The 70,344-nt window shown below is 39.8% G+C and overlaps 3 protein-coding genes across 8 annotated transcripts in view; 1 reads left to right on the top strand and 2 right to left on the bottom strand.

Annotated features, from left to right (window-relative positions):
• Window positions 1-27,425: 27,425 nt before the first annotated feature.
• Window positions 27,426-40,589, bottom strand: efhb (EF-hand domain family, member B). 3 transcript variants are annotated; one of them, XM_010889859.3, is made up of 14 exons: window positions 40,558-40,589; window positions 40,266-40,356; window positions 40,118-40,180; window positions 37,712-37,855; window positions 36,788-36,968; window positions 36,571-36,681; window positions 36,214-36,343; window positions 36,003-36,086; window positions 31,907-31,974; window positions 31,569-31,723; window positions 31,181-31,388; window positions 30,639-30,860; window positions 30,162-30,343; window positions 27,426-28,807 (listed from the first exon to the last, which is right to left on the bottom strand). In XM_010889859.3, the coding sequence occupies exons 2-14, from the start codon at window positions 40,332-40,334 to the stop codon at window positions 28,661-28,663; spliced, it is 1,764 nt and encodes a 587-aa protein (XP_010888161.2). In that variant the 5' UTR covers window positions 40,335-40,356; window positions 40,558-40,589; the 3' UTR covers window positions 27,426-28,660. The 3 variants fall into 3 exon arrangements, with proteins under 3 accessions (XP_010888161.2, XP_010888160.2, XP_019897063.2); XM_010889858.3 differs by lacking the exon at window positions 40,558-40,589 and having other exon boundaries at window positions 40,266-40,491; XM_020041504.2 differs by lacking the exon at window positions 40,558-40,589 and having other exon boundaries at window positions 31,181-31,385; window positions 40,266-40,491.
• Window positions 40,590-43,481: 2,892 nt separating this feature from the next.
• Window positions 43,482-49,528, top strand: rab5ab (RAB5A, member RAS oncogene family, b). Of its 2 annotated transcripts, XR_828862.5 has the most exons (7): window positions 43,482-43,665; window positions 44,410-44,633; window positions 44,861-45,012; window positions 47,462-47,584; window positions 47,742-47,835; window positions 47,920-48,361; window positions 48,466-49,528. XR_828862.5 is itself a non-coding variant. In XM_010889860.5 (6 exons), exons 2-6 carry the CDS (start codon window positions 44,468-44,470, stop codon window positions 48,033-48,035), a joined length of 651 nt encoding a protein of 216 aa, XP_010888162.1. In that variant the 5' UTR covers window positions 43,482-43,665; window positions 44,410-44,467; the 3' UTR covers window positions 48,036-49,528. The 2 variants fall into 2 exon arrangements, 1 of the variants encoding a protein (XP_010888162.1); XM_010889860.5 differs by having other exon boundaries at window positions 47,920-49,528.
• A 6,315-nt stretch (window positions 49,529-55,843) lies between these two features.
• Window positions 55,844-70,344, bottom strand: part of znf385d (zinc finger protein 385D) — a 52,236-nt gene continuing 37,735 nt past the window's right edge. The window contains exons 5-8 of one of the 3 annotated variants that reach the window (XM_034288632.1): window positions 61,221-61,580; window positions 59,239-59,420; window positions 58,894-58,995; window positions 55,844-57,346 (exon numbers count right to left, since the gene is read on the bottom strand). In XM_034288632.1, the coding sequence (XP_034144523.1) occupies window positions 57,131-57,346; window positions 58,894-58,995; window positions 59,239-59,420; window positions 61,221-61,580 (860 nt within the window). In that variant the 3' untranslated portion in view covers window positions 55,844-57,130. Of the gene's footprint in view, window positions 57,353-57,977; window positions 58,996-59,238; window positions 59,421-61,220; window positions 61,581-70,344 lie in introns of all 3 variants that reach the window. The other 2 variants (XM_034288631.1, XR_004574849.1) reach the window with 2 other exon arrangements.

The raw sequence follows: 70,344 nt of genomic DNA, 5'->3' as shown, positions 1-70,344 counted from the left end.
TTTTATTTATGGCAATGTGTTTCCAACTTGCCCAGCAGTACTATTGGTCAGGATAACCTTTGACCAGAAACACACAGTGTACAGGAAAATACAGGAATACAGTAGGTGTTCTAATGATGTCCTAATCATAGCAGAATCTGCAAAGCTGAGAGGTCCAATGGCCCAAGACAAACATTATAGTGGTGACAAGAATGGTAAATGATCATTTAAATTGAAAAACCTGCTGGGTTTACTCAGGTGCTATTTTGTGTTCTATACCCATTCTTGGTCTGTCACATCTGCACTACCTGAAACACAGGACAAAGCCATGTTCTTTCAGTTATTAGAATCATGGGACAAAATGTGATTTATATGTAAAAAACTCACTTGTTCAGTTATTAGTAGGCTACAAGGGGAGTTTACAGTATGCCAAAACATTCCATTGATGATTACAGTAAGTTCCATTGATTAACTGCCAGTAGTTGAACCTTATCTAACCCCACAGTCCTCTCTCCTAGCTGCCTCGTCTGACATGTCTGCCAATACAAAGCAATTGAGTCCCCACAATGCCCCTCTCTGTTTGACATGCATCTCAACACAGCACGCTAGTCACAGCAAGACATACAGTATCTTCAAGGAGAGTCTATTAGCCGTGCTTAATTAAACTAATGTGATTAGACAGATCCAAACTCAGAGCTGAATCGTTGATAAGGAAGCGGCCATGAGAGTAGTGTGGCCGCTTCGCCTGGATAGACATCATTAATGGCACCTATTAAACACAGCAATATGCTCCTCGCCAAGCTTCAGCGCTTGTGTGGATAATATTTCTATTTGTGAATAAAATGCTTGGGATGTACCTTTCTTTATCAAAAGTTCTAGTAACATGGAAAGTTTGTGACTAGAAAATTACATGAAAACATTGGTTGGGCCCAAAGGATGCTTTCAATCAATGAGTGATGAACACCAAAGGATCATTTTCTGTCATTATTTCATTAGTTTGGAGTCACTGAAAGTTTGCGGCGCTTTAGGAGTAATTAGTAATCACTCATTTTAACTTTCTCCCAATTACCAACACATAATGCACTGTGTTACTTACAAAACGAATAGGAGTTCCATATTATAACTGTAGGCCTAGAGTATATTGAAGAAGCCAGAAAATGTCTGGTAGCTCTGTCCATTATCAGAGTCCAAAAAGTAACAGGGGAGGACATTGAGTTCCAATTTGAACTCTGTCTGCCCTTGCATCTCAGATTATAAAGGTTGAAGTCATTTAACAAAGAACTCATTACTACAGTAACTGGCCAGCTAAAATAAAGACATCTCAGACATAGGCTTTCTTAACAATGGTCTTCCTATCCAATCTCAGACTAAAAGGAGGATTTCTGACCAGGCATAAAGTAATATGCCCTCATATGTTATTGGGTCACTCGCTATTGAAGTAATGAGTTCACTGATGGTTCCCTCATAGTTTACATACACAATTACCATTAGTCAGACTTTTCACATTTTTTTTTCAAAAAAATCTCTCTGAATAACATAGATCATAACACGTTCAAATTGTTTGAGAGTAGAGTAAGACGTCTTTGACGATCATGTGCAGGGAGTAGAATATACCTACATGTATATATATTTATACATTATTAGATGTTGAGGACCCACGTCAAGTCATAATTATATAGAAATGGAATGCATGCCGTAACCATGGCAATGTCTGTAGGCGCTAGGGCACACCTGTGCTGAGGCCAATCAAAGGTAGGGTGGTGTGGTGGGGGCGCGGAAGGGAAGAGCGAGCCAATGAACTGCAAGTGTCAGCTTCATTATAGCCATCAAAACACTTCAGCCTAGCATTTAGCATTTAAGACCTGATTCAATTAACATTTGTCTAAGAAGATAAATAATTAAGACAGGAAAAAGTTTCAATGTCAAAAACAACTTGTTGAGATTCTCCTTTTCCCAGCTCAATGACGTAGCTATATCATCAGTGTAAAACTCCTGTGCAACCATTAAATGTCTTTGCATGTTGGTCTAATGCCTGAGTGATATAATCCTATGTGTAAGGTAATACTGGATCTTAGCTTTCATACTGTCTGTGTCTAACCTTATCTTATGCCATCCTGTTTTAGTCTTTAGAATCGGACAGGGCGTGAAATGCAGACGTCGGATACTACGCATCCTTTAGGTCAAGATGTCCATAGCTAGATCATTGCTGGTGTCAGTGTTAGCGCTGTCTTCTTCCCAGCTCAGCCATACACTCACCCTCCATCCTCCTGTACTCCACGTTGTTTCTGACAGCAGCTTAGCCTCCCTCCTCTCTCCCATTAAACTCAACTAGGGGGTGTGGAGGGCCCTCGGGGTGCGAGCACGCCCCTCCCCCCATCCCTGGTTGCCCTCGGTGACGGTGAAAGAAGTCTGTAATTGCCACCTCGTCAGACGGCTTAATTAAGACCAGTATTGTCTGTGCAGCTGAACTGCAGAGGATGGAAGGAGAGAACGGAGGAGAGGAGTGAGAGAGAGGAGCCACAATGCAATTACTGCAATGCTGTGACAGGTGGAGCCTGCATTCACTCTGTCTATGGGTCCTCAGTGCATGCTGGGAGTACCAGGATACCCGCATCATTTTTCACCCCCCTGTCATTAGCTGGTAATGATTGGATTATTTTGCAGATGAATTGTGGTATACGTCTTGTTCACAAACACTTACTAGTGATATTAATCAAAACCATCAAGGCAAAGCAGTCAGAGGGAATAAAAAAAACAACATGTCTGAATTAAAAATTACAGTAATCCCTCATCAATGTGTTTTTAACCCCATGGTTATGTTTGTGTGGGGGGTGGCGCGGTCTCGTTTGAATTATGTTGTTACTTGTGACAGTTCTTGTGAAATGATATACACATCCAAGTAATTATCTTTAAGGGTCATAAGTCCCACAAAGGACTTATTGCTACAACAATAGACAGACAATGGAGGAAGCAGAATGCTGATCACTACGTTTGATTCGTATGTACCTTCTGAAGAGGTGAGATATACAAGGTTGAGGTATTGTTAAATGACTGGTGCCTTCCAGTTGATAATGTGACTTAAACTGTCAATGAAACCAGTTTAAATCATCTAAACCCAGAATTACATTTGACATGACTGCATTCTAAACTTGAATACCAAAATCCCCATTATTCTTCATTTTGTATGGATCCATTTGACCAAGTTGAGAGAAAACAGCAGTATTGACTTGAGAACTGAGCGACGGATGTGCTGTGAAGGCAGCTGAGAGCCACCCAAACTTTTCTCTCTCCAGCAGGCTTCCTCCAGCTAACGCATTCCATTCATCTTTATACAATTATGCGTGACTGACATAGCCCTCGGTGGAGAGGTATTACAGCCATCCACTGCTCTGAGGAGGGACCCATGCCAAGCGCTTGGGTTGGCCGAGAGCCCCCAGAGAGGCCGGGGCTTAGTTTCCACAGGCCAGTAAGCCCACAGGCCCCGTAGCCTAGGGAAACGTAGTGAATCGCAGTAGCACCTTGGCAGTGGTGCCCCTCTAGCCTTAGGACTGCTAGCGCTAAAAGACGGCTAATGGTGGCCAAATACAGAGCGAGTGGGTCTTGGATATTGGGGGAGTGTGTCTTTAGGTTCATCTGGATTGACGTCGATAAGGAGCCTCAGCCATTCTTCTCTGCCAATCACGGCCCTGCGCGGGATGGGAACCGGTGTGACGGCGGGTGTGTGTGAGACGGCGGCATACGATTGGGGACTGACAGCCTGGATGCCAGGAGTGAGTGACGCCACACCAAAACATTCCTTTCACCGACAGCTGAGGCGCGGTCAACACCGCAATAAAACTCAAGCCCTGAAGTCTTCCCCTCCTCTTCGCTGAGAGGCCGTCAGTGAAAGCATAGTTGCCCCATGGAAAAGGTGGGACATGAGAAGATACCAAGGTGCATTACATGGAAAATGGAATTATAAGTGGCAGGTTGACAAAAAGAGAGGGTTGTAAAACGTTTGATAAATACATCAATGCGACTGCACCGAAATGTTTCTGTCCCATTTCATGTGACTGTTTTGCCTAAAGAGAGGAGAATTTGGAACATTGGAGTGTCCCTGAAAGTCGTCAGGCTTACAGAATAAGCCATGAGCATTGGATACAGGTTTTTTCTATGGTGGGGGGTACATTTTTTCTGGGGGTATTTTTCTGGAGAAGGCACGCTGAATGGAAACAGATAAGTCCATGAAAGCTATTCAAACAAACGTGTCAACCAGTCACTCATACTAAAGTATGCCTTTCAGCCAGTCTAAGGATTCCATATTTCAGCTCATTTCAGAGGTTGCAGGGTACTCAGCCCTTAGAGCCCAGATACTCCACTAAAGGCTTAAGTGATGACATGGAATGATTATGGCACAGTTAAATAGTAGGTGTAATGAGCTAATTAGCCCTATTGACACCCATGGCTGTCTCAGTGGTAGAGCAGGTATCCTTTACACACTTGTTAATCACAACAGATAACACCATTTAACCCTGAGATGTTAAACCCGGGCCTATGAGACCCACAGGGATTTCTCTATTCATATATTGCCACTCTAAAATCGGATGCATTTCTTTTTTCTCAGTTTGACTCTTCCTCTGTCCTCCCAACATGGGTACATTCATTTTATATTACTTTTTTTAAAAATATTAGAAGAAAGGTTTTGTATTATCCAATATGAAGTATATTAGTTATTAGACTTTCATTGCATTGCCATTTGAAAACATCCTTCCCATTCTTACCTGGGTGTGAGGAGAGATTCAGAGTCTGTCCTGCTGCTACGTAGAAGGATTCAAATATACTGTAGCAAGTGTCTTTAATGTAACCTGACTCTTTATCATTTAACCCACAGTCCCTTCAGTTAAATGGTCAGTACAGTAGAAAACATGAGGGGTACTCCTCTCAACACATTCACAAACCTATGTCAATACTTTACTCATCTGGATAGGACAACCTCCTACAGGACACATCTCTGTCACCCTCTCAGAAAGTCGTTTCATGTGATTTCATGGAATCAAACCATGCAGTCTTACACAGAAGGGTATAAAAAGATCAAACAAAAAGTTTTGGGCTCAGTTTCTGTCAGATCATTTGTCTCCATACCTATACTTCCTCTTCATGGTCTAGCAAAGAACACATGGAAATATGGTGGTGAATTACAGGTAAATTGAGGGTGTTCTGAAAAAACAACAACTGACAAAAACCGAGCAAGACAAAAAAAAAAACAGAGCAAGAGAAAGAAGCAATGTTTGTCCAAGCATGTGTTGAGTCATAGCTTATGATTATAAGTGGTGGTGTGTCAGTTTCGGACTTTCTTTTGACATTTAAGTAGTATTCATCTATTGATCCGAACATTTTGACAGTTATGTAGCTCTTGATCTTCAGATGACACCTGACATGGCTAAGTCATGTGTACCCAGCAACTGCACTCACACAAAATTATATAGTGAGAACTGCCTGTGTACGTTTATATTGTAAGTTAGTTACCGATTTCATTATGACAATTGTGACAGGAAGCAGATAATGGGCTGAGAGAACAAAGTTCCACCCGGCAGGGAGGGAGGGACTCAGGCAGGCAGTATTCTGAGGAAAGAAATCATACATGGATACATTTTGCAAGAAGCGTCCTCTCACTTCCCGAAAATTGTACTGTGCATTAGCTCTTGTTCCATAGTTCGACACATAGCAAATTCTAAATGCAATCAATATCCCCACACCCCCAACCTTAAGAAAAAAAGCAATCATCAGTCTGCTCACATTGCATACTAGTCTAGTGTGTATACAAACTGTGAAGCTATTTTACATAACAGATCCCTTACAAAGGCACTGAATATGGTTGTATGACAACACTGGCAGAATCCTAAAGTTGCTAGAAGGGAATCTTATAACAGCCGCTGTCCCACTGGACACAAGGAGTGACTGCTAGGCTGCCTCTTGCCTGTTTCTTCAAGTGGCCACCTGGGAGGACTAATTAGGCGTTCTCATGGAGAGCGATGTGGCCCAAATAACAACAGGAAAGAAAAGAAGAATCAATTCCACTGATGCTGACCCTCAGAAGGAATCTGACAACAGAAAGTAACATGGCACAAACACATATCTCAACATTTAGGATGGAATATTAATCTTTCACTTCAACAGTAGATGCTGGAACTTGAACTCGAAGACCTGACAGGAATGACGAGAATAGGAGGAAACACTCAGTGAGTTCATGTTGTGTTATACAATGCACAATGCACTAATTGGTTTCAATAATGTAGTTTTTGGTAAAGCCACCCTGTGGCATTTTGTTGTCCCCTTGTAATCATGATAGCATAAGCTTTTTGTAAATCTAATCCTCTGGAATTTCAAATAGCCATTGATTTCAACACATTGGCGACAGTAATCTTCTCTAGACTTGAACTTCTTGTCTAGTGGTACAATTCAGGGCTACATTTCTGTTAAGGAAATGAGATAAACAAGTTCTCACAATTTATCTCACTATGTTTTGGAAAAGGTATTGCAAAACACCATTTCGAAGAGATTGGCTTGAAGAGATATGCAATGCATTGTGGGTGATTTCCTTTCATTTACGTTTTGGGAGCAGTCAACAAGATGCAGAGGCGTAAGCGAAACAACAGAAGCACCTCAAGAGAAGGAAAGGATAATGAAAAGTATGATTATTTAAGTTGCACCCTGTTTTTGAACAATAATTTACAGAAGAAATATAATTCCGTTTACAGTTCTCTAAATTCAACTTTAATTAAACAATACTCAAAAATAGTTACTTTCAAAACAGCAGGTCCCAAGCTTTAAGAAGGAAATAAAGTTGGTCCCATAGGGCTGTGCTAGAATCGGATCTGCTGATATGACAGCTGATGGTTTCAAAAAGATAATTAACTTTTCAATTACTGCTGCATCTGACATTGCAGTGTTGTCTAGTTTAGCAACCAGACTACTGTTTAGGGAGACAGACTTAGATAATAGACTGACACAATTTGCACTATTTAAATAGTTGAAATATGTTGTTTTGGTATTGCGATTTCAAACTTTGTTAGATGTGGCCATTTTCTAAATTACATTGAGTCATGATTATTAGTCATGTAAATGTAGTGAAATAATATTCGTTATTTAATTTTGTTATCATAAATCCTAGCACTGACAGTTTGGTTATTACTTTAAACTTTATATGTTGTACATCTGCATGTTGGAAATATTACACAGACAGAACATTTATCCATTCTACACATTTCTTTTTTGAAGCTCCCTCCACACTGTCCCAGACAAGAAATATATATATATATTTTTTAGAAAAAGTATTTAACATGATTTCCACATTTGGACATTAACAAGGTCTACATGTTAACTCCTTTCGGTTCATAGGATTGGTTGAACAATGCATAAGACAACATCCGGAAATGTCTTCTTTTCCCCCTCAGTAACATTACATAGGGGTTCTAGTTTCACGCATTTCTTTGAACGCTTGTTACTTGAGCTTAGTTTAGAAGCTATCTCTTGAATGTGATATTTTCAATTAGCTCTTGATTCCTCATTTTCTCCTAATATTAAGCCCCACACTGTGTTTTAATTGAAGTGGCTGGTTGGCTGTGTGCAGTGATGTGAAGACAATGCACCAGTGCCACACTACTCATTAGCCTGACTGAGGCAAACACCTGGGGTTCATCCCAACCAGGGGTCAGAGGGTAGGGGAATTTGTACGATAATTATTGACAAGCAGATGTTATAAAATCATTTATGGTAATGCAATCATAATAAATGACTTTGTGTGGCTGGGCCAGGCAGAAAGGGAGGGGAAGAAACTTGATGTAGGGGAAGAGTGGGAAATAGGGAGGCAGTTTAACTGTTTTGATACAAACCTAGACACAAGTACGAATGATGTTAGCACACAGACACAGTGCCAGTTCTTGCACATAGTGGACCCCGCGACCCCAAATAGGGACCCTACCTCCCACCACTCCTAACCCAGGTAGTAAATTACAAGTGCAGTAAAACAAGGACTCACAGACAGTTTTTTACTGCATTTTGTCACTACATGCTTGGAAATGAACATTCTGCTAATAGAGAGGATTTTGAAAGTGAAAAGAACATGGCTTACATTTTGTCTTCAGAGAACACTGATGGGGTGTTACAGTGAAGGTGCCGTATCTCCAAATGTGAGCAGACTAAATGGTCTTATTTATGGCCTGTTTAGGTATTTGCTGGGCCTAATTGACAAGAGCGTCTATGGCAACACCGTCACTCGTGTACCAGAATAGCACCACGTGAGCCAGTCTACACAAATCAAACACTAGGACGTAAAAGGGAGAAAGCTGTCTAGTTGCTTTTAAATATTGTGAACAGCCATAAGACAACCCTATCTGTCTCTCGAAATGTGTCAGGAATTACCGCCATTTCAGCCTCCTATTCCAAAAACATGCATTAACCCCCTCCTTAGGTGCAATAGTTCTTTTTAGTGCGAGCAAATATCGCAGGGAAACACAGCTAGGCAAAGCAGCAACCTGGCAGCTGGCTGAGAATAGCCCTGCACGGGAAGAAAGCATCCATGTTATCATGCACACACATGTGGCCTGGGTAAAGATTAAGCCTTATTCATCCCTGGCTGCCTCCTTCTCCTGCCTCAGTCCATCACAGATATGGCAGCGATTCAGCCGGGAAGCAGGAGAGGTGCCACAGATTTCACGGTGTTCCCAAATCAGGCCGTCTGGAGACACGGAGGTGCGCGGCACCGCTCGCAACTTGCCTAGGCTTTCCCAGGATCAACCGCCCCCCCCCCCCAAACCATTCCGGGTTTGGGAGATTTTTTTAAGATGGGAGCCTCGACAGAGCCTCCCCAACACACACACACACCGCATAGTCCCCTGTTGTGTTCTTGGAATTTCAAATTGTTTGCTGATTCATGCTTTCTGTAGACTATTGTTTCAGAGCATGTTAATATTTGCTGGGAGTTTTTTTTGGGAATGGATTTAGTTGAATGAAAGAAAGAGTAGAAGAAAGAGAGTGATCGTTTAGCATGAAGAAATGTGGGATCACTGCATGTCCCTGCTGACATGTACATTATCACTGAATAGGACTGGGGATCAGCGTGTTCATGTTGGCCTTGACTTGAGGAAGGGGCTTACACCCTTCAAGCTACTTAGAGGCCCTCTCAATGCTAAGCCTCTAATAATTCCTGCAGTTCTCTTAAAAAGCGATACACACAAAGGCAAGACAAAGTAATGAATGCCTTGTATATGGTAATAGTAAGGCCACGCTGACAATGAATCCCAGGCCGCCACAAAGACCTTGCAGCTACTGGGAGGGACGGGTAGGTCACATCAGTTCCCCCATAATACCTGTTCTAAGTACCCTCTTGCATTTCCTCGATTCTCTCATAGAATTAATTTGATCATAAGACATGAAAAGTTTCACGGAAGAGCTTACGGGTGAAGAGGGAAGGGCTAAGGTGCAGGACCCTTCAGACCCAGTCATCTTTCATTATCATGAGCGTCACGAAGCCAAAATCATTTAAGTGTGGGATAACAAGTTAGACAACAACTTAATTTATACAACATCAGAAGGATGTTTTTATACTCCTGTAGAGGACAGCGTGTAGAATATTGTGTCAATTACAATGCATTACAACGTAGTACTGATTCAAAGCACGTTAGACTCCCTGAAACCTGAGAACATTTCTCCATTTCTCTATGCTATTGAGCGATGTAAATCATTTCTTCTGTTACATTTAGCACACAGTCATACTTAATTGGTCATATGGAATAATAATCTGTAGAATCTGAACCACACATCCTGTACATGATTGTGATAGCATTCTTTTGTCACCACAATATGAACCTAAATATTTAATAAGATGAAGTCAACTCGAGATATGATGAATAAAAGGTAATATATATATATATATTTTTTTTTAAATAAACCTCTCAACAAATCGATGTAATGCCAAACCAGGAGTAGCTGATCACACTGGTGTACCCAGGCATGAGCGATGCAGAAACCAGTCTGAATGTTCAAGGTGACGCGGAGCCGTGTTGTGTTTTCAAGTCTCTTGCTTCGCCAGTCACAGATTAGGGGGGCAGTTTTCCTGCGACAGTGACTCCAAAGTGTTTTCCCCCGTGTCAGTAATAATGTTTTTTCTCTTTTCAAAAAATCACTGGTGCAGTATATTAGCCATAATTTATGTTTATCATCTCCTGTACCCTAGTTGACTTCAACAAACCGTTTAACACTTAAGCTGGTGCATATGGCCCCATAATAGCTATTCTGCTTGGAGGAGCACTTTAAAGAGTTTAAATCATTTCTTTGGGCAAACACTAATGAATTATGTCACCATAACCACAATCCAAAAGTGCTAGGTACCCAGTTGTAATTATCTAAGGACAGGAAAGAAGGCATCTGGGGGGCTAGGAGGAGGAGGCCTTTGAAGTGCACCTAACAGGATTCCTCTAGAAGATGGTGCGTCGGGTGATCGCACTGAATACGATGGGTTAGTGAAAGGAAAGGGGCTTGGGTTGATTTAAACAGACAAATGCAATATTCTGAATCTTAGGGTCCTACCCTTTCACCCCATCTATTAAGTCAAGTGTTTGTTTCTTAGAGCTCACCGCATCAGCATACAGTATACTGTGTCTGTTATGGTGAGGCATGAATGGAATCGACATACAACATGTCCTATTCGTATCCCTCCTCCCATCATTAGCCAATATTTACTCAGACAATTACGTATCTACACTGAGCATGGCTTATTGGCCTTTTCATTTCACAAAAACAGTGACAGTTCAAATAAAGCTTCTCACCCCTGCACAATTCAAATATTAAGGAAGTTCCAGAGAAGTCAAGTGAAAATCACTGTGGTTATATGAAAGGGAAATGCTATAGGTTGTTGAGTAATGATTCAGAGTATGATGTATTACCTTGTCCTGATTAAAAGTGTGCTAGCTCGTCCTCCCTTGGCTGGCTGGAAATAGTAGCTCATCTGTCAGGAGAGTAGAGATTAGCACCACAGAAACATTACAGTACAGTTGTAAAAAGCTACTACATCATTTTTGTCTTTTTCAAGTGTATGCGTTGATTCGTTTTCAGATTTAAATATTTGTTGCCTGGGATTTTTGGTCATAACTTCTGACTGGTTTTGTTAGTTTTATTTCTAAAGCATCAACATTTTGTGATTGTATCGCAATATAGCTTATATTTACTGTTTATTGCACTGATTTGATTTGTGAATTTGAAAAAGTCATGGTAATGTTGTGTTGTTGAATATTTTGGCACGGAGAGAGAAAAATATCAGCGGGTATAACTTCGTAAGGAAAGAAATTGAAAGGTCACATATTTATTTCCTAGCTAAAACACACACTATTTTACATACAGCATGTTTTTGAAGGACCAAAGACCATCATTGGTCCTTTGTCAAAACCTTACAGTCCACACAAACCAGCTTAAATATCCTCAGTAAGGCATCTTTTTAATGTGCAAAGCGGCCATCTTACAGAGGGTGTACAGGACGGATACATTTAATCTAAGCTTTAAATATTATTTTGGCAAATATATCAATGTTCCAAACACCGACATAGAAATTACAAGGGCTTGCAGTTTCTCACAATGATGTGAACTGACAGTAATCCCAGAAAAAAGAACACAAATTCATAGAATTTATTTTGAACTTGCCATTCAACATCTTCGATGTCTTTGGGTTATAATGTTGGCTAAACATTCAATAAAAAATTAAAGTTTCACATGCCAGATTTTAAATGTTTTTAATTGCATTTCAATTTGAAGATAGAAATGTAATATATATATATTTTATATTCAATCATTTTGTTCAGTTACTATAATGTAATACAATTTGTTCAATCCGGATCTATTAAATATATTCTATATATTTAATTTGACAAAACACCTTTATTCCTTGCTTTACTGATTCAGAAATAATTTCCCATTGTAACATTTCATGTAGAATTATCTTTCAAAACTCGCTAGAATCCCCTCAGTTTAGACAAGTGACATCAAATCATGCACATGAGCATCCCAGTGATCTGCAGTGCACGGCCCTGTCTGACTAGCTCAGTAGGCAACATCACCAAGCTCAGAGACAGGTGAGGAAGGTGCACTGGTAAGCTTCCACTTCCTGTAACAACAAGCGAAGGTGGCCTACTTTCTCTCCATGTCACGTCTGTCAGCGTACCGTCGATGTAATCTACAGATGGGGGGCAGAGCGCTTGTCTTGTCCCGAGTCTCGAATCGAGGGGGGGGGGGGGGGGGGGGGGGGGGGGCAGGAGTTTTAGATGCTTCCAGATAACCACGCAGTGAATGTGAAGCCTGCCTGTGTCAACGCCTCCAACATTAGATTACATCAGACCTCCACCTTTCTCACCCATCTCACCCACTCACTCAATGCACGGCTACCATGTAGCTCCGCCAGGCAGAGCTGGGAGCTGACAACATGAACACAGAGACAAGATGTGGTGTTTGGCCGGGACACAGCCAAGTGGGCAGGTATCAGTGCGTGACGGTAGCATTAGCGCTAATATTAAATGGGAGCAAAGAAACTGACATGCAAACAACCACCGACCTACATTACAAGAACAAAAGCCACAAGCCGCATTCTTCCGATATATGTTGTGCATTGTAATACCTTCATGTCCCTGTCGAGCCTTGCACATTTACACCGGATGTTGTGACCTTCTGGCAGTAAAACATGTCAGTTCATGGTTCTTCATTTATCTGTGTAACGTGTTGCCAATGCAGCAAATCTAAGGTATTAAAAGAGCCAGAACATTTGTGTCCAGGTGAGGACTGTGTCTGTATGTAACTTAAAACTGGCCACTAGGGGCAATGGTGAGAACCATTACATGTATCAGACTGGCACTGATGCTGAAAACAACGGTGGATGGATGGTTAAGCTGGCAAAAGGTTGGGAGCTGGAATCCTTAGAAATGATTCAAACTTTTACTTTTGATTTTTTTGCATATACATGCTGCCACTTCACATATGTTTTGTTTTAAGCTTCTCCCCAAACCTACACCCTTTCCCTAACCATCCAGGACTAATACCTAACCATAACCACGACGCTTAACCCTAAAACCTACCTCCCAACTCTCACCTTTTTTTGTTTCCTTTACATACAACTACACACCAATAGAAACTCACTCCGCCTGTAGAGGTTCATCTCCCCAGAGGACAAACGTTGAAATCCAACTTTCGCTGTGAGATGGCATTGATCCAACAGGGACCAGGGATGCCTGCATGAAAAAAGACTGTATTATCCCACTGCACTAATGCTAAGACACTGGCATGGATAGCTGACAAGGTGATGACACTCATCACATGAGGTTTAATTCGATACATTACGACTCCGCTGCAGGTGAATAAACCTCACAGAGAAAAGAAAAGAGGTGGCACACATTTTAGACACAGAATCATTCAGTCTTACATTCCTATAACATTCCTATAACATTCCTATAACATTCCTATAACATTACTGTCCATCCGCAGCGATCAACCTTGCACCTGAATCATACACTCGCTGCATGACACCTCAGTCAGTCTTTAGGTCTGTATTCTTCAAGTCCAATTATGGGATTGGACTGTGTGGAGGTATGGCAGAGCCTTGGGGACGGGTGTGTGTGTGTTCAATGGTGGGGGGGGGGCTGATAATGCTTGATCTGTGCCACAAGGCATTTACTGCTAGGGGAGAAGCGGGGTTGGGGGGACATTGTCTGCTGTGTCCATGTGTTATAGGATTGAGCTCAAGTTTCCTTTGTGTTGCCATTTTGTTGAGGGATTATGTTCTTTGAGAGAGTTGTGCAGGCAGGCAAGCAGGCAGGCTCACAGGGTGGAGGCGGAGAGGAAGGGGGGAGAGGCTGGGAGAGACGGGGGGATGTCTTTGTTTAGTGCAATGATCATGAACAAGACAGATAGCAGAGTGTGTGTGTGTGTTGTATGTGTGCAAGAGAGCGAGAGAGAGAGAGAGAGAGAGAGAGAGAGAGAGAGAGCAAAGCAAGATGTCAGGACATGTAACAATTTAAAATCAATTTGGCTCCTGAGAGGGAGTTGCTCTCCGCAAAGGAATTTCCCAAGAAGCTGTAAAGGACTTGTATTCTAAATAGATATCAATTACATAATCGCTTTTCTCTGCCACTGTGAAGTTAGTCACCCTGTGCAGAGTAATGTGCTCATACATTATGTTGTAGGCCTACTATTGGTGACATTTTCTTTCCCATTGATCAAATATAGTATAATATTCATGAGAACATACAAGGGTGGAAATGGCCCCTTTAATTTCTCTAGCATGATCTCGCCTCCATAATTGGCAATCAAGAGTTTTTATGTTAGTCAATGGCCCTTTTCAAGAGCATCAAAAACGTGATGTACGGGTAAACTGAGACTGACTGGACTGGACAAATAACATTTGTACTTATTCATGCTACAAGGTGATTTTCAGATCAGTCAGTCTACTTTAAAGTTGTCTGGAACATCGAACATGGCCTACTATGCTGAAACAACGTATGGCTTCCCCAAGCAGAGTGGAGACACTCTTTATATGGATGAAATATAATAAGAAGGTGAGGGGCACACATTGTGTCCTATAGGCATCAAAATATGGGCCCACCAAGAGTCAGTGAACTGCCATTCAGCCAAAGTAACACTTTCAGCCCCTAGACTGTCCATTCATATTAAAGCAATGGATGTGTTTTTTTCTATACCTTATGAGTTTCCCGTCATATTTCCAACTTGTTAAAACACCCCACGATACATTTGCATAGGATAACCAAGATATAGCAAATCATTTGCATGCCTGAATGTACACTTGAGTAACCGTAATTACACGTGACACCAATTACTCTGTTACTTTGTATTAAATTATAATGGAAAATTCCACTAGAGAATTGGAGCCTAATTGCATCTTAATTTGCATAATTTTGCATATTAATCACATCTCAGATGAATAATAAATTTTAGCAGATTTTTTAATTTATGCATAGATACAAAAACAAGTTGAAAAATAATTTGCAATAAAAAGGAAAACAGAAACTATTACTTAGAGCTTTTGCACTAATTTCTCTTATTACTGACAAAGTTAGAGACATCTTTATATATATTCATTTATTTTCTAGAATCAGTTGCAATTTTTTATAAATCTGTATTGTTTTCCTTGTTCACCACACCTGTGCTGATAAATGAGCATGTGGCCAGTTGCCAATAGGCCAATAATTCATGCCAAACCTGCAGTGTACATTGCATTGAAGTTGCTGTAAGTAAAGGAAACAACTATTGTTATATTGTTTTAAACTCACTAACCCTATAGGCTGCTGGGATCTTCAGGCACGTGGAATCTCTTTAATTTCATTCAGAAATGCAAACGAGGAAAAGTATGTTTTTGAAAACAACGATATGGAATAAGGGACTTAAGGGAATAACCAACTTCACTTAATATGGAAAAACAGATGGGTAAAGTTTCATCCAGATTCCAACGATCTATAAAAGAAATCCTGTTCTCCTCATGGATACCTGGCACCAGTGAAAAACGTCTGGGCCAATCAAGCTGATCACGTGTCACACTGATCAGCAGTATTTGTAGCAGACAAGGTCAACTTTCACAAGAAGCAATATCAGTGGTCACTCTGAATGTTTTAAAAGATAGACAGCATTTGTACTGTTTAATAATTGAAGGAGATTTGACTGTCAACACGTATTGGCATGTGTTTGTTCATTTGTGGACAACAGTGCCTTTCAGTGGCATGACAAGAGAAAGACTTTGTTGCTAAATAGAGCGCAGATCAGGTAGGAAAACACTTATGCTTCTGAGAACCACAAAATGACAGTTTTCCTAAATGTGTCCCATGCATTTGCTTAAAGAAATGGTTTAAAAAGTAAACATTATTTCCCCATTTTTTCCTGCTTTTAACTACCCAAGTAAAGAGAGTTACAGCCTTGCACAGAAAAACAAGCATACGTTTTCAGAAAACTCTCAACCACCCCTTAAACAATTCTTGAAAAAATAAGGTGAGAAAAGGGCTCTTCTCACACAAATAGACAAGTCTTGAGCAACACAACAACTTTCCACGGGCAAGCAACTCAACACAGTAGGGTACCTGTCTGATCTGAACACACGTGTTGGCCTAGGAGTTTTTAATGTTATCTTACATTAACGTTACAATGAAAAAACAAACATTAACATGGTTCCTGTTATTGATTTCTTGACCAGCAACATGAATGTTTGATTGGTGAAGTTAAGGACTGAAGAGGCAAAGATCTGTCTTACTAAACAGTGATCTGTGTCCGTACATGAAAAATACTTAATTCTCTTATAGAAATAGCAAATTGATTGCAATCAGTGAGGAATGTGAGCCGCAATACATTTTATTATTCTGTGCCATTCAACAACAGATGTACAAGCGTTTTAAACTGACATGGATAATTACTAGAATACATCTCAGAAAGGTTTCCATATCTGAACGCAATTTTAATAATCAAGTGCTGCACTAGCAATTATTGATCAATAACATTTGTTACATAACTCAAAGGGGTGGGGACCCACCAGGTGTCTCTCCCCGCTTGTTTTCACGCGTGGAAGTATTATCTCAAATTAGCATCGTTCGCCTAAATACTGGAAGAAAATAGAAATATCAAGCAAACGCAAATGCTTATGACCTATAATCACCAAGAACAGCGGGAATGTAATGATGTTTTGGTCTACTGATCAAATTTCAGCTTTTGAGACAATAATGGCGTGCACCTGTGTGGGAATTGCACGAAAAGTCGTCTGAAAACAAAGCTATTTGAACACAGTTGTGTTTTTACTCAACCATAACAGTGTTCCTCTTTCTCATGCACACACACACACACACATATAATAGGCTTAAGCTGTTTGAACTCTATCCATTGATTCTGGGGCATGTGTGACAGGAACCTCTAGTGGTTTTACAGGATACAAATAATGAAACGGAAGCCGTGGTGTTATATAGGCCAAAGACCTATATAACAAAATGTATGTTTTAAATCGTCTAAATTCTGAAAGCTTACTGTATATACGGTAGGCTACACCACTGAACTATAGACATTTAGTTCCCCCTACTGGAAACTGTAGGTACAGTAAAGGTTTTGCATTTCACCATAAGGATTATGGGTATATCATGACATATTTGCACAAGGTTGCCGGAAGAACCGGACAGAGGAGTGAATCTCTCCAGAGGGAATGTTCTACTACTGCATGAGCAGGCTGCCTCATTGCACCGGTTAGCATGTTTTGCTAGATGCTGCTTGCTATGGGGTCTGGAAACATACTTTATTTTACCTTTATTTTACCAGGAAAGTCATACTCGTTTTTATTTTACCTTTATTTTACCAGGCAAGTCAGTTAGGAACAAATTTGTATTTACAACGATGGCCTGGCAGGAGGAAAAAAAAGGCCTCCTGTAGGGATTAAATTAAAAGTACAGACGACACAGACAAATAACATAGAACATATTACTAACATGCGAGAAACCAAGCACACATAAAAACACCAATAAACTACAAAACAACAATCAGGAAACATTAAAAGTAGCCCATAAGAAACAACACTAAACTATGAAGCAACTATCAGGAAACATTAAAAATAGCACATTAGAAACAACACTAAACTATGAAGCAACTATCAGGAAACATTAAAAATAGCACATTAGAAACAACACTAAACTATGAAGCAACTATCAGGAAACATTAAAAATAGCACATTAGAAACAACACTAAACTATGAAGCAACTATCAGGAAACATTATAAATAGCACATAAGTAACAACAATAAACTATGAAGCAGCTATCAAGAAGCATCAAAAAGTAACACATTAGAAACAACAAGAAACTACGAAGCAACTATCAGGAAACATTAAAAGTAGAACATTAGAAACAACATTAAAACTACAAAGAGAAATGCAGACAACAGAACATGACATCAGCAGATGATCTAAACATACATGATAAACAGCCCTGACAGCAGGCAGTATAAAAAACAACACACCAGAAGACTAATATATTTGGAGAAGAAAGACAGACATCTGGACAGGAGTACAATGAGCCACCATCACAGGAAGCAGTTACAGGTTTTGGTAAATTTGTTATGGCATTTGTTTTTGAATGTGGCAATGGGGACAGAAGTTGACAGTTTCGTTGTTTTTTGTAGTTGATTCCAATCAGAAGGTGCTGCAAACTGACCCCAGGACCCCCAGGACTGACCCCAGGATGTGTGTTCATAAACCTTTAGTGATGGATGTCACCTGGGAGAAACTAACTACAGACATTACAGCTCACTCTCCCATTGTCCTCTTGGCATCAGTGTATAGCCATCCAGGCCCACTGACGTAAATCCGGAATATTGTCCACAACTATCTGACTCAGGTCATTTCAACAGGGCCTCAATTAAAGGTGTGTCATTTGGCAAAGGTGCCAAGTAGGTAACCTGCAGATTCTCAGATGTTGTGGTACTTTCAAATCCTTTGTGAAATGCAGTTTTCCTGACACTGGAAGTCTTTAGGATGACTCTTAGTTGTTATGAATCCCCAAAACATAGAACTGATTGAAAGACATCTCATTAGATGATACTTATTCCGCCAGACGACACGTCCATTTGCTTTTTATATTAATCAAATTAGTGTGTTTCTGTAACTTTGTGTGCACAAGAGCGTGTGAGTAAATGTCAAAGTGTACCACTTGTTGTGTAATACTGTTGCAGTTTACACCATTTGTCTTTAGACATCTCTCCCTATTCCTGTTTCCTTTCTTCCTCTAAGCTGAAACCTGTTGCTTCCTTTTAATGACGTCATACTGTATGTCCACCACTGATGTTTCTGAGAACCCAGAAACTACACAAATCGTCATTACTAAGGAAGACGGTCCTCAGCTGATGGTGACAGCTGTCGATGAGTAAGCATTGCACTTCAAGGACAAATCCGTAAATGATTATACTTCGATTATACAAAATATGTTTACATATCAATGATGTACTGTGTCTCTACTAGTTCTTAATCTCCTAATTGATTTTTAGGGGTAAGCCAAGAGGTACTGTGGGAGAGTTGGTCGATGTTTGCTCGGAATTCTCCCTGTAGTTCGAACAAACAATAAGTAATGCAAACATTTACTCACTGACTCATTACTCATTGATTCATTAATATGTTTACCATGGCTAGAAATGATCTGCATGGAAGTGAATGGCGTATCATTGAAGCGGAAGCGTTCTGTATTTAGACGTTTTATATTGTACTTGTATAGAAGTCAACATGCTAGATTTCCCCTAGTTGATTCTAATAGTATTAACATAGTGTAATGACAGCAATTGTCATTACCGTGACAATGTAATTAATGTGTTATAACACAGTTCCAAAGTACTATCAAAAGTAAAACTGTAGGCGACCAAATCAACAGACAGCCTTAGTGGAGTAACTTTTGATTCGTTCTGAATCACTTACAGGATTTTCTCCAGGCACAATGAGAGGAAATAAATCCCACTGTGATCCATGGGGAAGGACCAAGCTTCTTCCATCCAGATCAGAAATCTGATTACGAATTGGACCACACACTGTGGTTGTCATACCTAATACCTATAGTTGGCCAGAATGTTACTCTCATTGTTCACGTCTTAAGATCTTTCCTAAAAGCCAGTCATAGTTGATACTTTCCCTCTTTCATTACAGATACACTGTTTTGCAGGGAGCCCTGTTGAGATGCAGGACTGTTGTAGTCAACTGAGTACACCCAAACCAAACTGAACCATTACAGACAAGGAAACTGTGAACATGTCATTCCCTACAATTGTATGCTGCAGTGCCCCCACCTCCCAGAAATACATTTTCAGCGCTATGCAATGTGAGGCATTTTTTCATTGGGGTGGAGTGAAAAATTTTGAATATATTTCTTCATGAAAATGTTGCTTTTCTACACACTAGAAACATTTGTGACATGCCTGATTGGAATTCTATAATAATTACTACGTTAGGCTGGACAACATTTTTATGTTATTAGCTTACATGGGGCTTATGCACCTTTATTATAATACTACTTAACTCACAATAACTGGTTTAGACCCCTACTGACTTCCCCAAAAAGTAATTAATAATAATAATAATATGTGGACCAATGTATCGTAACTTGTAGAGCATGTTGAAACTGCAGGGTTTTTGGGTTTGATTTCCACAAGAGGGCAAAATGGAAATGAATACTCACATCTATAAGTCACTTTGGATAACGGCATGAATTAATTCAATGAATTGTAATCATGTAATAATGTAATACATTTTGGGGAGGGGTTCGGATTTCCCTATTTGGCATGGAGTCACTTTGCTGCTTCTTTCGGAGGTCTAGATGAAACTGAGCTCTTACTCCAAAATAAAGAGTCTAATTATAAAATGTGTGTTTTGAAGGTCTAGTACAGGTTTGTGAGGCTAGAGACTCCAATACCCAATCTGTTTCAAAGTTATTACCTACTTTGTCTCTTTGAAACATCCTGACAGGCTACATTCTAGATCTAAACAAACCCACTGTTCACTAATGCACAATAATATTTATATCACACAGCATAAAGCATTCTGTATGTATTAAGGTAGGTCATTATGCATAGTGTAATCACTTTGCAAACCTTAGCAATAGAGGGCGATGTTGTTACACAAATCACATTTTGAAAGATTTGAGCAGATAATTAAAGCCTCAGTATTGCTTCTACACAGCTGGTTGTTGTTTAATAGATGGAAAGACCTCAGGTATATTAAAACATTAATATGGCATACATTTTCACTTGAAATTCATTAGCTTTGTGATAATAATTGTGAAATAATTGTCTAAATCATTAATTTAACTGAGTAGTGGTCAGTAGAACTCAAATAATAAAAGTGGAAATAACCCATGTGTCACGTTCTATCACTTAATACTTTAGGCAAAAAAAATATGCTAATGTAAAATGTCTAAATGTTTACGCATTGTGATTATTTAATATGTTTAGCAGTATTTAACATTTATCAAATACGTTTTTATTACTTGATATTTTGTCATTACTTAAAATATTGAAGTAGTGGCCAGAAATATGTTAGTAAAATGTATTAATTATTTTAGTACAATTAATTTAACAGGGTTGTATAATTTTTTTATTATTACGTTATGAAAACCTAATAGTGCCATGTGAATTGGTTATTTTATAGGCAATTATTATTATTTGTACTTTTTGATACTTTAACACAATGCACAAGGCTTTTTTAAGGAATAGTATACTTATTAAAGTATCGAGAAGTTTGTATTCCTACAAAGTAGAATTGACAAGATGAATGGATATCAAAACCGTTTGGCAAATTGAGGTTCTACAGTAAGACAAGCCAATTGAGTGAGTAATGTACAGCACAGAGACTAATCCTGCAGTTTTTACTGAAACAGCTCTTCCTCCTGCTACTGCTAGAGGAATGAATATGATGCATGATAGATAACGCCTGCTATGCAGGGTAAAAGTGACAGACTGTCATGTGAAATAATTAGAAAAAAGACTGTTGTGAACTACTTACAAAAAACAAATTGCTGAAATAACCTAATCTTTTAGGTAGACAGAACCCTATTTCCATTTTGCCAAAAACACATATTATAGTTAAGTGTCATAACTCAAAAAAGGAAAGATTATAAGGATGGTTCTATCTGTTTTTTATTAAGTATCATCATAGAAATAACGAGAAACAGGTTTCCACAAAATATTTAAGTTAGCTCACAACTGATGACTTTTTTACAGTGAAGGAATAGGGCAGAATACAAATATCTTGCTTGAAATATAATTGAAAATCTCAAAGGAATCACAAATGTTTGCAAGAGCGACAATGAATAATCCTCTATTAAACTGACAGGCTATTGAGCACTGTGTCATCCACTTCTTACTACTCTAAAATTATGTTATTAATGATGCATCAAAAAGAGACAATTCCTTCATTAGTTTGAATGAATAAATGCATAATGAAATATGGCTGGGGATTATTATCATATCCAGGCTTGTTAATATGAGCAGGTGCGTGGGGGGTTCTAGTAATGTGATTATGAGTGTGGACAGCTTTACTCATGCCAAAATGCTAGTAAATATGGTTATAGTATTAGCCAATTTACCACGCTTGTGAGTCACTATTAAATTGGAATTTACAGTTACAGAACAACATGAGTGAGAAAACCCTGGAAATGTAATGCACTGCTGTGTTGTTTTGAGTTTGACACAGATTAGCAGCTAATCATTTGTGTATGCGCACAGTACCTACAGTATAGGATAATTAATCGGGTTATTCAAGTTGATGTTGTGATCCAAATAACTATCCAGTATGCCTTTATGGGGATGTATGTAGATGCTTTCCCACTGCAACTCGTGTGTATGTGGACAGGCCTGTGTGTTTGCATGTCTAAAGATGTGGCTGACTGGCTGGAACCCCAAAGGCACATGTTTAAAACAAACTGACTGACAGTACAACACCAACCAATGGAATCACAGAGCACATGTGCGAACACGTAAACAAAAATGTGTGGGAGAATGAATAAAACAAAATGACAAGAATCAGATGGCATTCAAATACTGATAATGCTTTGGTTTGGGGAGCAGATGGCTTCTACAAAATGTATGCATTTTGGAAATGTTAGATATTTTTAACAAAATATCAAATATATACAGTGGGGAGAAGTATTTGATACACTGCCGATTTTCCTACTGACAAAGCATGTAGAGGTCTATAATTTTTTATCATAGGTACTGTGGCGGAACCTAAAACAAAAATCCAGAAAATCCCATTGTATGATTTTTAAATAATGAATTAGCATTTTATTGCATGACATAAGTATTTGATCACCTACCAACCAGTAAGAATTCCATCTCTCACAGACCTGTTAGTTTTTCTTTAAGAAGCCCTCTTGTTCTCCACTCATTACCTGTATTAACTGCACCTGTTTGAACTCGTTACCTATATAAAAGACACCTCTCCACACACTCAATCAAACAGACTCCAACCTCTCCACGATGGCCAAGACCAGAGAGCTGTGTAAGGACATCAGGGATAAAATTGTAGACCTGCACTGGCCTAGCCAGTCTCCAGACCTGAACCCAATAGAAAATCTTTGGAGGGAGCTGAAAAGTCTGTATTGCCCAGCGACAGCCCCGAAACCTGAAGGATCTGGAGAAGGTCTGTATGGAGGAGTGGGCCAAAATCCCTGCTGCAGTGTGTGCAAACCTGGTCAAGAACTACAGGAAACATATGATCTCTGTAATTGCAAACAAAGGTTTCTGTACCAAGTATTAAGTTCTGCTTTTCTGATGTATCAAATATGTATGTCATGCAATAAAATGCAAATTAATTTTCTGGATTTTTGTTTTAGATTCTGTCTCTCACAGTTGAAGATTACCTATGATAAAAATTACAGACTTCTACATGCTTTGTAAGTGGGAAAACCTGCAAATTCGGCAGTGTATCAAATACTTGTTCTCTCCACTGTATGTATACAGTTGTGCTCGTAGGTTTGCATACCCTGGCAAAAATTGTAAAATGTTGGCATTGATTTTGAAAATATGACCGATCATGCAAAAATATGTCATATTTCATATGATCACTATCCTTTTTATATCCTTGAAGGATAGTGATCATATGAAGCCATTTATTATCACATTGTTTGGCTCCTTTTTAAATGACAACAAAACAGAAATCAACCAAATGGTCCGTGATCAAAAGTTTACATACCCTTGAATGTTTGGCCTTGTTACTAACACACACTGACACACACAGGTGAAAATGGCAATTAAAGGTGAATTTCCCACACCTGTTGCTTTTTAAATTGCAATTAGTTTCTGTGTATAAAGAGTGAATGAGTCTGTTAGCCCTCACGTGGATGCATTGAGCAGGCTAAATACTGAGCCATGGGGAGCAGAAAAGAACTGTCAAAATACCTGTGTAACAAGGTAATGGAACTTTATAAACATGGAAAAGGATATAAAAAGATATCCAAAGCCTTGCAAATGCCAGTCAGTACTGTTCAATCACTTATTAAGAAGTGGAAAATTCAGGGATCTCTTGATACCGAGCCAAGGTCAGGTAGACCGAGAAAGATTTCAGCCAAAACTGCCAGAAGAATTGTTCAGGATACAAAGAAAATGAGCTGCATGGTTGAGTTGTAAAAAAATTAATAAAATGCCTTTACTGCGCCAATGCCACAGCCTGGTTACAATATGCCCAACAACACCTTGACACACCTCACAGCTCCTGGCACACTGTAATTTGGAGTGACAAGACCAAAATAGAGCTTTATGGTCACAACCATAAGCGCTATGTTTGAAGAGGGGTCAACAAGGCCTACACTGTAATAAATGTTTGTTATTTTACAGTAATTTACATTACATTTTACATGTAATTCTCTGTATTTCAGAATGACAGTAAAATTCTGTTTTTAATTACACATTAAATCCTTCATCTAACATTTGTCCAAGTCTGTTACCAGGAAACACAAGAATTATCAGTTTTTTCCACAGACTTTGATTCACATTTTATTTCTGTTTTATTATTGTTATCCCAGCATGCTTTGTGACAGTTCATTTTGTTCATGTTTATGTTTGTTGTAATTGATATGAAGGTGACAGAGCTTTGTTTTTTTTTGCAATCTTGTTCTTTATGTACAGTGCTACCCTGGAATGTTTTTGGGGATTATGGTCGTATTTGTGTGCCAACCATAGCAAAGAAGACGATTATATTTGGTGTGATTTGCAGCTTCATATGAAACACTTTGGGAGTTCTGACTCTTGTATAATTCTGCCAACATTGTGTCTGGTGGAGGTTGGTAAGGTGTGAATCATCAAAATACAAATGCAATAAACTTGAAGAACAAACATAAAAGCTATTGATGACAGCAACAAATGGGAGACTTTAGGAGAGAAAATTATTTTTTGATGTGAAATTACATCAATATACTTTATTTGAAGTAAAGTAAATTTCCGTATTTCTACAGATTAATAATGTAATTTTAAGCTATGTAGTTTTACAACATAAATCTGTTTTTTAACAGGATTTTTCCGGCACCCCAGCTGCCAGAAATTAAGTATTTTTTCCACTTTTGTTTTTTTCCAGTGTATAATGAACAGAATATCATCCCCACTGTGAAGCATGGTGGTTGCTCACTGATGTTCTGGGGGTGTGTGAGCTCTAAATGCATGGGAAATCTTGTGAAAATGTATGGAAAGATGAATGCAGCATGTTATCAGAAAATACTGGCACACAATATGCATTCTTCCGCTCAAAAGCTGCGCATGGGACGCTCTTGGACTTTCCAGCACGACAATGACCCGAAGCACAAGGCCAAGTTGACCCTCCAGTAGTTACAGCAGAAAAAGGTTCTGGTGTGGCCATCACAGTCACAGGCCATCACAGTCACCTGACCTTATATAATAATATAATCAAGCCACTCTGGGGAGATCTTGGCCGTCTTGCGGTTCATGCAAGACGGCCAAAGACTTTGCATGACCAGGAGGCATTTTGCAAAGACGAATGGGCAGCAATACCACCTGCAAGAATTCAAGGCCTCATAGACAACTATTACAAAAGACTGCACGCTGTCATTGATGCTAAATGGGACAATACACAGTATTAAGAACTGAGGGTATGCAGACTTTTGAACAGGGGTCAGTATTTTTGTTTCCTTTGTTGCCATGTTTTGTTTTATGATTGTGCCATTCTGTTATGACCTACAGTTGAATGTGAATCCCATAAGAAATAAAATACATGTGTTTTGCCTGCTCACTCATGTTTTCTTTACAAATTGCATATCTATTACCAATTCTCCAGGGGTATGCAAACGTTTGAGCACAACTGTATATACACTGGTATAGACAAGCCCATACAAAATACATAACAACCTATGCACGTCATTGGTTGCATCTGCCCGTGCATATATAAAGCGATAGACATCTGTAGAAGCATCTAGAGCTGTTTCTGCCGTTAGAATGGCTATTTAACCGATTTTCAACATGGTTTAATTGTTGGAGCTTGTTGGGTCATAGCATTTCGGAAGGCAGAGGAGAAGTTTGGATTTTCACGTACTACCATTTCAAGGGTGTACCGTGAATACAAGAATTCTGGCAAAACATCTATCTTACGACAGCGGTGTGGCCGTAAAAAGACTGTGGGAGAACGTGACCAGTGTCAAACACCGTCTCAAATAACATCTGCATTCAATGCTGGGCCCTCTCTCAAGTACCCCTGATGAATACTCGAAACACAGCTATGCACCTTGCCTGAGCTCAGGAACATCCCCTCTGGACACTTGACGACTGGAAATGAGTCTGACGAGTCGCGTTTCCCTGTTTCGGGCAGATGGAAGGATCTGTGTGTGGGAAAAAACCCATGAAGCCATGGATCCTGCATGTCAACAGGGCATGGTACAGGCTGGTTGTGGCTCCGTAATGGTATGGTGTTTGTTTTTGCTGGCATTCAATGGGACCCTGGAACGTCTACAAACATCTGACAGGTGAACTATGTGTGCATCCTTTCTGACAAGTTACACCCGTTCATGTTCTGTGTTCATTGTGATGGGTTTGGCCTCTTCCAACAGGACACTGCCCACCACACAAGCCAAATTATGGTTAGAGGAACACTTATCTGAGTTTGGGGTCTTGCCATTCCCACCTAAGTCACTAGATCTCAACGTTATCGAACACATCTGGGATGCCATGCAACGCACTATGGAACACAGAAAATCTACACCTCAGAATAAAAAATAATTGCTGACCACTCTGCAAGATGTATGGTGTTCATTGCCTACAGAATACTTCTGCAAGCTCGTGGAGTCCATACCCCATGGTATTTCTGCAGTTCTGTGCTCCCATGGGAGGCCTACAGGGTTGGATAGGGAACTTTTTTAATGTAATCCGTTACGGTTACAAGTTACATGTCCACGTTTGTAATCAGTAACGTAACTTTTTGATTACTCAAACTCAGTAACGTAATCTGATTACTTTGATATTAAGAGGCTTTATAAGACAAATAAGAATAGCCTATAAACAACTGAATACCTTTTGCAGGATCAATTAATGTTAGAGTTTACATAGCTTGCCAAAAACGTAATTTTCATGTTGTTATCTTATGGGTTATGTACAGTAATTTGGAAAGGGTTTCTAAACCATTGCTTTCTACTTCAGTATGATTGGGCAACATCTCTACATTACAGGCAACAGGTCTGTCAGACAATTAATCCAAAAACCCTTGATCTTCCAGAATCTGACTTTTCATCTGAACATTACCCTAACTCTAAGGAAAATATATATTTTATCTATCTATATATTAGATTTTTTTTAATAAAGTATATACAGTGGGTATGAAAAGTCACCAAACTTTTTCAAAATATCACACTTTTTCCAGTAAAACAAATCAAAGAACTCTGAAAATGTATTACAATTGAAACAGTAAAATCCAATATTTATTTAAGTAAACACCCTCCCGTAGAATTGCAACTGCTAAATTTTGTTGCTTTGTTCATTGTGTCATTGACATTAACAAGGGAAACAGGACCAACCGAAAGCGAAACAGCTCATAAAAGAGCCACCTCAATATTTTACATTAGCAACAAGGTTATTTTTAAACATTGGTTAACCTTCTATTTCTCCTAGTTTCATCATAGCCCTTTTTTATCTATGGCCCTGTCTTGTCATATCTCCTATTTGGGACAGCTGAAGATTACGAGAAACTGTAGTCATGTCTTAATCATTTTGTTGAGCACAGTGCTCAATCCACAAGTGGTAACAAGAGGTTGCAGGTCAAGCATTGCATGATAATGTATCTGCCTCTACCAATAACAGTAATGTAAATATGGTTTAATTACACAAGACAAATATGATGAAGGCTGGATTGGAACCTGGGCTTTTGCTTAACTCCTGTGTACTATACACGTGAACTTTTCAACATTTAGTGTAATCTAATAAATAATGTCTTCCACTAGCAGCACCAATTAAGAAAATATCATTTTAAATTTGTGTCCAAGTACTATGCCAATAGGGGTGATTCAAAAGATACGCATGCATACAATTTCCGGCAAGTCTTCCACTATTTTGGTGGATTTAAACTTTATTTAATAAAAAGTGTTATATGTATTGTTTTTGCTATTTCTTTTACCAATTGCTTGATTTGTAAAGATCAACAACAATGTGTCTCCTTTCATTTATAAATTCTATGCCTTTTCCAAATGGTGATGTCTAACAAAGTAATATTACATTCTTGTTAGCAATTTTTAACACCCCAGTGATACCTCCACGTAACAGGATGCAGTAGTTATTTTAATCCAGATTCTTTTTTAAAACATAGAACGATAATGCACTCAAATTGTTTTTATAAGAATCTTAAGGTGTACCCCCCATGTATTATACAAAAAAAATAAATGTATATTACATGATAACAAGATTATCAAGGTTGACAATTATTTTGGAAATTACTATATGGTGGATATCTGGAAGTAAATTCTTTCCACAAGTAGCTCATAAAGTGGTATCAAATATTTGCCTGGCTACAGATTGTTTAGAGATTCTGATTGCTGCTGACTTTGTTTAGTACAACAGCCCTCATTTTGCAGTTATCTAAACAACTGTAATGGAGAATAGGTCTCAGGCTGAAATCTGCAGCGTGACGTTTCAGTTAGAGATGTCAAGAAAATAACATACTGTTACAATTTAAATCACGTGTATTTCCTTTAGAACATCCTGAAAAGTCTTCACACATACGTCCCCAGTGGGGTGGCGCTTGGACGCCAGCTTCCACGCCTCTTCAAGTGTTTCCTCAGAAATACTTGCACCCACATTTCGGAATATGTCAGCGATCTAAAAATAAATAAAGGTAGAAATAGGAACAATTGATTTGTTGTGCTCCATCTGATTTAATAAAATGTTGTGCTGATCACTTCTTCAATGGCAAAATTCTTCATACCAATTAGTTAAAAAAAAAATTGTAGAACTTGAAGACTAATCAAATCCCTCATAACCTCTACATAGTATTATACACAACCCTTATAACCTCTATATAGAACAATACACAATAACCTAAATATAGTACTATACACAACCCCCATAACCTAAACATAGTACTACACACAACCACTATAACCTATACAGTACTAAACACAACCACTATAACCTAAACACAGTACTATACACAACCCTTATAACCTCTATATAGAACAATACACAATAACCTACATTTTGTACTATACACAACCCCCATAACCTAAACAAAGTACTACACACAACCACTATAGCCTATATAGTACTAAACACAACCCTTATAACTTCTATATAGTACAATACACAATTACCAAATATACCATCATTCACTGTTTATAACTCTAGTTTGCCTGTTTCTATGTTCAGTTTAGTCTTGTCAGTGTAATCGCCTTCACCTGAGTCTTGTTTGCCCCCTCATTATGTATCTATATAAGTTCCTCCTGCCCTAGTGTATTTTGTCAGTCATTGTTGCATGTTACGGTCGCCATGTCATGTCTAGCTTTTAGAAATAAATACCAGTTCGTTCCACCACATCTGCGCCTGTGTCCTGCAACCTCCTCAAATTGTGACATTAACGCCAATTATATCATATTTGCTACATGAGTTTCTGAGACCTCTACTTGGTCAAGCAATCATCTGTGAAAAGGTTTGTCAGTGGAAACGGTTTTAAAAATGTAAACTGGTGTATTAGCCACACCCATGTATTAAGCGCTGCAATCAAAATCTGTGTATGAGTAACGGTTTATAAACAGGAAATTAAGTTAACCGAAATGTAGTGCTATACACAACCACTATAACTTAAACAAAGTACTACAGTATACACAATCACTATAACCTAAACACAGTACTATACAAAACCCCAATAGCCTAAACACAGTACTTTTTACAACCCCTATAACCTAAACACAGTACTAAACACACCCGCTATAACCATAACACAGTACTATACACACCCGCTATAACCATAACACAGTACTATACACACCCGCTATAACCATAACACAGTACTAAACACACCCGCTATAACCATAACACAGTACTATACACACCCGCTATAACCATAACACAGTACTATACACACCCGCTATAACCATAACATAGTACTATACATAATCCCCCTTAACATTCCATTAATATTCTATTCAAATCTACTAGTGTCAGAGATATACTTCACCTCATCTTTGGTGCGGTGGCAGAAGAAGTGCTCCTCGTACACACCCCTAAGGGAGTGCAGAGTGGGGTACAGGAGATGAAATGCAGTGGACCCATCACCATAGTTAGCTCTGTCACTGATTCGTTTGATCCGCGGAGCCGGCAGGTCAGTTCGCACCGTGGGGATTCCATAGGTACGACAATCTAAGAGGAGAAAGACCATAATCACACCACAAAAACGCAGTACACACAATGTAGAAAAGCAAGAAATTATTGCTGCCAGTCTACTGTAATGCCAAGTTAACATTTAAGACAGAATGTTCCTGTTATTCTAAGGACAAAACTCACATCTGACATTATGTTTTGGAGAAGTGTGGGAATTACAGCAGATCTCGTTTCTAATGCATTCTTCACATACAGAAAATAAATGTATCTACATAATATATGTAAAGGTCGATGACAGTGTTTTAAGACCACACGACACACCACCTCAACTTACCTGTTGTGGGGAAACCACCAACAACTGCCCTGATCAGGGACGAAGAAGTAACAAAGTGGTCTGGTACAGTCCGGGGTCGACTCAGGGTCTTTGGGGTTTTCAACGTGCTGCCCACCTCCACAGGCTCCAGGTCCTCTGGTCGGACTAGAGCCTTACAGGCTGAAGGCCTCAGCGAGATAGCTTCTCTCTTCATGTTAGCTGGGGCTGTGCTGGCCTTACGCTCTGAGGTAGTCAATCAAAAAAGGAATTACAGGAATGTTAAGGTCACTGAGAACCTAGCTGTTGTGGTTTATATCATTGGCTTGTTTTTGTCATAGAAATCTATTTACAGCCAGTCAGAAACAGTGTAATTGAAGCTTGAATTGCACGGGAATGTACATTAGAGTCATTTCATTTCTATGCTAAGAATCTATGCAGTTTTCAATTCATAAGAGCTCTGATGAAGGTCGGTTGACCGAAAGTGCAAATCATTTTTGTTGTCTCCTGCAGCTCAGCAATTGACAGGTGTGCCACAGCTCATCCTAGAGGACACTTTGACTAACCACTGGTCAAAATGTCCTGCTCCAATTTACTGATGGGCATTTTGTCCTTCCAGTTGAGGAAGTTGGTGAACTCCAGGAAATTGAGGAGTCCATCCTTATCCACGTCACAGTACTCCATCAAGCTGTCCAGCACCGGTTCACTCAGGTCCAGGTTAAACTGAACACACACATCCCGCAGGTTATCCTTGTCAATCGAACCCTGACCCTTCTGGGGAGCCATACACACACACACACACACACACACACACACAAACGTTACGCTGGTTGACATCTCTATGAGAAATACAGCAGTGCCTCTTGAACATGCACACACACATGCACTTTAGTTTATTGTGTCACAAACTGAAAGCAATATTATCATGCTGAAACATGAAGAAGTGCTAATTACCTTGTCATAGTGTCTGAAGGCCTGCAGCAGGGAGTTAAAGTTGTGGAAGTTGACCTTCTTCAGGTGTTGGCGCACAGCACTGACGAGAGAGCGCTGTCTTTCTGTGCCTCTCAGGTATTCTGCGGGTGGGGTGGAGCGGATGAGGTCACCGGCGCCTGTGGAGAAACTCACATGAAATAATCCCTATTGACAATAACCGGATGACTATATTTGCTTTCAACCCTCTAGATTAAATTACTGGATATTGTCTAATTGATCAAATTCATACCGGCATTGCAACAGGTACCCTCCCTTTTAGTGTCCCTTACTACATACACTACAAACATACATTTACTCACCAAAGTCATCCGGACACATCAATATTCCGAATGTGTGATTTGCTGGCACTTTCAGGGTATCTGCTATGCTGCAAAATGCCAGGAACAGATCAATTTGAGAATTAGTTGCACAATATACAGTCCCTGAGGTACAACCCTGGTTTCAAAAAGGTTGGGACACTGCATAAAATGCAAATAAAACCACACTGCAATGATGTGCAAATCATTTATCCCTATATTTAATTGAAAATAGTACCAAGAAAACATCAAATGTTGAAACTGAGAAATATTACAGCTTTTGGAAAAATACATGCAAGCAACACATTTCAAAAAAGTTGAGACATGGCCAAAACCTATATATATATTGTTCAGCATTAATGGTGCCTTCACAGATGTGCAAGTCACCCATGCCATGTGCACTAATGCACCCTCATACCATCCCTGATGCTAGCTTTTGGACTTTGCATTGATAAGATGCCAGAATTCCCTCTCTTTAGTCCAGAGGATGCAGTGTCAATATTCCCTTAAATAATATAAAATGTAGATTTGTCAGACCACAGGACATTTTTCCACTTTGCCTCAGTCCATCTTAAATGAGCTCTGGCCGTTCTGGATTTTGTTTATATATGGTTTCTTCTTTATATGGTAGAGATTCAACTTGCATTTGTGGATGCAGTAACAAACTGTGTTCACAGACAATGGTTTTCAGAAGTGTTCCTAAGTCCGTGCAGTGATGTCCATTGCAGAATCATGTCTGTTTTTAATGCAGTGCCGTCAAGATCACGGCCATCCAATATTGGTTTTCAGCCTTTTCCTTTGCGTACAAAGATTTCTCCAGATTCTCTGAATCTTTTAGTGATATTATGTACGGTAAATGATGAGATCCCCAAACTCTTGGGAATTTTGGGGACCCCAAACCTCAAATTCTAAGTTTTCCCCAGTTGTTTCACTATTTGCCCACGCAGTCCTTCACAGAGTGGTGAACCCCTCCCCATCCTCACTTCTGACAGACCCACTCACTCTGAAATAATCTTTTAATACCCAGTCATATTACTGACCTGTTGCCAATTGACCTAATTAGTTGTGTGATTTTCCACCAGGTTTAGGCCTAGTCCACATGTACACAGGTATTTTTTACGTAAAAATCCCATCCATACAAGCACGATTTAAAAAAAGTCTCAGTCCACAACGCAAAAACACACTGTCAAGCACTGTCAAAGAGCATGTCAAACCAACAGGCGACAATATAACCCTAAAACCATGTTGGCCAATCTGAAGCCTGAAAAAAGTTATTTCTGGTTCCAGTAGGCTAACAACAGTGGCGCGAATGTTGGATGTAGCAGCAACCTCCATAGCGCATTCTAACGCCTCTGTTTCTCAATACACACTGATCAGCCATAACATTATGACCACCTGCATAATATTGTGCCGGTCCCCCTTTTGCCACCAAAACAGCCGTGACCCGTCGAGGCATGGACTCCACTAGACCTCTGAAGGTGTGCTGTGGTATCTGGCACGAAGATGTTAGCAGCAGATCCTTTAAATCCTGTAGGTTGTGAGGTGGGGCCTCCATGGATCAGATCTGTTTTGTCCAGCACATCTCACAGATGCTCGATTGGATAAACAACTCGTTGTTGTGATAGTCAAACCATTCCTGAACCATTTTTGCTTTGTAGCAGGGCACATTATCCTGCTGAAAGAGGCCAATGCCATCAGGGAATACCGTTGCCATGAAAGGGTAACAATGCTCAGGTCGGTGGTACGTGTCAAAGTAACATCCACATGAATGGCAGGACCCAAGGTTTCCCAGTAAGACATTGCCCAAAGCATCACACTGCCCCTGCTAGTTTGCATCCTTCCCATAGTGCATCGTGGTGCCATGTGTTCTCCAGGTAAGTGATGCACACGCACCCGGCCATCCATGTGATGTAAAAGGAAACATGATTCATCAGACCAGGCCACCTTCTTCCATTGCTCTGTGGTCCAATTCTGAGGCTCACATGCCCATTGTAGGGTGCTTTCGGCAGTGGACAGGGGTCAGCATGGGCACCCTGACTGGTCTGCAGCTACACAGCCCTGTACGCAACAAACTGCGATGCACTATGTGTTCTGACACCTTTCTATCAGTATCAACATTAACTTTTTCAGCAATTTAAGCTACAGTAGCTCATCTGTTGGAACTGGCCTCACGGGCCAGCCTTCGCTCCCCATGTGCATTAATGAGCCCAGTTGCTGGTTCACCGCTTTTCCTTCCTTGGACCACTTTTTGATGGGTACTGACCACTGCAGACCGGGGACACCCCACAAGTGCTGCAGCTTTGGAGACGTAAACAGAAATAAGGACACAAACGTTAAAAGGCAAAAACTCTGTTTTACCAGTCTACACGTTAACACTGAAAACTGAGTTCTTGAATACCTTCACTCTGGAAGGAGTTTTTCAAAAGGTCAATTTTCAGTGACCTAAAAGGCAGTTTGTGTGGACGAAAGGACAAAACGCAAAGAAAAACCCCTGTTTTAAAAAATACCTGTGTACGTATGGACTAGGCCTTTTTCCAGTCTTCTGTTGCCTCTCTCCCAATTTTTTTGAAAGGTTTTCTGGCATCAAATTCAAAGCATATATATTCAAGAAACAATAAAATGTCTACATTTAAACATTTTATATTTTTGTCTTTGTACTATTTTCTATTGAAAATAAGGTTTCAATGATTTTCATTCTGTTTGTATTTACATTTTACGCAGTATCCCAACTTCTTTGAAAACAGTGTTGTATACAGAACAAGTACTAGTCCACTGCAACTATAAAAGTTGAACATTATAGAATATTTACTGAACGTGTTGAATATGACTTCTGCATTGTGTTTAATGTGTTTAAATATTAATCTTTTTGAACCTTTAACTATGTTTCAAAAGCATTTGCAGAGCTATTCAGAAAAACATTGAACCTCCTTTAACGCTTTAGAGATAAATAGACGATGAAATTTGAAAGCATAGACCTATTAATCATTGAAATGCTGATCAAAGCAGCTGCAAAATGGTCGTAACAGTCATTCTGAAGGTTAAAAAAACGACCATTAGTGATGGATTACTCAGGGGATGTTTCCTAAATAAACACCTGTTTAGCTGTCAATGCTTATACAGCTGAGTAGCCTATCATACAGTACATCCAAAAGCATAGTGGTAGAGAGAGTAAATACCAATATGAAGGCTACCACTTAAAATAAACACAGACAGGGTCACTGCCTAGAAAACAGACGTGGTCTCTGCCTAGAAAACAGACGTGGTCTCTGCCTAGAAAACAGACGTGGTCTCTGCCTAGAAAACAGACGTGGTCTCTGCCTAGAAAACAGACGTGGTCTCTGCCTAGAAAACAGACGTGGTCTCTGCCTAGAAAACAGACCTGGTCTCTGCCTAGAAAACAGACCTGGTCTCTGCCTAGAAAACAGACGTGGTCTCTGCCTAGAAAACAGACCTGGTCTCTGCCTAGAAAACAGACCTGGTCTCTGCCTAGAAAAGAGACCTGGTCACTGCCTAGAAAACAGACCTGGTCACTGCCTAGAAAACAGACCTGGTCACTGCCTAGAAAACAGACATGGTCACTGCCTAGAAAACAGACATGGTATTGGCCTAGAAAACCCCTTTGATTAGCAATCAAGACATGATTGGAGAGAAAGTGGAAACAATGCACAGAAAGAGAACGGCAAGGTGGGGTCACTGGGCACCTGGCTGGTATACTGTGTGTACATTTATCATCCCCTCAAAAATCTAATAGAGTTAAAGCTGCATTCAAAGATATTTTGTCACTGGATGTCAGGCAGTTTTCATGTTCCAATAGGCCAACATTTGTTTAAACTTTTAACTGTATCAAATCCACCAGCATAGGTAAAACTACAGTACTGCTAGGAAATGAAGCTCCAGTGCATGCATGTAATGTGTGATGAATCAGTATTCTATTATAATCAGATCACATTTGTAACTTCATAAAGTGGGCAAGACGTAACATACATTCCTAAAAGTCAAATCAATTTTAAAAAAATGACAGTATAATTTCAATCTCATTGAAAGCCAATACAGTTAAATTATGTTTAACTGTACTGGCTCTTTAATAGTCTTAACTTACGGGTCATGAACTTTGCCAATCTGTGGCTGTGTCCTTTCCCTGAAGTCATCACACCTCTTGGAAACCAGGTTTGCTTTAAGACCCCTAGAGGGGAAAACAGCAACATACAGAAATTCACATTGCCGTCATGAATATTGCCAATGGACATGCAACTTGGAATGGTCATTAGAAAAGCCGTTTGTTATAGACATAAGGTAGGAGGTGAGCTTACACCTGAGAAGCACACAACCAGTGGAGGGTTTTGGAGACATTCCGTCCATCGTTGTGGTGTGGGGTAGGCACTCCAAATCTGGTGTCTTTGCCACAAGGTCCCCAGTTGTATTTCCTATCAATACGTTCACCTGGGGCACAACACAGTTATGACAACTTACCCAATCTAAAAATAAACACATTACAACACGTGTGATTGGTCAGTAACTTAGGTCACATACTCAAATGTGAATAAAAATTTTTTTAAAGCAATGTGTTAAACAACAGTTATAGCCTATATGACTGTCATGCATACCCAAACAAAGGCTCCTTTCGAATAAAATAAAATAATTTAAAAAAAAATGTTCACCGTACTCACTGACAAAGTAGGCATTGTGGGAGTGGATATAAGACTTATGTCCCTCCAGAGCTTCTGTCTCCACCTGCTCTGCATGTTTAGGAGGGTTGATAATTGTACCTGCAGCTGCATCTAAACGAGGTGAAACAGAACATTCAGGCTTGTGGATATGTTATTTGTTAATAACAGATTACGTGGAAGTGCATGGTGGCAAAATGTAGCTTCTAGTCTGTCTCACTTCTTAGCAATTTAACACCAAATGTGGTTTTGCCAGTGTCAAGCCAGTCAGGAAGCCCAAGACTCTGATTATGTGACTTTCCCAGTGGGGCTTTTTGATTAGTTGAATATCCAGCTTCGCTGAGTTGGTGTAACCTCTGTTGATAGAAGGTCTTAGGCGGTGGGTTGATTAGAGAAGCAGCCTATAATAAATAGAAACAAAATGCAATGGCTTTCATTCATCAGAGAAATGAAGGACATTGATCCAGTATCACAGTATCTGCGCATGTGAATTGGTTTAATTCTATTGCATTTTTATATTTTCCTTTTCATTGTAAAGCACATTGAATTGCTTCTATGTATGAATTGTGCTGTATAAAGAAACCTGCATGCTAACCCTTATTCTAAACCTTATTCTAAATGTAACCTTAACCCTTACCTTAGCTAAAGCTGTTGCTTATCAACAGATTGTTGAACATTTGTTGGCATTTTGTTGATAGTATTAATACAACCCTGTTTCCAAAAAAGCATTTTATATGTTACAAAAGCACATCCTAAAATGCTGAATTTGTATTGGTCTAGCACAGAGGTGTCAAACTGGTTCCACATAGGGCTGAGTGTCGCTGTCACCTTGTACTTGATTGATTAATTAGGTCACTAATTGGTTGGTTTCTACCCTCACCTGGTTGTTAAGGTCTGAAATGGAAACCAATTTGGTGGAACCACCAAAAACCTGCAGATACTCGGCCCTCTGTGGAACTGGTTTGACACCCCTGGTCTAGCATAATTTTATATGAAATAGATTTTGTGAAAATCTATCATTTGACTTAACAAATCTATAATTTCTCATATATTATGGACATCTGCTGGTATTACAATGCAAAAATGCAGTCAACTAGAAAATGTCAAACTCACCACACATCTGTTCTGATAGGCCTCTACTCACAGAAACAGAAGCTTTGGTGCTCACTCCATGGATGACTGTACCGGCTATATCAGGGTCGTTGGCTTTCCCATGGAACACTCTGATAGCCCCTGGACCTGGGCGTGCTGAGTTCAGAAACTTCCTCACTACAGGTGGGGTCCGTTGCTTTAAGAGGAAGTTACGATGGTAAATACACTTGGAATCATGTGTGTCCACTATGATTCTCAAACACACACACAAACAGATACAATACATGCACGGAGACACAGAGTCTGAGCCCGTCCTAAATGGAGAACGATACAAAAGACACATCATATCCTTCTGCACTGATATTTACAGTAGGTCAGTTGGTAGGCTTGTGAAGTGTATTAAGTTATTGTGCTGATCTTGGATATCTACATTCTTGAACAAAAAAATTATGTATCCTCCAAAAATGTACCATAGCTCTACAAAGATAATGTCAAAATACGTTTTTCTTGAATTATAATATGGAGACCAGGGTTGGCTGTCACACGGGTTGGTTGTCACAGAGCTTATTACAGCCAAACAAGGGGGCGCTGTGTAAAATATTTCTCATCAAATGTGTGATCTCTTTGTATGAGGTCATTCATATTGTCAGTTTGTATAGAGAGCTAACAATTTTGGCCTAAGGGAATAATTTCACATTTTGATGGGAAATAGTAAATATTTACTCTTGTATAAAATGTTATGTAACTTTGTACATTTAGCTTATCTCTATTTATTAACTTCTGTTTAAGAATGGAAGAGTGGCTATAGTTACAGAACATTTATCATATGCTAGGTCAAGCCATGTGGTTGCTAGCTAAACATTTAACTAAAGAGTTCAGATGGGGCTGGTTGTCACACAGGTATAGGAGTTGGTTGTCACACTGTGGCAGGGCCCTTTTCTAACAGCCAACCCAAAGAAACACGGCTAAAGTGCATTATGTGCAAGAATTGCACACACAAAGAGCGCACCCCTTACGGATTATCTAATTACATATGTCAAAACTGTGATTCCTACGATTGTAACTAATTGTACCTAATTATTCACAAACACAGTATTCACAAACAAACCTACCCACTCAAAAGTTTTGATACATTTTATATGTTTCAGACAGTTTTCTTGACCGATGCATAAAGTTTTGATTTATTAAAAGTGTTAATATTTCTATGTCTGCCTCCATCTGTGAATTATCTGTAAATAAACATCAAATTAAAAACAATCTGATTTAAACACAAAGTTTATAGATGAACACATTACAAATTGTGTTAAGAACATTTACAATTATTTGGTATCTCTAGTGTAGATGTATTGATTGTATAAGTTAGTGAACTGTTATAAGCTGTTGTAACCAATGAAGCAAAATATTAATTGTTTGTAATATGAGCTAAAATGGAAGGTGCAAGTAGGAGAATAGGACACCCTGTTCAAGCGGTTGCCGGGGAGAGAGAGATTTAGTATGTCTGTTTTGTGAGAAACAGGACACAGGTTAGAGACACACACACATAGTCTGACAGACAACACAGACACCACAAGGGGGGCAAGGGGGTACTTGCAGTTATCCTATAAGGAATAGAACTGGGATTGGGCCAAGGACACACTTGCTTTGTAAGTTAACGCCTCTATCTTTTCGGGCGTAGTAGAAGTATAAAAATGATGTTTTGACTGTTGATCCTTAGACATTGTGCGGCGACACTTAAGCTTCTGTAATAAATGGATATACGATACGGTAATTGACCTGACTCCTGGTGTTTTATTCTCCTTTCCAAAAAAACAACTCGGGGAAGTATTAGACTTCAACACTAGTTTGAAAAATATCTTAATTTCTTGTTGCACATCTCATTGGTATATTAGTGACAACCAACCCCACCCCCTGTGACAATCAACCCCATGATGAGTTTGGATGTCACACTTTCTCAGAGTGTATTTCATGGCTTATTACTTTATGTTAAAACATGCTGATAAAAGTGATATTAATTCATACCCAATACCTTAAACTTTGGATCAATACTGACATTTCTTTCAGTAGAGAAAAGTGTGACAAGCATCCCCCGTCTCCCCTAATTACATAAAAGACACATCATATCCTTGTGTATTGATATTTACAGTAGATCAGTAGGTAGGCTTGTGATGTGTGCTAAGTTACTGCGCTGATCTAGGATATTCTTAAACAAAAAGCGTATCTCGAAGATCATTGCATTTTGTTAAGACTTTGAAAGTACAGAGCTATGCATAACTTTGAGTAGGCTGCACATTTATTTGTACATACTAAAGTTTGCTCGATGGTGATTTCGATTTGGACAACGCTGTTGCATCAGAGACCTTACCAGAAAAAAAAAACGTCTCTAAACTCAGGCTAGCTAGGTTATATGTATTTAATATATATTCATATAAATATATTCGGCTGCAGGAAACTGACTTACCGTGGGTGATATTTCTTGTAAACAAGTCTTAGCACTGTCACCAATAGGAATTCGTTTACCAGCCTAGGATGGAGGGATATATAGAAACAGACAAACATAAATTCAAAGAAAATAGGATAATCAACGTTGCGTGTTATTGTTACATTACCCTTCGAATATTCGGGAAACTGTCCGTGTATTTCCAGGTGTGGGACGCATTCCTTTCTCTCAAATTCATCTCGCTTGCGTATCACCGTTTGCTATAAATATTGCTTATAACTCAACGACATTATAGAAACATACAAACCCATGTAACATGCCAGTTACAAAAGTGCGTAATTTGGATGAAATAGGTAACTCAATACATTCTGTAATGTTTATTTCACATGGCAACAGCCGCTAGGAAACCAAGATAGATTCCGATTGGTGCATGTGTTTTAAAAATAAATAAAACATCTCACCTGTAAAGAGGCGGGAAAAACGTGTTTGGAACCCAATGATTTGTGTTATTATGGTGTGTGAAATAATTTAAATAATAGTCCTATATGACGTAATGTTTCAGAACAAAACTAAGATGTTCAATCCAAACCATTGTTAATTGCCCTAAAGGAAATAATGAGCTGGAAATAAAGCTATAAAATTAAATATTAAAGTATAGCCTGCATTGCATCTCTTGCAATTATTAAGTAATTGTGTTTATTTGTGAAACCTTACATAGGCAACATTAATTACAACCCCGTTTCCAAAAACGCTGCGTAAAATGTAAATATAAACAGAATGCAATGTGCAAATCATTTAAACCCTATATTCAATTGAAAATAGTACAAAGACAACATTAGAAATGTTGAATCTGGGACATTTTATTGTTTCCCACTTGGTATTTGATGCAAGCAACGTTTAAAAAAGGTGGAACAGAGGCAACAAAAGATTGGAAAAGTTGTGTAAAGCTAAAAAGCTAAACCTGGTGGAATATCACACAACTAATTAGATCAATTGGCAACAGGTCAATAAGATTGTGTATCAAAAGATTATTCCAGAGAAATGGGTCTGTCAGACATGAGGATGAGGAAGGGTTCGCCACTGTGAAAGACCGCAAGGGCAAATATTGCAACAATTTAACAATAACGTTTAGTTTTGTGAGTTTTGGGGCTCTCAACAGCAACTGTACACAATATCATTAAAAGATTCTGAGAATCTGGAGAAATCTCTGAATGTAAGGGACAATGCTGAAAACCAATACTGGATGGCCATGATCTTCAGGCCCTCAGGCATCACTGTATTAAAACCAGACAAGATCCTGTATTGGAAATAACCGCATGGGCTCAGGAACACTTCCGAAAACCATTGATTGTAAACACAGTACAACACTGCATCCACAAATGCAAGTTTAAACTCTACCATGCAAAGAAGAAACCAGATATAAACAAAATCCAGAACAGCCACCGCCTTCTCTGGGCCTGAGCTCATTTACGATGGACTGAGGCAAAGTGAAAAAGTGTCCTGTGGTCTGACAAATCAAAATCTGAAATTATTTTCGGGAATCATGGACGCTGCATCCTCTGGACTAAAGAGGAAAGGGATCATCTTATCAGAGTACAGTTCAAAAGCTAGCATCCGTGGTGGTATGGGGGCGCACCTGTGAAGGCACCATTCAAATTATATAGGTTTTGGAGCATCATATGCTGCCATCCAGATGACAACTTTTTCAGGGAAGGCCTTTGCTTATTTTAGTAAGACAATGCCAAACTACATTCTGCCCGTATTTCAACAGTATTGCTCCATAGTAAAAGAGTGTGGGTGCCGAACTGGTCTGCCTGTAGTCCAGATCTGTCACCCATTGAAAACATTTGGCGCATGAAACAAAAAATAAGAGAAAAGAGACCACCAAACTGTTGAGCAGCTGAAATCCTATATCAAGCAAGAATGGGAATGCAGCATTTGATATGTTTTCTTTGTACTATTTTCAGTTAAATACAGGGATAAATGATTTGCACATAATTTCTTTCTTTTTTTATTTGCATTTTACGCCATGTCCCAACTACTTTGGAAATGGGGTTGTAGATCAAAACTCATCAGAGTTCAGCAAAAATCATGAAAAAGTATGAAAATGTGTATGCACTTTAAATAGGCTCAGCCTACATTATAATTACTCTGGTTACGTCTTTACTAGAATGTCCTGTAAATGTATGTAATATTAACACTGCAGGTACACTTAAAGCTTAAGGACAAGATAATAAGACAAGTGAGAATCTAAGATGACTATATATTTTAACCTCTGATGCAGGACCCTCCACCATTGCTCCTCCTCATCCAATCATTTTTCCTTTTAAACCTTAGATTAATAATGCTGTATTGGCCCGAGAGGCTTTGAAGCCACCATCCATCACATTGGCACTTCCTAGAGGGAGCAAATGTTAGATTATATGTGTAGTGTTTAACCTAGGAAGGAACAAGCATACATTAGAATTAAAGTAATTGTGCAGTATTTCAATAATAATTCGAAATGTTGTAGTCCTTGTTGTAGTCATCCAGGACTTATAGCTACACTTCTCAAATGCAGACATTAACACACATATATATATATATATATTTTTTTTTTTCTTTTATGGAAGGAGTATTTCAAAATAACTGGAGGATTATCAAAATGATTGAAATCACTTGCAGTCATAAGTTGTCATCTCTGCTTGTCAGCAAAACAACAACCACAACTGGCCTCAGACAGTGGTCCTGTTTCCCACTTCTGCTGATTGGGTTTCTTTAACTAGGGGTCGACATGGGAGAACTTGGAAAGGTTGAACACTAGTTCAGAAAAATCTGCAGGGGCTTGGTGGTATTTGCCGGAAGCCGTACATTACCTAGGTATTTTATTAAGATGAACAAAGCTATTGTAAGAAAAGAGTGTCGGCAAAATGACCCCAAAAAATATGAGTAGTAAAATAACAGTAACATTGGTTGCTGCTAAAAACAGTTGTAATGAACAGTTGTTTATTTTTACCAATGTGGCACAATCATTTGAATGGTAAAACAATGATAATGACCCCATAACTAACAAATATAACTCAGAAGAACACATCGATATTTCAGTTTCCCTCTAGAATGCCCACAAACCATGCAGTAATGACAGAAATAAGGCATGAAATGAGAGTGGCAGAGAAAGAATGTCAGACAGATTCTGTCAGATTGATATAGCCCCCCAAAATGTTTTTTTTTTTTTACATGTTAATGTCACGTTTTTTTACACATATAAAAACACTTCTGTAACGTTTGTTCTTTGCCTCCATATTTATTTTAAATTTTTGTTGTCCTGTCTCATTAACCAATTCTAAAGGCTCGTCTGTGATTGGTTTATTCTTAGCCCTACGTAGACAGATGTCAATGCCAGTCATACGATCTGTCATCATCCACCATACAATGCAAAAGGGGAAGTTGGAGGAAGTGGGAAGTGACTAGGGTACAAGCTTGATGAGATCTTTCGCCCTTTGAAAACGTTGGAGTGCTGAAAAAATTCTGTTGGAAATCCATTCAACTACTAAGCTAGCTAACGTCGTTAGCTAATTTTCTCGGGCAAGGTAAGCACAACTTGCTAGCTTACATCGGCTAGGCCAAAAGCTTATTTTTTCTGCTTTATAGCTAGCTAGCTACATTATTGTAGCTATTTTCTGTTAATTTTCTTATCCAACGTTAGCACACAAAAATAATGTCAGCTGTTTATGGCACCTTTATTTACGAATATAAATCCTAAGTGTGGTTAGTTATCTAGCTAGTAGATTCACATATTTGGTTCAACGTTGTAGCTAGCTAAAAAATATAGCTATTTTTCATACACAGTTTAACTAGCTAGTAGCTAAACTGGCTAACTGGCAACTATCAGTTAGCTAGCTAATCATGTTTTCTGACATGCAGTGCTGTGGTCGATGTACTATGTAGGAGGTTTTAGCTGCCTTCTTGACTGTCTAGCTAGCTAGCAAAACGTTAGCGAACAGTCAATGGTTATTTATGGTCTAGACTTTGTGACGTAACACGCTTTCGACCCACTGAAATGATTTTTGGCTTTGCACAGGTTTGTTCTGTTTACTTGTCGAGACATTTGAAGACATAGTTGTAAACTTGCTAGCTAACTTGATCAAACCGGTCTGTGACTAAGTCAGTAAAAGTAATCCCATTCCCGAGTACTGTCATTGTAGCCACATTCTGGAATTACATTTTCGGAGTCATAACAATTTTTAAACAATTCAGCATCCGAGTTGATCAGTTCTTATTTTATGTAGTTCTGTTTATAATATTGTCTTTATTCTCTGATTCGTTTTTCACAGTTGTTAGAGTGACCAAGCAGTACTTCTGCATCCAGAGAAAGACACTGGGGTGTTGGACATGGCTAGTAGGGGTGGTGCAACACGACCTAATGGGCCGAACCCAGGAAACAAGATATGCCAGTTCAAACTAGTACTGTTAGGGGAGTCTGCTGTTGGAAAGTCCAGTCTTGTACTCCGCTTTGTCAAGGGCCAGTTTCATGAATTCCAAGAGAGCACAATAGGAGGTAATTACATTTTATTAATGTGTTATTGTAGAGATAGAAGAGTATCCATTAACGATGTATTGCAATGTAAACCAAACTACAATATTTTTAATCCAGTGGTGATTCTGACCTTTCCTTACTACGGTTCAATACAATATAGCCTATTGTTGGAGAATGGAAGACCACTTGTTTTTGTTAGCCTACTGAAAACAACATTCTAAATGCTGCTTAATTGTCTCTCTCCTCAGCTGCCTTCCTGACTCAGACAGTATGTTTGGATGACACAACAGTCAAGTTTGAGATCTGGGACACAGCTGGTCAGGAGCGTTATCACAGCCTGGCGCCCATGTATTACAGAGGTGCCCAAGCCGCTATAGTGGTCTACGACATCACTAACGAAGTGAGTCAGCAGCCAAGATGGATATATTTACTTTGTCACACATTAGTGGCTCTTCAGTTAGGTATATAGCTGATCTGATATATTGATCCATGTGTACAGTCACTTCCAAAATGATTGTCACCCTTAATAAAGGTGAATGCCAAATAGTCAGTATAAAATAAACAACAAAGCTATACTGTAATTTTCCAACATGTGAAATATGAAATGATCAAAGGGGCCTTGTAATATAAGAACATTTTCATGTTATATCTGCATTAATAGTGAAACTATGGTGGGCAGTATGGATTGTAGAAACAATATGGATTTGCCTCTACTTTATGTTCTGTAGTAGGCTAGAGCATGCATTTTGGTGTTTGTGTAAAGCAGTACATTATCGCAAAAAACCCTAGTCACAAAGATACTATACAATAGGCTTATGAAAACACTTTGGCGTTTCTCTTTCGTATAGAAATGCACTGCATACGCTTTCTTTAAGCAAAGACAAGTGGAGAAAACTCCAAGCTGAAATGTGCGACTATGAGGAAAATTCTAGAATGAAGTCATCGACAGGTAATAGTGTTGGTGTTAACACATTAATTGTTGCTCAAATCAGTCTGTCTTGTCCAAAAACATTGAAAAATGTTTTGGAAAGTATGTTTTAGGAATAATATTGTTCTATGCCTTTGCAGTATCTTCAATTCATAATATATTATTAAAATGTTTCGTAAGCTTTTAACAGAACCTCAATCTGTTAATTCTTTTTGTTCTGAGGTTTGTTGTATTCTTGGATTTTGTTCTGTAATATTTATTATAAAAAAGGAAAGTACAGTACCAACCCGGTAGTCTGCTGAAAATTTAGTATTTACCATTCTGGAGTAGTTTACTCTGTCAACATGTTGTTTTTCATTTACTCAACAGAAGTTGTTTTAGGGCCCTACAAAAGTGCATTCTAAATTGCAGAATTTGTCTTGGTCAACAGGAGGCAGACCAACATACTTTGTCAGATGGAAAAGCAGCATGCTCCTTTTATTCCATTGGTGTCACTAAGACAAGCAATTATCTCTCAAACGAGCAATGGCAGATGGCATCAAGCTAAATCTTTGGCTCTTTTCCTGATTACTAGAATGTTGTTATAAAACAAGCGCCGAATATTGTAGGGAATTGTTAGGTCTTCTAAATAAAAATTGCTTTAGAAAAATTGCTTAAATATTGCTGTAATTTCAAAGTTTCTCCAAAGTTTCTCGTCCAAAAGTGAATAGAAACCAAACCAGAAATCTTTTTTGCTGTAATTCAGTTAATGTCTACAAGCTGTGAGCAAATTTGAGATTTTCCCTTAAATGATTTAAGACAATCAACTAAAATGACAAATTACTTAAATCATAAATAGTTTGCAAGATAATGGCATGGAACCTGTCCCTTTATGGGTAAGATATGGTTATAAGTCTTTGATTTCTTTGGGCTATTTGCCTTCCACTGTTCATGGGGCCCTTGATAAGGGCAGCATTTGACACTTTACCCTGTGCATTTGACACTTTACCCTGTGCATTTGACACTTTACCCTGTGCATTTGACACTTTACCCTGTGCATTTGACACTTTACCCTGTGCATTTGACATTACCTCTGCCAAGTGGATCTTACTGCAAGTCAGTGACCTCTAGCACACATCAAAATCCCCAAAGATATGGTTAATTTTGCTATGGCCATTTCAGATAAGGAAATGAATCCAATTACAACCCTCACAATGACAGTTTAAGTGTAGACCAGAGAAGTGAACGAGTCCTAGATGTTCCCATATGTAGTAAGGGTTGGTGATCCAATCCTATGTGTTCTCTTGTTTAAGTACAAAATATAGGAGAGGCTATGTGCCGTTATTCCTTTAAGGGGTTTGCACATAGGAGTGTTAACATGGGTGCCAATAAATCTGTGTCTTATTTTTGGGAGTTTAGGGCTATATCATTTGATACATATGTAGTAATATAAAATATTCTACATGTTGGAAAATTTCAATGTAGCTCATTACCTGGCTTGTTGATTTTTATTCTTGCAATTCTTTGATAGATGGTGCCAATATTTTTTAAGGTGTATGTTCATCTGTTTTTGCTTTATTCGTGAAGATGTTTGCTGAGAAGTTTAAAAAACATTGTCTTATATGGTAATATGCTTTCAAAAGAGCTTTTTGATTTATGCTTAGTATAAAAGCTTAGGCCAGTGTTTGGAGCATTGGATGGACTTCAGCTCAGCCAGCAATTTGACGGTTTTGTTTACAAACCATAATTTGTGTAAGCTGGGGAACATTAGGCTTATATCTAATGGTCTTTTTTCGTAGGGAGTTTTTTTAATGAGTGCACGTCTTGGATATCCTACAACGTCAATAGCATAGCCAGGGAATGTGTTGTCCTTGTCTTTTTTCCACATGTACCTTGTTATCGACTTTCCTTAATTCATCTCTCATGCTCTGCTTTTTGCCAGGAGTCCTTTGCAAGAGCAAAGAACTGGGTTAAGGAGCTTCAGAGACAAGCCAGTCCAAATATTGTAATAGCGTTGGCTGGGAACAAGGCTGACCTTGCAAGCAAAAGAGCATTGGACTTTCAGGTTTGTACAAGTCAATTTTCTAATAAACATCACACATGCTAATTTAATACTCAGTGTCATGTTGTGGTAAGCAATTTTACCCATGCAACAGTTTAAGGAAATCTTTTTATATTTAATGCATGGATATTGACTGTTTTTGGTGGTGGTTTTCATTCAGGATGCACAATCATACGCCGATGACAACAGTTTACTGTTCATGGAAACATCAGCAAAGACCTCTATGAATGTTAACGAGATATTCATGGCTATTGGTATGTTCTTTTGTTCATGTTAAACATTCTGTCGATCTGATGCAAGGCTCACAGGTCATAACAATGTTCACTACTGCTTCACAGCAAAGAAATTACCCAAGAACGAGCCTCAAGCCGCCGGAGCAAACAGCGGTCGGAACCAGGGAGTGGACCTGACGGAGACAGCCCAGCCCACCAGCCGCCCCTGCTGCAGCACCTAGCCCCCTGTCCCCCCTTCCTGTCTCAACTTCCATAACTTCTCCTAACTCTGAATAACACCTAGGAATGGGGTTCCCTCACCTGACATCAGACCTTCCACCTCTTGTCTTCTCTCCTCGGAATAGCTAAAGACTGTATAGCTGCATTTCTAATACCTTTGTTTTTTTACTTTCATTTTTTTAAGTGTAAGTCAGTATAATGGATGCATGTATCACTACAAGGCCTAAAACACACATCTTTAACTTAATTGAGTTGGAAGACTAACCCCTAAGAGACAGGAAGCAGCCGGTGCGTGTTGAGGGTGTAACCTGGCTCCCCAGGTCACATGGTAAGTGTCCTGAGGGGGACATAAGGTTGTCTTTGATTTGCCTCCTGTACATTTATTTGTGAGTTGAGTTTCTTTCTAAACAAAACAAATTCCCCTTTTGTAAGATGCCTATAGGTTATGACTTTGTTCTGAGGCATTGAAGCCGTGTCAGACAAAAACTGTCAAACCAAGCATTCCTTCTTGCACCAGCTGCTGGGACGTCTTCATCTGACCTGCAGTTTGGCAAGAACATCCAGCACCAGCATTCAATTGCTGGTTCACTTCAACCGACTGAACAGGATGTATGTGTGGTGTTTGGACAACTGCCGATTCAGCAGTTCATCATGGATAGGCCCTCTTCAGAACATTCTCAAACTGGTTGATGAATTGGTTAGCAATGTAATCAACACAACAGAGAGTTGGACATGCTCAAATATGCTTTGTAAATTGTATTGCTAAGACCCTTCTCTGTATGACTGTTAGTCATTTGTTTCCCCGCACTGTGTTATTGTTGAGCTATCAATCTGTCAGAATTAATGGTGAGTGATGTTAAAAAGTAGACAGATAAGCACCAACATAAGTCTTGACTTTTATCTATTATCACATTCTGTGGAATTTTGCTCTACTGTTTATTCCGGACCCCTTTAACTATTGCTTTAGCAAAATACTCTTCCTGAGTTCCACTACTTTTATAGGGTATTGCAATGTTGTCTTCTTCCAATACAGCTGGAAGGGCATCATTAAGTTAGGAAAGTACCTAGAGATTTTGAACAAATGTACAGTCCACCCGTGTTGGTCTAGGTTTGTTATGGTTTTGTTACCTTTTCACAAACTGGTCAAACGCTAATCAGTGATGGTCTTTTTAAATGTATGTAGTGTTATTAACGAATCAATAGTTTCTCCCCTGTGTCTTGTTACTTTTCTCAGAATGGTCTGTTCATAGTGACAGGACTTTTGCATTGCACACTTCTTGGTTATCTATTTTAGTTAATAACTGCCCATTACATTGTATAAAACAGTGATAGACTGTATTGGACTTGCTAACCTAGCGCTACAAACCACAGGTAGCGGAACTAACTGGTAGTTGTTATGACAGCCAGTTGGATTTAACAATGGAAAACATGACTTTGGAAGGTCTTATACATTTGAGTGTATGGGTAAAAGTCAATAAATCCAATAAATAATGTATATTGTATTCTTTTTATGACTTCCAACATCTAAAGAAATGTAAAAGCAAATAATTATTCAGGAACGTATGAAAAGCCTATCGTTGCCATTACATAGTGTTTGTTTGCCTTGTCAACTCTCCTTAAAGTGTGTTTTTACTGTGCACTTCCAGCCCCTGAAGCAATATGACTGAAATGTTTTCCCTTGAAGCTGAGACCACTGCTGTGTCCACTAGCTCTACTAGTGTCAGAAGCAAGGCGCTCGTAGGCCATGGGGAGATTCTTCCCACTGTGAGTAACCTCAACATGCAGATCACTATTCTGCTGCAGGATGGAGGGTTGCCGTCTCTTCTCTGTGTTTGCAGTCGGTGGCACGTCCAACTCAAGGTTGTCCTCATCTGTGACATTTCTGTTGGGCAATTCTTCAGAATAAAATTTAGGTTACCCTTTACTTGACTGTATGCAATGTTGAGAAACATTGAGTTTGCGTATGGCACAGCGTACTCAAAATATTAACTTATCTCAATGACAGTTCATGCTATCTCAGCCAGCACATGCTCATCCATAACATCCCAGAAGCCACTGGATGCTAAGACCAGCAGCTGGAAGAATGGGTCTGTGGGCAGACACACAGAAAGGAACAAGGATGACCAACTTCTCCAGCTTGCAGTCACCATAATGTCAAGCCCTCCACCAGACCGTTTGTTGACGCTGGTCACCCCGCCAGACCTGAGGATGCATTTGTTTCTTAGGGTTTGACGTGCCATGGTCTTTGGTCAGGCGGAAGCCCTTGCCTTGCAGTACGGCATATATTTTACCTGTCAAATGGAAAGTAGATGCATGTTAACTGGAAATATTATTGAATTAATAAAATACGTATTAGCACTACAGGAAACTGACCACAGTTACAATAAGAATGTATCCACCTTGTGATTCGGAGGAGGTTGGTATATTACCGTCCTGTCTGGTTCTTTGCTTTGTCCCCTCTAAAAAACAAAACTCGCTGTCAATCAGGCAGAGGACCGCTGTACAGTCACTCCAGCAGATTCTGGAAGTCTCATTCCTGCCAAGCCCCAGGATCCGGTCCATCTTCCAGAGGGCATTGGTGAAGGCTAGTTTCATCTCCACTTTGGACAAATTCACCAACTGCTCTGGTCCTAGGCCTAGTGCACCATTCTGGACTGGGTATGAGGGAGGCCTGAGATCCTGGAACAGGACTTCCAAAGAGGGTTAGTAGCTGCAATTGGTCCCTCTCCAAGGAAAGCAAGGGGTCCTGTTTGGAGAGTTGTTCCAGGACTATAACTGTCATTGCCTTGGATGCAGTTACCGCTTGTCCGTGAAACCCGTCAAAAGGTCCCAAAAAAGCTGGTTCCCTCTTTGCCATACCGCTCATGGAAAAAGGTTCCATCTTTCATGTCTTTTTTCCATGCAGAGTTCTTCCCTTCACACATTGCCACGGCACGGATCAGCGGGTTGCTCCCTCTGTGCAGGGTGACTCTGTATCCTGCCATGCAGCCACGATTGCCAAAGTGCCTCTCACCTTTCTTCTGAGTAGAACCTGGGTTGCCATGGATATTGCCCCTACTGTCAAGGGTATGTTGTTGATAACGGCATAGGCTTCCTGTCTTGGGATGGATGTCATTTGTCTCCTCGGGGAGATTCTCTGTAGGAATGGGAATACTGGAATGACAATAGAGTGAATAGGAATACAAACATGTCAGGACTGAAACGTGGTCATTTCATTGTCCCATTCACAAGTTCTGTAAAATGAGTAACAAAGAATGAATGCCTCACTAGCCTAGTTTATTATTCCAAGCAACATTGTGAAAAGTTTTACCATGGGTCCATTTATGCTTGCCTCAAGTTATGGAACTACTTTAAATTGGTTTCAGCTATTTACTGGTATTTCCATGAAAACAGTTTCCATGGCAACTAAAGGCACAATGACAAACTGTGCAGCAATGCAAGAGCTTGCCAAAGCCATGTGTTTCTTGGGAATAGAATGGGGTAGATGTTTGGTTGCTTTTTATCTGGTAGTCTTTTTCAATTATAGGCATGTAAAGTAGTCTGTGTACTTTACATGCCTATAAGCATTGATGGAAAAGGGTAGCAAAAATTGCATAGGTTTCGTCAAATGTATTTATTTAGCCACGATAGACTACTCTGTAAGAACTCACTTTACTTGAGTTGTATTGCTGTAGATCCTGGTTTTATCCAACAGATGGCAGCAGTACACTTATCAGGGGCTCATGAAAAAATAGCCAGTTAGCCACCCTCTGTGAAATCAACGCAGTTATGTTATTTCATACCAATACACACACATCCATTTGTTCATAAAATGAACATTTATTACAGACCCTACAGATACACAGTCAAGCCGGTAAGGTGAAAGATCTGTCCCAGTGCCAGACAGTGTACCCTAATTGCTCCTGTATGTTTCTGAAAGCTTGCAAAACAACTACAATGTAACTGTTGCTACTGTAACTGTTTTACTATCTATCTGCTCCAATATATCTCCCTAGACCACTACATACATATATATACCAAAAGCAGGATTATATTGTTCCAAGATACTCTGCCTCTGTGCTGGTACTCGCTGTAAATGGCCCTGCTGTTATTCATTAAATCTTGTCTTCATTCCTTGTCTTTACATTACGGAGGCAGCGCATTACACACAAGAACGTGTTTACTTTCTTCTTTTCTACAGTTGAAATGTGAAACACAAGGTGACACCTCCTGAAAGTCACAGCTGTTACTTGGTGTCATCTCCCTAGCTGGCGGTGTGCATTAGCTGTCCTAGCTGTCACCACTGCAACCCTGAGATGTCACCTCCGTGACAGTCCCATTACCATGATACCTCTACCGACACTGCATACATTACTGATACATTTCTCCTGTCAGTGTGCAGCGTTCAGGCCTAATGAGAAAGACAGCGACAGCGAAACTACTACAAACCCCAACTGTCTTAACCAGGCAGTTTAGGGATGTGTCGTCTGAAGACTAAACAAAATGAGTCATTGATAAACAGTTTACATTATCTCCAAGTTAAATGTTAATAATAGCTTGAATATTTCCTCTTCACTAAATGTTGATAGGCGCTTGACTTAGAACTGGAGCCCACAGAAGGGCAACTGAATTTACTTTAGCATGCTAGACAGTTTAGAAACTTCCTTCTGTCTTAGTTACCGCACACCCAGTTCCCCTTTTATAGACTATCCACCTAAGATTAATGTGTCCTATTGGAAAACCTATTTGGTTCCTAAAGGAGAAATCGGGCACTATAAGCCATTATTACATCATATACTATGTGCCAGTTATTGACATGGAACCATTCCCTTTCACTAGTCCTTTGTCCTTGTAATTTATAGCAGCTCTCAGATATGGTCACACTTCAGGGCCTGCGGTAGGACACACTCTCTGTGTGTTTATGGCAGCAGGTTATTCATTAGGGTCACAGTCTCCGTTTCACTTCAGTAGCCTCTGAGACAATAATTAATGGCTCAATAATTAACGTGCAAGGGCAGGTTCTATAACCAAAATGACTACAGTAGGAGGGGATAACCTGAGCTTACAGTAAGCGTTAATGTATGTACGGAGTGGATTCATGACAACATTAGGAATAATATACACTACTGTAATTTGTATATTTGGGCCGGTCTCTCCCCCCTGTGAGCCTTCCGTATTGATGTTGGACACCACAAAGCCTCTGAATTAAGTTGGATTTGGTGGGAATGTAAACAACCACTATTGTTCAATGGCAAGAGTAGAGAACTTAGTAGGCTATTTGGTTGCGTGTTAATTATGTTTAAATAAGCCCTCAACAATTTAAATCCAATACATGTTTTGGTCGTTCTGATCTGTTGTAGCCGTACACTCATAATCTAGCCAAAGTTTTTGGCTTGGTTTAAAAAAAAATATATTGCATCTACAAACATGATTTTCTGAAAGGAAAAAAAGAAAGAAATGGGAGAAAATGTAAGGTTGGAATAACGCTAAAATTGTGAAAATTATGATAATGTACCATTTGTATAGAAGCTGATCTGTTTGTGATGAAGGTCAGTAAAGGTTTATCTGGAGATTCATTCAAATGCCTTTCTGAATGGCCACACAATCAGGATGAGCATTTGAAGTGTTGATGGAATCTCCGGTGAATAAATGATAAAAGATCTCTTGTAAAGGGGGGTACCGAGCTTATTTGATTTGTGCCAAGGTGCACTTCTGCGGAGGTACGTTTAGCTGCAGTTATTTGACAAAATTCCCTCAGTGACCCACATGTCTTTGCAGCATTCAGTGTAGCACATTTACTACTACATTTAACGAATTCACACTACAGTAGAATGGCTATTGATTAGTTTAGCATATAGTTTAGCATGTTGTTGGTATACCAAATATGCCCTACTTATTCTTCTTCATCTTTAAAGATGGATTTCCTGTGAGCATTGTCTTCAATAGACAAATAATTGGCATGAAAATGTGGTTAATTTTGGGCATTGTGGGTAGTTTGACATTTGGCAATGTGAATTAAAAAAGGACCAAATCAAAAACAAACATACAATGTAAGTAAAAATAGAATTCTAATTTCTAAATATAGCTCAGTGCGTATACTACATATATGCAAAAACCTGTATTTGAACTGATGTCTTAAGTGGCTAAAAGTCTTTTGCTTTTTCCCCCCAAAACAACTCTAATGAAGGAAGTCCATTTAATTTTGATAGCCTTAATGTGTGCGGTTCAGGGCAACACAACTGTTAGATCCAATAAAGTATTTCTGCTCATGAGCTGGGCTAGATAACATCTCCTACTGTACCAGTATGACCGGGGATTACTATTGTAGAAAAAAATGTGTGCATCTTTTTACTAAACTACTTGTTGTCTCTCTTCTCATAACAGTCTCTGACTGGGACGTCAGATCAAATCCCTTTCTGAACATAAACCAAAAAAATTCATAAAAAGACATAAAACATGAATTGACTAGAAAAACCAACTAGCATGTAATACAGGTGTTTTGTCTAACACCATGTTTCAAATCCCAGTTGCCAAGTCATATGTTAGTGCAGGCTTTATGTTACCTGATGGAATAAAGATGTCAAAGTCCTAATGGATGTGGAATGTTAATTGAGGCATTTATCATAATGTGAAATCAGACAGGCATGCTGTCTGAAACTGCGCTTGTGTCCCAAGGGTACCTGACTTCAGAACCTGTTCTGACTCTGTTAACACACATCCCCCTACTTCTGTACATAGACCCTCCAGCACAATGTTTTCTACAGCCCACGAGAAAGGAAAAGGAAGACAAATGTCCAGCTGTTAGTACAGCATTGTGTTCTGTATCAACAAACCTGCTGATACACATCCACAGCTTAGCAGATATATTCATTCTAATCACCTCGTTAATATTTTCAATAGTAAAATTGTTTCCTTTTCTTGAATAAAGACTGGCGACCACCTCTATAACATAAAGGGCAAGAGATAACTAAACGCGTTTGTCGTTTAGTAATTCATCAATCCAATTTTTTCTTCCAGTATGTGGTCATGAGTACTAATAACCAGGTGATTAAATGTAAGGTGATCATGCATCTGAACCCCTCTGTATGTTATGATGTGGTACCAAGGAACATCACCATCCATCTGTCATGGGTTCATCTCCTGGTTAAACCAGCAAACATTTATACGTATTCAGTCCCTTATCTACAGAGAGATTTCTGCTAGCCAAGCTGTCTGGAATACATTGCTTGCTTGAGCTGACCCGACTCAATGCTGTTTCTGTGTGTTTGTTGTTTTCGCTTCTGACTGAGAGGGTGAGAGGGATTCTGTCTCTGTCAGTTTGCTGATAGCTCTCTGGAACACCACATCCCACTTCCAGATGTTTCTTATTAATGCTCCAAGGAGGGAACGTGAAAGAGAGCCCGATGGTGCCAGCGATCCCACTCAATGACTTGTCTCTGGTCATTGGGCTGCCGGCCATATTGGATTTGGAGTGGAATTAAGGTTGGATGCAACCTTCCTCAGGCTGCAGAGGTGTGTCAGGAATTTTGTAAGGAGTATTTTGGGTAAATATACTATAAATTAGGAACTGATGCTAAAGGTTATGGGTTCATGCAAAGGCCCACAGACAATCTGCACAACCAGCTACAACATGGCACGTGCTGACGGCTCGTAGTGGTGTGATGTGCTCAAATGAACAGCTCTGATTCTGAAACGTGCGTTTGTAGCGTTACTGTTCCTACCGAGGGGACGTGAGCAGAGGGCTTTACATCATGGGGTATCACGCTATGACCTTGGAGCGGGGCTCCCTATGTGAGAAACGGCACAGTTCCATTGGCAGCATCCACAAAGGTAACAAAGTAAGACTCTTTTTATTTGAAATTGTTCATCTTTGACACGTTAACAGATATCATACATAAGCCTAAGTGGTCCCTTTAGCCGAGGACATACCAGGCGAACGTACCAGAATGGTTATCGGGTTTCAGCATGGGTGGCTTTAGGCAGAGGTCACACGATCAGACACTTACTCCCACACACGGACAGGCAAACAGCACACACGGACAGACACGAACACAACGCCAGAGAAATTACAACACGTACTCTAGCTCTCTAACGCACAATAGACATTAAACCGAGGAGAGACTTAAAGTGCTTACAGCAGAATAGGAAGCCTTTGCTTTCTTTCACTTCCATATATATATATTTTTTACAAACATGAGTGATAGTGACCTCCACTGAGTCAATGGTTCAGTGGAGGGGCGACACCGTTTCGTTGTTATATCCCTATAGCACAATTAGAGCTCAAACTGGGCCTGGCGTTAGACAGAAATGACACTGCATAGTTCACTGATTTGTATACATTATTGCGGAACAAAGTCCAATAAAGTCCAAGTCCTGTATCTTGGGTACGATTGGCGGGCAAGAGAATGGCACAGGACCATGTGGACTAAAACAGCACATAAATACTAGGGGAGGAAGTGCGGGCACTACCAAGCACATAAATAGTGACAGGGGAACATAGGGAGTTAACGTAAGTCAATTATTCAGTGACAATGTGCAAATTGATCCAATCAGCAGATCCCACTGTCATGATGTCACAGGCATGTTGTCCACAGCTACAGGATATGTGGGTTGACTGTTGAGCTGTAGTCATCAAAATGGAGTAGGCAGCGGCCAAGATGTAAAGCCTCTGTGTTATCTGTTGGTCCACGTTTCGTTGTAAAGATGGCAGTCAGATAAGAGACATGAGAACGACAAACGGTGAAAAGCAGTGGATGACATTTATATTATCTGTCAATTTCAATGTCTGCATCCACACCCAGCAAGTGACACACCATGTCTGTAAGCTGCTCTCAGCCATCAGCCAGTCCAGCCTGTTTCCTTTCTGATTGTTGAGGTTAGGGGACACTGTGAAAATCTGGCCCGGGTCCAGGATGAGTACCTTTGGAAATCCATTGCAGAATTCCGCTCAGCCTGTCAGAATGGGGCAAACAATACTGGTGTGCCTATTATCCACAGTCTTGTGGATAAATAGTGGATATAAAAGGGTACGCAGAGAGAAGAGGACTCATACAATTCTTGACCCTGGTCCATAACCGCTTACGAGGCAAGTCCATGGTCTATAAGGTGAGGTGGTGGGTCAGTAGGGGGCAAACAATAATTGTGTATGGGAGGTCCTGATAGGTCCGGGGGCAGGGCGGAGCAAAGGGTGAAAAAGGGTTGGTCCAGGAGCGTGGTTGGGGCCAAGGCCAGGCAAGGCCGAGCCCATGGCTGCTGCTGCCGATGCCAAGGCTGCCAGGTGAGCGGGAATTATGTGGGTCATCTGAGGCTGGCACAACTCTTTCCCCACTGTCAGCTTTACCTTGGGGACGGAGAGAGAACAAGAAGTGCAATGAGTCACTGAACGTACAAGTGTAGGTCTACATCATGCTTTAACAGGGAGGCAGTCTGCACTTTAGAACTGACCAAACAGAGAGGTTGCTACCATGAGTCACTGAGCCGCAAAGGTGAAAACAAATCGTTCGGTCCTTGAGCAATAGCGTTAACCATAATTCCACCAGTAAGTCGCACTTGATAAGAGCATCTGATAAATTACTAGAATGTAAAATGTTAAAATATACATATTTGATAGGGAAATGGATCTCCCTCAGAAAATCAACATGGACATTGTATAATGCTGACTCATTTCATCTAACCTAGTGGGAGGAATTTTTGCTATGGCTCTTTCCATAAAAAAGTGGCCCCATCGGTAAATATAACTGATTTAAAAGAATAAGTTCCCAAATCCTGTCAAACCCAGGTCTGGTTTTCATATAGCTGTGATGCCTTTCACTTAATGACAGCCATGACAAAAACTCAACTGTTACACAGTACATACAGTGAACCCCTTTTTGTGTGTGTTTTTTTGTGTTCTTAATGTTCAGATTTCATATGTTTATTTAATCAGAACCAGTCTTTTGTATCTGACATAGCAGGTTTATAGTTACCAATTCCATATGTTGGTTTCGAATACATCACCCAGTAGAAATCATGTAGAAGAAAAACAACATTAAAAAGGAATTAGTGCAGGTGCAAAAATAAGCAAACCCCAAGTTGCATTGGTTAAATGAAGTAGGTAAGTAGAATCAGGTGGGTAAATAATTTGGTACCAAATGATTCAATCAAAGGAGCAATCTTTAGGAAAGAGTTTGGGCGGGACTCAGATAGAAACAAGAAACCTGTTCAGTTTGGTTTTAGCCATATAAATGAATTCAAAGCACACTATGCAGAGGAAAGAAACCAACAGGAAGACTCTTGAACTGGACGTCAGGCCATCAGTCATTGACCACAAGCTGGGCCAAGATAATGACGCAAAGCATTCAAGCAGATCTACCCAGGAATGGATCAGGAGAAAGAACATGGAGATGCTGCAGCAGAACCTGAAGTAGGCAGTACGTGCCAGACACCCATCAAACCTCACTCAATTGGATGAGTTCTGTAAGCAGGAGTGGGCAAAAATACCTCAAAAAAGATGGCTATAGGAGACTTTTACTCCAAGTTATCCCCGCTAACGGAGGTACAACAAGCTTTTGAATGAAGGGGTTCACATTTTTGCCCACAGGAAATCTGAATTTTTGTTGAGTAAACTACTTTTGGTAATTAAATGTGTGAACTTTATTTGGATTGTCTTCATTGCAAATTGGAACTTAGATAAGGATTTTATGAGATTGTTTTAATATTCATACAAAAATAATGGCCATCCAGGTAAGGGTCACATATTTTCAAGCAGCACTGTATCTATACTAACCATGTATCCCACACATCTTGTCAACAACTGAAGTCTACTATTTCTAACTAGTTTAGTCTAGGAAGGTGGTTGTGATTACTATAATTGTGTGAGAAGGAAAATGGGGAGGGACTTACTGGTTGTTTGGCCTGGACTTTCTGGGTTTTACTGTAGGGGCTGTATTTTGGTTTTGCTGGTTTGCCTGCTGCTCTGTCTTTGTGACGTCTGCTGCTGATGTGCTGGAAGAGAGATAGAGTGGAAGGTAAGGTTTTATAGGAAGTAAAAGATACAACGTATTCTTGTGTGGGGTGGCTGTAAGACTTAGAGGAGACAGCATTACCAACAGATTACGAAAGCTGTATTTACATTTTTTGGGTAAACGAAATAAACGCAATGTGAAATATTCAATCCAATATGTCAAAACAGGGTTATCAAAGCAAACGCAGGAGCCCACTGTTCATTCATCCTGTGTTGTCTCTTACCTGTTTAAGCTGTGTCTCAGAGTTGACGTGTACGTTGCAGATCTCACAGTGAAACGTTTTGTCCTGCAAACCCGTGGCTGCCTTGGTGGGAGGAGCTAGCTTGCTCTTGACCCCTGGCCGTGGGAAGGCCTTGATGGAGCCCACCCCACTCCTAGCCTCTAGCATGGTCTTGTGCTTTGTACCTTAAGGATAATATAGGAAGGAGTGTGTCACAATAAGGCATATGTGTCTCTTGCTGCTATTTTGTAAATTGACTGCTTCCTTGTCTCCACAGTGAATGTTTGTTGTTCTAATGTTTCCCCCAACACAGCATGTGACTTGTATCTTCACTGATCGGATGATACTGCATAACTGTCACCTCACAGGATGACGTTTTACAATGGCCACACCCTTCTACTGGGGTACATTTTAAATTAACCTTGTTTTCTTCATTCCACACATGCCTTACATTTAAATGTTAATGTGGAGAGTGTGTTATTACAGTAAAAACCCTCAAGATTGGTAGAATAGCTAGCTAAAAGTAAATTTCTATGTGTAAAGAAGTTGCCTAATGAGTATCACATGAATATACTGTATTTAGTCCAGTTACTATAATAAATACTGTTGGCGCACATTTGTTCCTTTGTTTGGTCGTCAATTAACGCGTGGCATCGTTGTAGATACGTGTTTTGTACAAACAATTGCCAAGGAATAACTTGTTGTCCAAGAGTTCAAAATTAAAGTTGGATATGACAATCCGTTTATTTTAAGTAAACAACAACACAATCAAACAAAACGAATAGTTCCTCTTGATCCTACCACGTTATCAGACACGTAACCACGTAAAATAAACACGTAACCACGTAACCAAAAAATACTGTGACCTTGCTGTGCACAACACAGCTGACCCAATTAGGCCACATTTAAATAAACTTTTCCCACTCCTAGTGCCACACACTGGTTGCCAATGAAATGGCTCTCACAAATACATAAAAACGCTGTAATTCTTGCTTGAAATCTGGCTTGATTGTACTGCTGTAAATGATTGCTCTTTCAGCCCCTCTCTACCCCAAACCTAAGTAACCTGAAGTGTAAAAAAAGTTTGCAACATTTATTATAAATATGTTTTATCAACATTTAAATATAGTATATTAAAACCATCTGAAACTCTGTACTTTTTTGTCCCCTCCCAATAAAAAAAAGATATTCAAGAGCTTCTATTAAGTGTAAGAAAAGGAGTGAGACTGCCAGGGGAAGGGTGAGGTGGGAGGGGACTGGGAGAAGGGAGTGTCTCTCACCACTGTTATGAGGTGGGAGGGGACTGAGAGAAGGGAGTGTCTCTAACCACTGTTATGAGGGGGGAGGGGACTGAGTGGAGGGAGTGTCTCTCACCACTGTTATGAGGTGGGAGGGGACTGAGAGAAGGGAGTGTCTCTAACCACTGTTATGAGGTGGGAGGGGACTGAGAGGAGGGAGTGTCTCTCACCACTGTTATGAGGTGGGAGGGGACTGAGAGGAGGGAGTGTCTCTCACCACTGTTATGAGGTGGGAGGGGACTGAGAGGAGGGAGTGTCTCTCACCACTGTTATGAGGTGGGAGGGGACTGAGAGGAGGGAGTGTCTCTCACCACTGTTATGAGGTGGGAGGGGACTGAGAGGAGGGAGTGTCTCTCACCACTGTTATGAGGTGGGAGGGGACTGAGAGAAGGGAGTGTCTCTCACCACTGTTATGAGGTGGGAGGGGACTGAGAGAAGGGAGTGTCTCTCACCACTGTTATGAGGGGGGAGGGGACTGAGTGGAGGGAGTGTCTCTCACCACTGTTATGAGGTGGGAGGGGACTGAGAGAAGGGAGTGTCTCTAACCACTGTTATGAGGTGGGAGGGGACTGAGAGGAGGGAGTGTCTCTCACCACTGTTATGAGGTGGGAGGGGACTGAGTGGAGGGAGTGTCTCTCACCACTGTTATGAGGTGGGAGGGGACTGAGAGGAGGGAGTGTCTCTCACCACTGTTATGAGCCTCTAGCTGAGATGCAGAGTTAACTGCCACTTTGCAGAGGGAGCAGTAGAGCAGACGCCTGGCTTTCTCTTCCTCTGTTTCTGGATCCGTCTCAGCCTCTTGCTCTTCCTCCATGTCGGGTTCTGAAGTGGCGCTGGGCTTCGGCGATGCCCTGCCATCTCCAGTGGCTGAGGTCGTCTCTGTCCCTGTGGATGAGTTGAGGCTTGATGCCAGCTTAGAGGCCAACACAAGGGCCTGGGGTGGTAACATTGAGGTCATGGGGGTCAGGGTCGATGACAGGGATCCCAGAGTTGGTGCCAGTGTGAGCACAGTAGACGGTGCTAATGGGGCTGCATCTGGAAAGCCATCTGCAAAGGGAGGGAGGTTATTCGACCATGTAAATGAACATGCTACAAAAAAACTGCACCAAAAATAATTGTCTCAGATACTGAGATCAAAGTCATCCCTGAATCAATGTAATCTGATACAGGTTATTATGAAGCATACGGTGAACTAGATCCAGAATTAATTTTTTGTCTTGGCAGCATCCCCTGATCGATGTCAATGCTTCTCAGTTCTCTCTACTCTAAAGACAAAGAGTAAAGATCGCCATCCATAGGGAGTGAATCAATAGTGAATTATGTTATGCTGTTTTTGCAAAATATTCTTAAAAAAATATATATATCTGAGTGTCATAGCAGTACAATAATGATGGAAGTTACTACATCACAAGACACATAGTGTATTTGTCACAGTTCAAAAACAAGACATTCACTGACTATCTGGGAGACTAGGAAAGAGGAACTCTGTCTTTCTGTATAGATCTGAAAGCTTTTTCCCCTTCCCCAATTTGGTCATATCCAGGCCCTCCTAACCATACGTGCAAAGTCATTATGCTTTATTCCACACTGCTCTTCCAACCAGGAAGTCACATAGGTAATAGCTTGCTAATCTCCCAACATTAGTCGGCTCTCTTTAAACATGAGGGAGTTGCTATAACACAGTTAGACCAGAACATCTTGTGAGGCTTCCCAGCCACTTGTCAGCTAATGGCACAGTTAACATATACTGTGGTGGTCAGCCTTGTGCTATGAGCTCCTAGACCACTGCGCCACCTGAGAGGCCATCTATATTGATGGGTCATATCGTATTGGTTTGGTTTGCCTTCACCAGAGCCTGTTCAGACAAATTACTAGTTAAAAAAATATCTTAATGTAGTGTTGATAAACCTGAGAGTGTATAACAACAGTGAGTAATGATACATCTTCCACCCATGAATTGTACTAGTTATTCCACAATATTTACATTGAACCACCTTAATGTACATGGGAGTTCAATGTGACGCCAAACCATCTTCTACATTATACTCTATTCAAAAATAAAATATACCCCATTAAATCTATTTGACACTTTCATCCATAAAACCTCTGTTATATCAAACCTATTAGCATTTGAGTGAATCATTAATTCGATGGCTTTTTATGGTGGGCTTCACCTTGTCACTTGTGATGAATACTGTTTATGCTGAGGAGAGCATCAACAGTGCCCCCTCACCCACTGCAATTACTATCCATCTACTCCCAGTCTCCTCTGGAGTGGTGTAACAAAACCCCCCAGGCCATATCATCCCAGCCAACTCATCAGAGATCGAGAGCTGTCAGCCCGCATTTTTCTGGGGGCAGGTTTCCAGCAGAATATCATATTTATGATATGTTTTGTGTGGTTAAATGGGTTTTTTTCCTTGTTTTTCGGTGAACATGTACAGCTTATGTGCACATGTCTATACAGTTGTTATGAGTAATATAATGTAATGTAGTATAAGGTATTATGTGGTGAGTAGGCCTATGAACAGCTGCGTTTACAGTATGTTACTGTTTGTATGGTCAGAAGGTTGATGCACATAAAGCTCTGCACCTTTTTCTTTCCTTTCCAAAAAAGTCAAAAAGGAAGGTTTTGAGTGAGGAACAGAAGGGTTCAAATTAAGAGAGCAAAACCTTTTTCAACTTTTATGGAAAGGAAAGAAAAAGGTGCAGTGGTTTCTTCAGTTTTTCCGGAAATGTATAGTGTGACTCTTCCTTGCTAAATCCTTTTCCAGGAAATTCCATTCAGTGACCAGCCTCCATTTAAATCAAAGGGGACCTGTTTAAAAGCCCATGTAAGCAAATGCACGTGTCTGTTCCTCCATTGCGGTGCACACGTCCTCCATAATGCCATTAAAGAGCCATTTGTGAGCAGGTGATTAAAGTGTACTTTGGTCAGCCTAAAACGCTCTTTACTCTGGGAAGGCTCAAGTAATCCATATCACCACTCACTGTGACCTAACTGGCTCTGGGAGGCCGTTAAAAACTCAATCCCCTCTCATTAATGAAGATAATGACTGTGATCAGTCTAGAGAGGCGCAGGGTGATGGCTGACAGCGAAGGGCTGAGAACGGGGGGAGGGGGGAGGGGGAGGGGGAGAAAAGGGGCGATAAGGGGTAATGGAGGACATAAGGAAGGCAGAAAGGAAAGGGAATTAAATAGATTGGAGAGAGAAAAATAGCAAGGGGGAAGCAACTACAGGAAAACTACAGGCAGCGAAGGATAAAGTAGGGAGTGTTGGGAACCAGAAAGGAGACGGGAAAGAGGAGGTAGAGTCAGAGGGACACAATTAAATACAGAGAGATGGAATCTGTGGAAGGTCATGGTATCGGGACCCTCTTGGAAAACTATTTTTCACCTATTTCTATACTTTTAATGCTCCTTGCTATCTCAGGAGATTCCCTTTGGCAATAAAGCAAAAATACTAATCCCAAATCCTTCCACTCTTTTCAGGGTTTCAGGCACCGAGCTCCTCTGAGATCCGATTTCATTTCTCAAGGATGTTGGATTAAGCTCTTGAATACTTAAAATGAGTGTCACCCATTATATGGCACTGTGACTTATTAAAGAACAGAAACCCTTCAGGTTCTTGGAGTTTGGCATTTTGTTTGTTCCTTATACTCATACATACATTTTCAGGTAGTTGAACTTCATGAATCAGATTATACCTGATCTACCAAACCAGTAAAACAAACATACACCACTTATCACCATTGGGGCACTAATTCAAATGTTGGAATTCAATAGAAAGGTGGTATTCCTGTCTGGTAGCCAATTAAAGTACATCTCACCACCACCACACTTTATAGAACATGATTTGGGAGGCAAATAATAATATATGGATCACAGATGGAGAGCATCTTAGGGTCACCAGGTCCCTAAATCAACAATTAGACACCACTTTTAGACCAGTAGCATATCAGAACGGTTAACAGAAAAAAGCCTTGATTGAGAAAAATCAGCAAATGCAAGTGCCTGTAGTTTTGCTAATTGTCACTGAAACTTGTATGTAACAAGTGGGCAGGGTCATAAGAAACAAAAATAAGACATCCGTAAAGTATGTTGTGTTTTCTGAATTCCCTGGTTATAAAAAGGTAGCAAGAAGAAATCTGCTGAGAAAATTTTTATTTACAGTATATAAAATAATCCCTGTTTTTAACAGATTAGTACTGTATGCTAACAACACATTTTTACGTACAACAGAAACCTGTGAGCAATTAGGTTTAACTCTCTTGGTCAGGTACAGAACGACAGGGTTTTTAACCTCAGCTTTTATTTTCTGGCCCAACGCTCGTCACTGTGATTGGTTGAAATGTGTAATCTGTGCTAAAAATACAGTGTAACACGAATAGACCTACGAAGTAAAATAGGATATTAGTTTACTGTTCTGAGAAATCATTGTATCAGCCTAGCCAGGGCATTTTATAAATTTGATCTCCACTGCCTCTAAGCATTATTTTACCTTGCTTCTAATCAAGCAGTTGGTTTGCCGCTTACATTCTAAGTGGATTGTTGATTGGTCCCCCTGCTCAAGTATAAAAGCAAAGCAAACAAGGGTGGTTTATTTTTTGTAAAAATAAATACCCTGTGTACTTCAATTGTTAAATCTGAATATTTCTCCATTTGAAAAGAGAAAGTGGCAATTAATTGCTCATCCTCAGTGATCCTTAGGGATCCTAGGCTTTAGAGATCCTGGACCTGATGGGAAGATGACCAGAGGAAGGCAGTTTTTCACAGGTTTCATTGGTTGATTCCTTTTGCATGAATGTTATCAATTCAGTTAATTCCTTTTCCCTCCTTAAATATTATTTTCTTACCACATGATTACTACTTAAATGAATGTCCTCTGAATACACATTTGCATTAATAAAATCTTATTTTTTATTTAAAATGGAAAATCTATTGTCTAGTGCTTAGACCAGAGAAAAGGAAATGAGGAATTAGTCAATATGACTTATTTGCCTATTACTACACATGAATCAGGTATAAGGACAATAACTCAAATATTGGATAGTGCTTATGGAAGAGAATTATGCAAACTAACCACACACTCTATATGCTATCTAATTTTGTATTGTGCACAGTATATTAATCCCGAACAACCATGATTTGATCATTATCTTTTATAATATTTGGGTACACTTTATTACAATAGTAATAGTAACCATCTGTAGATGCATTACAGATATTCATATTACTAATAAAGTATCATAAACAAAGAAAATGCTTGGGTTAGGTTTAGAAGTGTTTGTGTATGGGTTAGGAAAAGGGTTATCGTTGGAAGTAAAATGTTATTGATAGTCTATAGATAGTCTGTAAAGGATCAACTGATTGACTATCCGAATAGTTTTACCTAATATTTAAAAAATATAAAAAATCAGCAGAGACGTTAAGAAGGCTTACCCATAAATCCTCATCTACTCTCTGTGTCCCTTTAGATGAAGTGAACCATGTGCTGTACATTATTGTCAACCTTAACCAGCAAACATATTTTTTCCCACTTTTCGAACCCCGACAGACATATATAGGTCCGTTCCATTTCAATTCGTCATCCGATTATCTGAAGGGATGGATTAATGTGTGAAGTCATCAGCTTTGCCACTTGGTGATTCATGTCTCTGTAAGGGCCTTTTCCAGCCCACTGCATAGAGAAGAGATGTATAGATCTCAACTCATTGCTGGCGAGGAGTATATGGGAAGCTGTGGTGGTGTTGTAGTGGCGGAGATGTCATGGCTGAACAAACCTAAGCAAGCCCCCCTCCATGCCTCCGTGCCGGTTCTATTGTGCAGCTGCTGTCAGTGGTACCATGGCTCCCCTGACAATCTGCTCTTTAATAGCTAATATCAGGGTACATTTCCTCAAGCACTGGACTGGAACTGAGGGGTGGTGGCTGTGCTATGGGCAACATTTCTCTTTCTTTGGGTCTGGTGTAGGTGCAAGCGCACACACACACACACACACACACAATCACAAACGAAAATCGTTGCTGAGTCACTGGCCAATCTATACAATCCCACAGCAGCTGGCTGTCCATTTGAGGCTACACACCAGTATAACACACACACGCGCGCACACACATGCACGCACACATTTTCTCTGTAGCCATTACTCTTCCCTGACCTCTGCTTTTCATTAGAGGGGCTCACAAGCATTGATATAACGCCCAAAACTTCAGCCCAGAAGATAGTATGGAGTTTACCCGTCTCACCAATTAATTTCCCCAACATCTGATCACATTAATATTCATTACCCAACGCCACTAGTGACAAATGAATGCTGCCATGTACTTTCAACATGATGGCAGGGTTGAGGAGGCCCCTGTGAATTGTGTTTTGAGGTCAGTGATGAAATCATTCAGAACTATGTGTTCCTTTTGTAATACAATGTTTGAGCCCTCAAGGAATTATTTTTTGTAACTTATTTTGTAAAAATGTTTTTTGAGATACGTGCTTGGGCTTGCTCAGGAAACAGAGTTTTGTGCTGGATTTCTCAAACAGATGCAGAACACTTTGGGTTCCGTTCGACACCCCCCTTGGGACTCCCAGGCCTTTTGACCACCGGCCACGCGTTCTGCTCATCTCCCATTCCCCTTCTCCACTCAGTTCCCCAGACATTCCCATTTGTAGCCAGTTATTTTACTGGTATTGCTTATCCCTGTACCTTGTTTACTCATCTTTAAGCCCTCCCTTTTGGGCTCGTATTGCAAGTCAGTCATGTTTAGACTTTTTGCCTTTCGCTATTTAGCGATTTTAGGCCTTTGTGCCTTTTTGTTTGTTCTAAGTGAATTAATATTTGTGTCAGGCTCCATAGCCTGTTGGCTTATTATCTGCGCCTGCTTCCAACCCATCCCTTAAACCATCGTTACAGGTATTCTGGATTAATACATTTGTTTTGGGGAATAAAATAAACTGTCTTGCGCCAGATGTAGGAGTTATATCAGTTCTCACTTTAGAAAGCAAACATTAGGTGAACCAAAACACACATTGACGAAATTCTACAATTGTGGCGTAAATGTTGTATAAAATCTTATCAAGCATATTCAACTTTTATAACTGAATAAAAATATGTGGGCCGTGTCTAATGGCATTATCAAATATGTTGATACCCTCTCAGTGAAATGTCACATTTCACAAGCATGAGCAAGTGGGGCCATAGTATTCACCATACAGGAGAGTATGAACAGATGTCATAGGACCTGAGTAGGATCTCAATTCTGGATGGGGGTATGCTTTCAAAAAATCAGCTCCTGGCTTAATACTGCTTGAATGTTGAATAGAGGCATAGTCCAATATTATGTTTTAAATTCTATTTAAAATAAGGTTTACTGTTGAAGGGTGAAAGGTAATTAAAAGTGTACACAGGAAGCCTTAGTGTACATAGAGATCACTCTAAAGTCAGGCTGGTCCTGAGTGTTTAACTGTGTTACGCCTGGGTTTTAACTTTTTTAATAGACAACCAGGATGCAAAAATCTATGACTGCATGAAGCCTAAGGACGACCAGAGTGCTCTTAGTTTAATGCCTGTGCTCACTATTTACATTTCCGTTACATTTACATAGTTGGGTATTCACATTTTTGTATCAGATACCCCTTTCCAGAGTGACTGACAGTAAGTAGTATGTGTTTATACAGGCCCTCTGTAGGGCATCAAACCCACCATGTGCCATGCAGATAAATAGCTATTTGCAAGCTGTAGGTCAGGGATGTCCAAACCATTCCACGGAGGGCCGTGTGTCTGCAGGTTTTTGGTTTTTCCTATAAATTGGTTCCCAGTTCACATCTACACAACCAGGTGAGGGTAGAAACGAACCAATTAGTAGTCTAATTAGTCAATCAAGTAAAAGGAGAGAGTGAAAACCTGCAGACACACGGCCCTCCGTGAAATAGTTTGGACACCCCTGCTTTAGGTAAACTCAGAGATCAGTCTCCACCTTTCACTCAAGAGATTAGCAAAATGTGTTAAAATTGGAAGGAATAAAAAAATTAGAAAAAAAGCCATGCACTGCATTACCAATCCAATGTCTTTGGGTAAGCTGTACCGTTTTTTACAACCACTAGCACACAATTCCTAATTGGTAATACATTTCCTCAAAACTCTTAAAATACTTCTCAAAACTCACACCATATTGACTAAAACCTGTAATGTCTCATGTGAAATGTAAAAGTATACACACATCTATATAATCTGATATGAAAATGAAAGGTTTCCCTCAGATGCCATACAAAAGAGCCAAATACAGTTTCTACAAAATACCAATTGCACACTGTTGAGAGAAATTTGAAATATTATTATAAACATTTATTAATTCATTGATAACATGAACAGTTTCATTTATTTATAAAATATGTTTTTGCCGGGCCGCGTAAGCAGAGCCGGCCTAGAACAGTGAATATCTCTTACTGACTGACTGAGTGATTGACTGACTGACTGACCCTTGTTAAATAGCGTAGTGGTTAGAGACATGGGCTACGGGACAACAGGTCCTGCGTTTAACTCCTGTCCTTGTCCATCTGGTCATACATCTGACATAGTCTACATTTAAATAGACTCTGGATTTAGCCCAGATAAATGTATTAATTATTCCAATTGGACTCTTGATATCTCACCCAGCACAGCCAGAAGAGGACTGGTCACCCCTCTGAGCCTGGGTCTTCTCTAGGTTTCTTCCTAAAATTCAGTCTTCTTAGGGAGTTTTTCCTAGCCACTGAAATTCAACACTACTGTTGTATTCTCCTTGGGGTTTAAGACCGGGTGTCTCTGTAAAAGCACTTTGTGACAACTGCTGTTGTAAAAAGGGCTTTATAAATACATTTGATTGATTGATTGACATTCCTAACACATTATGCCGTAGGATTTGTTTAGGACAGAAAAAAGCTTTGTTCAGTAGTTACGTAATAGGAAGCCTAAAATAAAACTGTTCTGGTGGATATAAGGATTCGTTCAGGATAGACAAACACTTCGCTGGCTACACGATTCTCTTGACTTTTCACTTGACGAAAAAGTGAGTTATCGTCACCTATATTGATAGATACTGTATCTATGTCATTCAAAAATGGCTAATTAGCTGTTAAAACGGCCAGTGGCAAAAGAGGATTTGTTCAGGGCAGACAAAAACTTGGCTGGCTACAACCTTAAGTAACTACGTTATAGGAAGCCTGAAATGAAACTGTTTACTGTTATATTGTGACTATTTCTGGTGGATTTTCAAATGTTATCTTTGGATTTGTTCAGGATAGACAAATACTTCACTGGCTACATGATGCTCTCTTCTTTTCACTTGACAAAAACGTCAGTTATCATCACCTATATTGATAAAGTAATTATTGTATCAACGTCATTCAAGAATGGCTAATAAGCTGTTAAAAAGATAACCAGTGGCAAAAGCCATACAGTTCATAGATGCTATTTGTGGTGGAGGTAAACTTAATAAGAACTGTTACTCAATTTAACACAATGCTTAATGGTGTCTGGCGACATATTACTGGCTAATAAGCTTTTAAAGCGGACAGTGGCAAAAGTCTTACAGTTCATAGTTACTATTTGTGGTGGAGGTGAACTTAATAAGAAACATTACTCAGTTTAACACAATGGTTGATGTTGTCTAACAAAACATTAAAACTTGGAATGTTAATACGTGACCAGATGATATAATGTCAAGAGGCTATACCGACACCCGGGAAATGTACAGCTCTGTGCAGTAGTGGTTAAAGACACAGCTTTTCATGTGGGCAACCTGGGTTTGAATCTCCAGAGGGCAACCACAATAGATAC

The sequence above is a fragment of the Esox lucius genome, chromosome 20 (assembly GCF_011004845.1).
Source record: "Esox lucius isolate fEsoLuc1 chromosome 20, fEsoLuc1.pri, whole genome shotgun sequence".
NCBI lineage: Eukaryota > Metazoa > Chordata > Actinopteri > Esociformes > Esocidae > Esox > Esox lucius.
This window is presented reverse-complemented; position numbering and strand designations above follow the sequence as displayed.

Bases quoted from the DNA above. Each gene is read 5' to 3' on its own strand.
- efhb (XM_010889859.3), bottom strand. From the start codon at position 40,334: ATGAATTTGAGAGAAAGGAATGCGTCCCACACCTGGAAATACACGGAC. The intron at 37,856-40,117 runs GTAAGTCAGTTT...TTCCTCTTAAAG, and splicing joins TACAAGAAATATCACCCACG to CAACGGACCCCACCTGTAGT. The intron at 31,724-31,906 runs GTGAGTAAATGT...GTTTCTCCACAG, and splicing joins GATGTGTCCGGATGACTTTG to GCGCCGGTGACCTCATCCGC.
- rab5ab (XM_010889860.5), top strand. From the start codon at position 44,468: ATGGCTAGTAGGGGTGGTGCAACACGACCTAATGGGCCGAACCCAGGA. The intron at 45,013-47,461 runs GTGAGTCAGCAG...GCTTTTTGCCAG, and splicing joins TCTACGACATCACTAACGAA to GAGTCCTTTGCAAGAGCAAA. The intron at 47,585-47,741 runs GTTTGTACAAGT...GTTTTCATTCAG, and splicing joins AAAGAGCATTGGACTTTCAG to GATGCACAATCATACGCCGA.